Here is a 64034-nt window from a genome sequence, read left to right on the forward strand (position 1 = left end):
GATCCCTGCCAGTATTTGGTTAAACACAAATGTTACCAAGAATTATGACTTTGAATAAATGTGTAACAAACTGTGGAAACTGGGGCTTCCCCCACATGGGCTCTTTGGACAGAGAAATACCCGCCACACGTCATAAATAAGAGGAAGAATGTCGCTGGGCCGACTTCCTGTGTAATTAAATAAATATGCTGTGTGTGATTCTGGGACTGCCTGGTGCTGTGCGTTCACCATATGCATGACACACACACTCACACACATACACACACCCATACACACACTCACATGCACACACACAAGCACAGAGACAGACACACAGTCGTGCATGAATGCGTTTGTATGAATGAACATAAAGCTGTTTCCTGATCTCTTAATAGAGGCTGGTGAATGCAAAGGTCCAGCTCCAGTTTGTCTGTATTGAGAAGCAGCCCATGGACGCTTTTGAGCAGGGGAGAGGCTTAGCCAGCTGCCCTTAAGAGAGGCCCAATGTGGCTACGCTGCTTCCACCTACTTGATGGATTTGAATGACTGGCCATCATGAAAAAGCAACCCAGACAAGCAGAAAGATTGATCCCTATCAGTAGACTAAACACTCATGATCAAAATAAGATGATCTCATATTCACTGGCTGATGAAGAGAAATACCAGATCACTGATATAAACAGTGCATTAGCAAGATCAAGCACTGCATTTTCAAAAATCGGCTATTATAATTTGAAATATTGTCCAATTTGTTGCAATTCTATTTTATATTTTATACAGGAGGAAATATATCAGAAGTGATGAGTGAAAGCTAAATGACTCATAACAAGAATCTCTCATGAGACATACTTGGTAAGTAAATATGTCAAAGTCTGTGGTTTAGTAGTCAACAGTACCAGGTAGCAGCTTAAACATATTTCTTGTTTAGGGTGGTTATTAATGAATACACCTTAGCAGATAATATGGGTTCCAGACTCTCTAATCTGTGTTAAGGACTAATTAAAGTCTGTAGTGTCTGGGTCTCAGTCCCATGACCTTAAAGTGGCCCCCAAAACCCTCTCTAAAGCTCTGAACTCAATCTGCAGACGAGGAGCCCATCAGTCAACACCCTTCGCCTCTCGCCAAAACCCTAATGGTGTCAGTCATCACCCCTAGTGATGGAGATACCAGCGCCGTGGGACCCAGAGGCAGGAGAGGAAGGCAGAGGACGGCCTGGCTGGGATTGTTCTCCTTCTCCCCGCCCTCATCATTGTCATTTTCGGGAGGGCGATCACAGTAATAGCCTTGTAATTGGTTTAGAGTGGATTAGGCCCCAGGCACGGCAGAGCTGGGCCCTGGGAGGTGCTGCCGCCTGGGCCAGCCAGAGAGGGACATCTCAATCTGGGGAACTACCCTCTGAGAACTGAGGCGCTGTTGAGACAGTCAAGGCTTCAGCTTAGAGCCCAGAGAAGTGACCAAGCACCAACAACTACAGAAGTGACCAAGCACCAACAACTAGAAACATTTGTAAGATCCAGTATCTGGCCCCCGGGTGAGCTTTTTTTTTGCTTCCCTCTGGAATATGTAGGGGTGGGATCTATGCCCACCCTCCCATTGCTCTCTGTAAAGCGCATTGTGTTGCCTCTGTGTATGAAATGCGCTATACAAATAAAGTTTGATCTTATTTATCACTTGGTAATACTGTAGTCAGTATGGCCTAAGTTAGATTGAAACTGAGAGCACTTTTGGGTAACTTAACTTGCTAAACTAAATGCCTTCCTTATTATGAAGCGCAAGGTTGGAACAACCTATAGTTGCTTTATTCAGTTTCAAAAGCTTTATTCAGAAGTCAAACGGGCAGTTAAATATGAGGAAAACACATTGCATTAAAATTAACTCTAAATGAGACATAAGGTATGCAAGATTCAAATGTCAATCAAGTAGGTAAGTATGCATGTTTGCTAAAGTAAATGTCCAGTACATGTCCTGTCCCAGGAGTCTGCACCCTCTGAGCTGACAGGCCCATAGTGCATATGGGTACCAAACAATCTCCATCAAAATACTAACTCAACCACATGGAGCAGACTATGGCTGATTAGTAGCATTTCAGTTTTGTCCTCATTTAACTTAATTGCTCATCACTTTATTTATTGCTAGTAGACAGGTAGTAATGGAGTTAATAGCTGCAGCATCATTTGGTTCAGCAGAGATGTACAGTTGTGTGTCATCCGCATAACTATAAAAACATACATTGTGCTCTCTAATCATATCCCCGAGTGGCAGCATGTATAGTGAGAATAATAATGGACCAAGGCAGCTCCCTTGTGCAACTCCAAAACAGGTGTCATGTTTCTCAGACACATGATCTCCAAGCCTTGACATCTTGGTCAATCATATAAAACGCTGTGCTTCGGTCTAAGAGGACAACTGAGACCTTATTTACAGCAGTTCAGTCTGAAGTCGCTGGTCATTTTAGTCTGAGGTCGCTGGTTATTTTAGTAAGAGCAGTGTCCGTGCTGTGGTATGTTTTAAAGCCTGATTGAAATTCCTCAGAATATTGTTTTCTTTAAGAAAGGAGTTAATTTGTACTGAAACGATTACATTACCATATAGGATGGGTTTCTTTAACGGTTTTACAACAGTTGTTTTGAGGCCCGTTTGAAGAAATATATTTATGATATTCTGGATATGATTTGAAACACTGTCAAACACCCGCTTAATTAATACAGGGTTAATACATGAGGTGGAGTTTTTTGCCTAAAGTTTATTTTTTCTTCCTATTCCTTATTTTTTGTTAGCAGCGCATATCTTACCAGCAAGCCAGGTGAATCTTGTATTAACCTTGTAAGTTTACAGTCTGAGTAACACATCCCACACTGAATTAATATTTTCTTCCTATTGGTTTAAATGTATATACTCTAAATGATACTACATGCTAATGAGCATGTCATTGTACATGGTACCCGTATTGAACATATGAAAAAGAAACATTTTTAAATCCTTGAATCCTACGAAAACAGTTGTTGTCATGCTGACTGTCCCCCACCTCACTTGCTACGATACAGTAGCTGTTCGCACCGACCACCTCGCACTACACATGAAAACACTGCTTCCACAATTATGTTCTTTGAATGAAAAGTGCTAAAAAATACTTGAATTAAAGGTTAAGCCCAGTCTGTACTGCCTACTAGTGTGTTAGGACTAATGTGCTGGGTGCCAATTAAAGGGCTCTTTCCAGTGGGTCTCTCCCCCGCTGTAGAAAAAATAACTTGGCGTTGCTTTGTGAAGCAGGTGTGAGGGATTACTGGGCCGCAGTGTGTGGGGGGAGGGGGGGTCATCAGCAAGGATGTGGAAAAAACAAGTGTATGCTACAGTTGTTATGGGACATCCCAACCTGAACTCTGAACATTCCTATTTGTCACCCAATACCACACAAAGGCATTGCCAGAACACCAATCCTGTTAAATATACTGTAACTTTCTGGGACAGAATACATTTAACCACATGAAATGTATAAATTCCCTCCACCATATACAGAACACACTGATGACATTTACGTGTTCGTACACTGGAGGCCCACCCCCACTTCCACACATGCGCACACGCACGCACGCACATACACACACACACACACTCTCACCACCTGCTTTCTATACCGAGAAGACAAGTGTTGCTTGTGGAGGCTCTAAGCATGTTGTAACATTTATTGTTTCCTTTAAAAGCCCATCGGCCATGAAGCAAAAGCCACAGTTGGATGCCAGGCAACCGCTAGCCTGAGCCCAGGGACCCTAGCACCAATAACTCTAACCTAGCTGTACCCCTAATTCTATCCCTATCCCTCACTCTAATCATAACTGTACCCCTAACTCTAGCCCTACCCTTGGCCCAAAGCCTAGCTGTACCTTTAACTCTAGCCCTGCATTGTCTAGGCCTAGCTGTACCCCTAACTCTAGCCCCCGCATTGTCTAGGCCTAGCTGTACCCCTAACTCTAGCCCTAGCCTGGTCTAGGCCTAGCTGTACCCCTAACTCTAGCCCTAGCCTGGTCTAGGCCTAGCTGTACCCCTAACTCTAGCCCTAGCCTGGTCCAGGCCTAGCTGCACCCCTAACTCTAGCCCTAGCCGGGTCTAGGCCTAGCTGTACCCCTAACTCTAGCCCTAGCCTGGTCTAGGCCTAGCAGGCTCCTGGGTCAGACGCCCTGTCCTGAGTTAAAGGCAGTCCAGTCTCTGCCTTTAGCTTATTCCCACTCACACTCTTTCACATGATTGACTGTAACCAAACACTCCCTCTCTCTCTCTCTCTCACACACACACACACACACACACATACACGCACAGGCAACCTTCTTTTTAACTGTGTGCATTTTAGGGAGTTAAAATGGTCTCTGGGAGAATGAGAGCAGTTGGTCAGCGCGCTCCCAGTCCAAGGGAAGATGGGTGTCTCAGCTGGTTACTGAGCGTGTGCAGCAATGCCAGATTCCAGCAGGGGAAGGAGCGAGCCAGCTTCCTGTCCTCCGCGCCCGGCGCACGTCGCTATGCGCCCCCGGCTGGGCCCAGGGACGGGCGCGATGAGCCCGGGGGCGAGACAGCTTTCAGCGGCCCTGTTACCAGGGATTACCGCCGGCCCGTTTAATAGTGATATCCAGACCAGAATAGAATGCAGTTTATTCCGAGTAATCAGTCAGACCGTTGCGTTGCTTACTAGTCCATTTCAGGAAGGTCGCCGTGAAATTTCTGCGAATCCGTCCACAGCTTCCCTCCTAAGCGGTGCAGGTGAGGACCATGAAGGAATGCAGCTGCCACCCTCGGACTCGCATTCAGACACGCACCCGAGGCAGACGTGGCCGCCATGGATAGATTGATGGTGCAGGAACCGAGCGCGGCACGGCAGTCCAAAAATCAGACCCAGCCACTGCCTTAACACAACGGACACGCTCTTAAGCCCACAGTCGTAGTAACATTTTATGTGACAAGCATTATAAAGGTGATTTATAGTATGCATGTGTGTTGGCAGAATATTTTCCAGAATATTTAGCTGGGGGGATTAGTCGTGCATTTTGAAATGGCTTGAATGATGGTTGTTCATCTATTGACCGTTAAACAAACTTCCTGTGAGAATAACGAGCGCGACGAATGGAAAGTCAGAATGGCCAGTCAGAAGCTTGTCAAGGACAAGGGAGGCATGCGGCTCCAGAGCTTCGAAATGCTCACTTAAAAGCAGAGTGTTGTTTTATAGGCTATTTTATTTATGGCGCAGAGTAAAGCCTTATTCTCCTCATGCAGCCATATATCCAGAGTGGCGTATGCTGTTTGACCCTATCACTGGTCAGACATCTCTAGTATTTAGGTCTCTGGATAATATGTCAGTCCTATCCATCTGGCTTCTATAGGCTAGCACACTCATACTGCAGTCCCACTCTGTTTCATATAGCATCTATACAGTATAGCCCTGGTGTGTGACAGAAAATACAGGGATCAATGAGGGAATTAGAGACAGTATCCACCCAGTCAGGCTGCGTCCTGCTGGTCTTGTGGAGGACTTGGGAACCCCGGGACTCTGGGGTTTGATTTCCTCCAATCATCGCGTTCAAATCCCGTCTGAGCTTCTCAGGCCGGCCGTCCCTAATTTCCATTTCTCCTGGTGGAGCCTGGGACACCTGTTTCGCTGTATCTGGGCACGGCACCCCCCGCCCCCCCCCCTTCATCCCTCTACGACAAAACCACATCTGTGTGCTATTCCCCCCTCCCCCCCCCCACACACCACCCCCAATCACCCCCAATCCCTACCCCCACTAACCCCCCTTTCAGTACCCCCCCACCCCCCCACCCCTACCCTCCTGACCCGTCCCAGCCACCCCCCAACACCAGGCCCCTTGATTCTCAAGGGCAAGTTTCCTCAACGCTCAACGATCTGAACCCCCCTCGACATCTCTCATGGTCTGACCCCATGGTCTCATGGTCTGACCCCTCCACCTCCAGACCCTTTCCGTCCTGCCGGTCCAGCCCTCTCTCTGCTCCGTCTGGGCCTCGTTGGGTCTCGGTATCCGGGTCATCCCCCCGGTCAGTCACCCTATCCCCGGGACTGGACCGGACCTCTCTCATTGAGGGGTGTCGGCGTCCCACTAGGGAGTCTTTGTACTCAGCAGGACCCGCTGGGCTGGGCTGTCTGCATCTGGGTCCAGAGCTTTATCAGAACCACCTGCCTCTGGGCTGATGCTTATCTCAAACATCTCTTTCCCCTCAGAAGAAAAACACATTTTGGAGTGTTTCCTGTTGACCTGCACGTCCTCTCTTCAGAGAGAGGCCTTGCCCTATGAGTGTGAAATCAGGCTTTTTTGACTTAGTGGGTGTGAGTATCAATGTTTGTGTGAGTGTGTGTGTGTGAGTTGTGTGTGTGTGTGTGTGTGTGTGTGTGTGTGTGTGTGTGTGTGTGCATACAGTATGTGTGCGTGTGTGTCTGTGTGTGTGTGCGTGTGTGTGTGTGTGTGTGTGTGTGTGTGTGTGTGTGTGTGTGTGTGTGTGTGTGTGTGTGATTCTTCATAATTGAAAATGATCAGGGTTGGGCAAGTTACTTAATAAAAGTAATCAAGTAAAGCTACTGATTACTTTCTCTAAATTGTAATTAGATTACTTTACTGATTCTCTTTGAAAAGTAATCAGATTATTAATTACTTTACTTTTGAACTACTTTCTAAACCAGAACATTCCTCTGAATCATATAAGTGCTGATCTACGATCAGTTTTGCATCCCAGATCATAGTAGACAATAGAAAATCTGATCCTATAGCAGCTGATGACATAAACGGTCAGTTGAGCCACGACTGCAGAGACCGCGTGCGCATATCAACCACATGACAGAGAGCAGGCACACATGCATGAGTAACTCAAAGTGATCCCATTCTTATTAGGTCAGTAACTGTAGTCTGAGTACTGAAAACGCAAATGTAATCCCTTACATTCCAAGATAATGGAGACAGTAATCTGATTACAGTAATCCATTACTTTGTAATCAGTTACTCCCAACACTGAATATGACGTATCCAGCGCTGTCTCTCTCACGCGGGGCAGGAGGAGCGATGCGCCGCCAACCAGATCTGCTCATCCTTCCTTCAAATGGAGGACAAAACAGAGGTAACACATAACAACACAAGTCAGAAGTGTAGGTACTGTATCTTTTCTTTTTCTTTTAGTAGGAACGCGGGGAGTGTGACGTGTTTAACAACTCCCTGAGACCAACAGCCAACTCATCAGACCCCCGCTACATCATCAGTAACCGTGATGTAAAGACCTCAATGGTGTGCAGTTATGGGCCTTCAAACCCTTCACTTTGTATTTGATCAATTATAGAAGCCTATGAACTCACCTATTTTTTCAATAATACCTCAGACTATGGTAACTTTAGTGATATTTTAAAAAAAATGCTTGAGTTTTGATTTTCAGCAATTATTATGACAAAAGATACCTGTTTTATAATCTTCTTAAATCACATTTGATATTTGGCAGTAACGTTACATTTCTCTAAAATGTACTTCTGTGTCAATAGAAATACCAGCATTTGGCAGTAAATCAATGTCTTTGTTCGGTAGAACAGCATTGCATCCTGATGTGTTACTCTCAAAATTCTTTCAAGATGTAAAACCTCGTTCAAGATGTAAAATTGGAAGAATCTGAATCCCCGTTGTGAAGGAGATGATTTACTGTTTCAATACTCCCGTCAGTACTGTAACACCTGAGGAAGTGAATCTTCTTGCAGAGCTGTAAGTCATATCATGAGCCAATAGGAATCCAGAGCTAAGAGGAAAATAAACACAAGAGGGCAATAGTTTACCAGAAATCTGATCAGACTGTCGTATATGCTGATTCATCCAACCAGCAGCCAATCAAAACTACCCCTGTTCCCAAACGACGTGGGTTCCTTCCAGTATTCCGTCAGTTCCCAATAATGATCTTCAGTTAGTCACTATAGTCCAGTAGGGTTCCCGAGGGAAGGGGATATTGCATATAAGAGTCTGTTAAAAGTCTAAAATATGCTCACAGAGAAAGATCAGTGAGTGAGGAGAGGAATATGGGATCCCGTCCAGTCAGCGCGCTGTCACTCAAGATGGCCTCGAGCTGCGCACGGGCACCACAACCGCTTCAACTCTCTCAGAGTGGCTCGTAAAGTCTCCAGCCCCTCAGAAGTGTGTTTGGAATCTTAAATAGTTCCAGTTTCATATTTTACTACATGGCAGCCGTGTGCATCAATCAATCGGATTGTTTGCATATTTCCCTGCTAATGAAAGTGGCCAAGATGAAAGGGTGGCTGTTTTTCCAGCCATTCTTTTCCACTTCAGAGCTGATCTGGCATCGCAAGGCAGCGTTTTGATGTGCAGTTTACTGTAGGACAGCAGATCTGTGTATGATGTCATATGCTTTGTAACTCTTACTCGGAGCTCTTCTCTGCATGTATGTGCCTCAAATTGTAGACTGAGGTAAACCGCGGTGAGGAGAAGTTGATTTTAAATGCTCCTGGAACCATGTAGCGGGATATCAGACAAATAATGTGAATAATTATTGGAAATAATGTCCAGATAGATGGAGTTCTGCCAAATTATGAAATCATGCACTCCTCTCGGGTACATCCACTCATTATGGGCGTCATGCTTGGAAAACAGGTGTTTCTAATACTGCGCGCTGTCTCTACGGTCCGGGACCCCCTTCATTTCTGATGATGGTTCAGATGTGATATTTCATGGCTGGAACCGTGCGTATGAGCTGTGATTGGGGAGAACCCGTCCCTTCAGAAGACATCCGTGTAATGGATGCTGATTGGCCTGCTAAATCACAGAGTCTGGGTCTCTGTAATGAAGGGGCACCGCTAAGCAAGAATAGACCGGTCAGAAATATTTTCCCCCTTCTCAAATGTTCAAATGATTACGGTCAGTTTCCTCTCCAAACAGGTGGCATATTTATGTGCATCACCAATACAACAGTGCTGCTGAGAACATGATGCGCACAGGCTTGGTTCTTTCTCTGGGGTAAACAGAACCAGCAGGAACAACTCTCAGGGTTTTTTTCGCCCTCTATGATAGATGTGTTGCGTCATTGTTTGAAACCCATGCCTATGATCTGGACCAAAGCAGATGTGTGTTTTTTGGAGAATAGGCAATCTCTGTGATTAATAATCATGCCATTCTTGGACACCGTTGCTCTGAGATATGATTGACTGGTAAATCAATTTGCTACAAGTCCAGACTCACATAACTCAGTATCTTGCAAAAAGTACTGTACCTTTGTTTCTCTTTCTCTGATTTGGAATAAAATAAATTCAAAACCATGTGAATGAATTAAAACGTTTATTGAGCTTTTTTGTGCTTGGCACCTGTTATTTACATTTCTTTTTAAAGGCCTTCCAAAAGAAACATTTTGCCATTCCCTTTTTCACACATTTATTTTCATTATAAATTGGCCCATATAATTGTATTATTGCTTGGCACTTAAATACACATATCTACAACACACCAAAACATACTTTAATTACTCTGTTTTCCTATTTTTTCTTTATAACTTCTCACACAACAAAGCTTATGGTTTGCATTCGCCATCTTATATATGCTTAAAAGGTAATCCACTCAGATATTGTGAAGCCATTCCAGTCCACGAGGAAAGCGGTTGATAAAATAAGATAGTGTGGTGATTTCCTGAATAGGCCGGCTCGTACAGTGTGTCCACTGTGAGGCGGGGGGCCAACGCCTGACCCCATTGCACAGACTAAGTTCCTCCGTCACCCTGCCTTCTGAGTCTGGGACGTCATCTGTCCCCCGCGCCGTCCCCCTCCTCACAGCCTCGGCCCTCATCCTCCTCACCCTCGCTCCCCAGAGCGTCAGTCAGTCAGTCAGCCCTCAGTCACTACAGTACGAGACCCTTCACGGTCTTCAGAGAGCCTCTCCTCTTCCACAGCGCGTTCCCCCGTTAGCCGTGGCCGTGGTTTCTGTGGCGTGAGGCCCCGGCGTGTCCAGAGCAGCGGGGCGTAGCAGAGTACAGGCCACGCTGCTCCAGAGCTGGCGTTACTATTGCACCATTAACAGATCCAGAGACCCCCGGGTGTCCCTCTAGAATCAGAGTGTGTGTTTCGTCCTCCCCCCCCCCCCGGACGGGGCTGAGACCCCCACGGTCCATGAGTGAGTCGGCTATATCCTCTCTAACTTTGCTTCCATAAGTGTGACAATTAAATAATAGCTTCACTCCCTTATTTTAAGCCCATGGAGTGAAATTCAAAACAAAACATCACAAGGTGAAACATCCTTTTTTGAAAGGTTCACTTTGTACCTCGGTATACAAACAACACTTCAGGAAAATGTAGAAATGTCTCTAAGCTTGTGATGGATTACAGGTGAAGAGCAGACGGACGTGGTGAGAGGCGGGGCCGGCGTCCGGGCCTCCGAGGGCGCGCTGAGGGCGGCCCCGGGCCTCACACCATGTGCATGGACATCTGAGAGGACGAGCCGTACTGACGGCCGTCACAGGAGGCGCCGCCCTGCTGGCCGGCGGCGGCGTTGCCGATCATGTGCATGCCGTCCATGCCTCCGTTGGACAGGTACTGGCGCTCGGCGAAGGCGCCCGCGGGGGAGGAGGAGCACAGCAGGCCCCCCTGGGGCTTCTCCGGGCTGGCAGCCAGGCGGGGCGACGAGGGGAAGTTGTATCCGTACAGGTTGTAGGGGTTGTGCAGGGAGAAGGCGTTGTAGGAGCCCTGCTGCACGTGGTGGTGGCCCCCGCTGAACATGTGGGCGGAGGAGGGGGAGGAGCCAGAGGAGGAGGAGGAGCCGGAGGCGGAGTTAGCACCCGCCTGCATCACATACTGCAGCTGGGAGGCCGGGAAGGAGGTCAGCTGGCCGCCGTAGGCCTCCATCTTCCCGCCGCCGCCGCCACCGGGCCCCGCCGCCAAGGAGGCGTGGCCGCCTCCCTGCATGCCCGCGGCGATCAGAGAGGAAGTCCTCTGGGGCAGGAAGGATTCGGAGGGCTGGGCGGAGCCCCCGGGGGGCCGTCCGTAGGAGCTGTCGGCCAGGCCGCCGTAGCCCTGCAGCGCCGCCATGTTGCTGCGGGCGCAGGCCGGGTACTCAGACAGACCCAGGTTGCACAGCTGGCTCTCCCTGCAGCCCACGTTGAAGGTGTTGGGGGCCAGGTGGAACGTGGGCGGGGAGCAGGAGGGGGACAGCAGGTGGGCGGGGCCAGACGGGGATGGGGTTCCGGTGCTGGACGTGGTGGGAGAAGTGCCCGTGCTTCCCCCTGCAAACACACACACACACACACACACACACACACACATACACGCACACACACACACACACGCACACACACACACACGCGCAAAGGCAGTGAGACAGAGCCAGCCACAGAGTGAAATAAAAACAAAGGCAGCAGCCAACAATCACACTCAGAGAACATCTCTCATTTCAGTAATTGGGTCTCTGGCCGCCTTTATGTCTCATTCAAGCTACGGCTGCTTCTTGATCTTAACCAAGGCAGCGGGATTCCTGTTCAAGTCTGGCACAGGAGCCATCCCATGCGCTCCTTAGAGGACCTGGTGTTACACTTAGTGGGCATTTGCGGCCAATCTGACTGCTATTTACTTTTTCAACATCTGATTTTAAGAAACTAATTTCATGACTTCATTATTCTTTGAGATACTACCATTTATGAGATCCGAAACCATATACTGTAAATAACTTGACTTGCTTGTATCCAAAGATAAATATGGCTTCAGTTTGGAACATGTCTGGTCAACAGAGCTGGGAGTTAGCCCTCTTGCTCAATAAAGAATCATGCATTCATAATTTAGGCGTGTGTGGATGAGGCTGCATGTGGAGGGGTCGGTGGGGCGGTGGGCCGGGGGCGGGGGAGGGGGGGGTTACTTCTTGGCACAGATCTACATCCAGTAATTCAAGCTTTTTCGGGTACTGCAATAGCTGTGGGATATCAATCGTATATTTCTTTATTAATGAGAATTTGGCCGGCGTTCATCTTGTTGTTAGAAGAATGCAGTTGAAGAAACCAGAAAAAGGAAAGAAAAAACTGCAGAACTAAATAATTCAGGACTCTCTTGGCTTGGGTTCTGATTCTGCACCATATGCCTTCGATAACAGCTCTGCGTTCTGTTGAGTTCTGTTGAGTTCTGCAGGGTTCTGTCGGGCCGAAACGGGGGGTGGGGGGTGGAATGGCGAGGGGGGGGGGGGGGGTGATGTCATGTTTTCCTCCCAGACCGGGGTTAGAGCAGCTTCAGCGTCGTCGAGGGGAACGGCTGATTATGGGCTGGTTCCGAGTCCTACGGATCGCCCCGAGTTCATCAGCGGCGCAAGGACTTTAATTAACGTCTAATTGCTTCAGAGAAGTTGCTGATAACAAACAGATGTCGGCACAGACAAAATGAGAGCGTCACGTCAGCCTGACCCTGAGGCAGGACAGGGGGGAAGGACATCTAGTTGGTTTAAGCGCGAGGCCGGTGATATGAGCCATGACCAAGAGCGCTGCGCTGAGCAGAGAGGCGGCTACAGGGAGAGCGCTCCTGTCACAAAGCCCTTCCACAGCCAGTGGGTTCATTTAATGATTTTATTTCCAAGGCTCCGCAGAGAGTTCAGCAGATAAAGGATTCAAGGGATGCGTCCAGGTCAGCATTTAAGCACAGCCTTGGTTGAAAGACACAGTTAAGAGATAGATTGTGAGGTAAAGACACAGTTAAGAGATAGATTGTGAGGTAAAGACACAGTTAAGAGATAGATTGTGAGGTAAAGACACAGTTAAGAGATAGATTGTGAGGTAAAGACACAGTTAAGAGATAGATTGTGAGGTAAAGACACAGTTAAGAGATAGATTGTGAGGTATTGGAAAAGTAGGCCTGAAGCAAATGATTGGAGATGAGGTCATCGCTGGTCTAAGACGCACCTTGCTGCTTCTGCATGTTGGTGAAGTCTTCAAACGTGAGCGTCCTCACCGGAGGTCTCCAGAAGGCATATGTCTCCATGATGGCCTCCAGACCGGTTCTGGGGGACAGAGAACTACAAGTGAAACACTGAAAGAAGAAAGGAGGGATGAAGAGGAAAGAAGGACAGACACACAAAACAACATGAGGGAGGGACGAGAGGGAGAGGACAGGGAGCAGGAAGAAAAAAAGATTACAGATAAAAGATAGACAGAAGGAGAGTAGGGTGTGTGTGTGTGTGTGTGTGTGTGTGTGTGTGTGTGTGTGTGTGTGTGTGTGTGTGTGTGTGTGTGTGTGTGTGAACGAGAGGAAAGCAGTGCGAGAGGAAGAGGGGGAGAGCGAAGGAGAGCTGGAGTCAGACTCAGAGGAAACTGGAGCCATTAAAAAGGAGCAGGTTTTTACTGAGCACATAAATCTGTGTGACGTTTCATCTTGAATCTGAACACGGTTCTCTTTCCTGCGTGATTTACTCCGCGCTCCGCTGGGCCTTGTCCCGGGGAAACTGCCTCTGTCCCGCTCATGTTATTTTAGGGCCAGTAACTCCCCGGCCATGCCAGCTCGTTAGCGCGCTACGCTAATCACACGGGCCCTCGCCATCACTGCACTCATTCATACGCTCAGGACCAAAACACAACAAATGAGCTAGACCCTCTCTCACTCCATAAAGCCATGTCACCAGACACAACCCAATAGGACAGCATAATCAGAAGGCAATACTTGATAAAGTTCTATATTAAGAAATGTAATTTATAATGGAAAACAACTGTACTTAAATTGCAAATTTCCTTGCTTAATATAGCTTTAAAATGTATGTTATTTCACTGTAATATGGATGGATAGTTAATCAGTGCCATTTAACAGTGCTGAGGTAGATGACCATCATGCATTGGGTTTGAGTTGAATAAGGAGGATATGTGTGAGGATAAATATATTTTCTCTCTATAAATATCTTATTCCTGGATAATCTTTTCATCTGTAGTTTTCGGCAATGAATTTCTAATGCTAGTTCATAAATCAGGCACTCTATTGTTTGAAAAATGAAAAAAGATGTCTCAAATATCTGCCCCGATAATGTGGTCCAGATGAGGGGTGCTTTCATGTGCTCAGGGCCTGGTGCAGCACTTCCCCCGTTATATATGATAATTCAGACAGAGAGAAAGAAGGAAAAGAAGAGAAAAAGAGCAAACGACAGGGAAATGGATTGATACAGAGAAAGAGAAAGAGAGAGTGAGAGAGTGAGAGAGAGAGGGAGGGAGGGAGAGAGAGAGAGAGAGAGAGAGAGGGGGAGAGAGAGAGAGGGAGAGAGAGAGTGAGAGAGAGAGAGAGAGAGAGAGAGAGGGAGAGAGAGAGAGAGAGAGAGAGGGAGAGAGAGAGAGGGGGAGAGAGAGAGAGAGAGAGAGAGAGAGAGAGAGGGGGAGAGAGAGGGAGGGGAGAGGCGTGTCTCTATCTGTGACCCAGTGCTCGGCCGGTCTTGGCAGGGGAGCGAGTGACTGATCTGATGTGGAGCAGCATGCGGGATTAAGCGCTATCTCCAGGGGATTATTTCCATATTATGGGCCACGTTTGGAGAAAAGGGGAGATTTGCGCCGCACAGCATGGCGAACACCACGACAGGTTGTATTACATGGTCCTAGAGTCACGGGATGGAAATATACCTGTTTCTGCCTGAATCCCGAAATCCTTTAGCAAATGGGTTGCGGTCAATCTTTAGCCTGGTTATCTGCCAACACAAAGAACATCACAATCAAGACTTATGACAAGCAGAGGCACATGCTGGAAAGGAAAAAAATAGGGAACCAAAAATATGTTACTGTTCAAAAGAAATGAGAATATATTAATTTATTAATTCATCCGTTGGAATCAATCGATTAGTTGATCAACATGGTTATCTGATTTCTGGTTCTGGTTTCTTAACACACATTGGCCGAGACAACTGCATACAGAACATACTGTTTAACAGAATCCCATGCTGTCCATACCTGGTCACAAATTCATGAAAAAATTATAAACTACAACCCTGATTGGATCAAATCAACTAAATCAACAAAGGTTCTGGACAGTGGCTAGAGAAGGGTCCAGTGGGAGGCAGACCTGCTGGTTCTGGTAGGCGGTGACGGTGGTGAAGACGGTCTCAGGGAAGCTGAAGGTCTTGACTCCCTCCCCAGTGGGGACGGGTTTGGTGGGGGACAGCTCGCTGCTGGAGTCCTTCCTGATCACGTGGACGCGCGGCTGGTACTTATGCATGGAGTGGAGGATGATCTGAAAGGGAAAGTGAGGATGATGATTTTTTTTCTGTACATGCATGCATACAAGTGTGTGTGTGTGTGTGTGTGTGTGTGTGTGTGTGTGTGTGTGTGTGTGTGTGCAGGTGAGCATTTGCACTCAACCTTGCCTTCAGCCTTCAGCCTTTCCTGCAGAGTGAATAATGTGAGTCATCTTGGCTGGTTTCATTTTAGGGCCGTTATCATTGAGAAGAACGTGAGAACAGTCATGTTATTAGAGGAGGGGGAGTGAAGGCGTCATACTGTGGAGGCCCAGCCCAGCCTCCGGCCCCCAGTCCGGCCTCTGCCTTCCAGCCCCCAGCCTCCGGCCCCTAGCCCGGCCTCCGGCTCCCAGACCCCAGCCTCCGGTCCCCAGCCCTGCCTCCAGCCCCGAGCCTAGCCTCCAGCCCCCAGCCCGGCCCCCAGCCTGGCCTCCCCCCCCGCCAGCCCGGCCCCCAGCCTCCGGCCCCCAGTCTGCTCTTGATCACATGTAGAGTGATCCTTCTCCTCCAGCCTCTGCATCTCACACACAGGCTGGGGAAACGGGACCAAAACAGCGGTGACAGTAGATGTAATATTCTGGCCTCCTCTCCCCCTCTCTCTACCCCAGTCTCTCCCCCGTCTCTCTCCCTCCCTCTCCCCCGTCTCTCTCCCTCCCCCTCTCTCTCTCCCCGTCTCTCTCTCTCCCCCGTCTCTCTCCCTCTCTCTCCCCCTCTCTCTACCCTGTCTCTCTCCCTCCCTCTCCCCCGTCTCTCTCTCCCCTCTCTCTCTCCCCCGTCTCTCTCCCTCTCTCTCTCTCCCCCATCTCTCTCCCCCGTCTCTCCCCTCTCTCTCTCCCGTATCCCTCTCCCCCGTCTCTCTCCCCCGTCTCTCTCTCCCTCTCTCTCTCCCCCGTCTCTCTCCCTCTCTCTCTCCCTCTCCCCCGTCTCTCTCCCCCGTCTCTCTCCCTCTCTCTCTCCCTCTCCCCCATCTCTCTCCCTCTCTCTCTCCCTCTCCCCCATCTCTCTCCCCCGTCTCTCTCCCTCTCTCTCTCCCCCCTCTCTCCCCCGTCTCTCTCCCCCGTCCTCGTCACCTCGTCCTCCTGGGGACCGGGCCTGAGGCGCCCCCCCCCCCGGACAACGCTGAGCTCAGAACCACGCTGAGCAGCTCAGGGACCTGATCTGACCATGCTGACTGTGTGTCATTAGTAGATGATAATAACACTTATATATTTGATTACTTAAGACCCTTTTATGAAACCCTTAGAGACGGTAACTCTGAAAATGAGATATGGTGACGCAACGGCCCCGATGCAATTCCACAGATCTAATAATGTCTAATAATCACAACAACTTATGGAGCCCATCATTCAGACCAAGTCTGCATTAGTCATATTGGACTGCTGATTAAAAATGTGCCTTAATCTAGGCTGATCGTGAATGTCGTTTCAGCAGAGATATTTGACACGTTAATAGCGCCTGTTTTTGAGGAGGAAGAGATCTGATGACAGCGCTGGCTGGAGATTGATGGACGAGACAATAGACAGAAGCACGCCTATCTGTGGGGCGGAGGTTTCCCCACACAGGAAGTTTCAAAATTAATTTCCTCTCTCCCCTAAGTCTCCAGAAGAACAAAGAACTTTCTAGAAGGCTGTTTGACAGAAGAAGTCCTGGTTGCTGTACAGCATCTAACACACACGTTATTACCCTGGTCAGAACCAAGCGCTGATAGGATCAACTTACAGGCCCATATAAGGACAATGGTATGCCAGCCCAGCAAAGCACACAACACTACAAATTACGGGCAGCCATTTTGTAAAGAGATTCCAATTATACTGCATATCTCTCTAGTAGAGTGAAGAGATATGAGCTCATCTTGGATAATGACATTACCTGGCATCCCTAAATCAAGAACCCTTGAGAGATGGATCTGAACAGACTTCTCAGACCTCCAGTCAGGCACCAGTAATCAAAGCAATGTGACTCTAATAGCACACAGTTCATGAGAAGACCCCTTTGGAGACATAATAATTTTATCAGAGCAGACCAACTGTAGCTAGTTGGCAAAAACAATATAATTTGGTATATATAGTATTTGACTTCTGACTCAAGTAGCCATATTATAACATTTTAGCCGTCCTAATTCCAGAGCCACGGTACAGAAATGTGATATGTGATGTGAAATGTGATAATGGTTTAGTTTTCACCCAGTCTTCTCCAGAGCTGTTCTGGGACTAGGGTGAAGATAACAGATCTAACAGCCAGCGAACAGCTCAGGGATGGGTCAGTCAGTCACTCACATGGCCCTGGTCATCCAGCTCGTTGTTGGTGAGCTTCAGCTTGTCGAAGCTGACCACCTGCCTCATCCAGGTGTCCCCAGAGGCCAGGGAGTCCGGGTGGATGTAGACGCGGGGAGGGACCGGGGAGTCTGCGTTGCCGGCCACCATCCACTTGGAGCTGTGGTAGACGTACCTGGACAACAGATGGAGACCATGCTTAATGCCTTAGCCAGATAGTCAAACTTTGTAGTTAGGGTTTTAAATAATTTACAATTTAATCTTGCATATTACAAGGCTTGTGAGGATTATAGTAAATAGCTACAGTGGTTTGCCTCACATTGAGAGATGTTAACTCTCAATATTTTCAATACCAACTCACAATATGGTCGTAAAAACAACGCAAACTAAGCTGCAACTCCACAGCCCTTCAATTCTCTGACAGCAAGTGAGGTTATATTCCATATGTGCGCGCACACACACACACACACACACACACACACACACACACACACACACACACACACACACACACACACACACACACACAGTATCACATCTAACAGCACATTTCCGATGAAGCTCAGTCATAATATGAGATGTTGAGTATGGGTGTGGGCCCAGCGGCGAGCGGCCCCGGGGCCCTCCAGGAGAGCGGGGCCCCTCCAGGACGCCTCACAGCTGGTTGCCTTTAGTTCTGGGCCGGCGCACAGTTGAAAGTGCTTAACTGCAACGCCTCTGCCAAAGTCATCACTCAGCAGTAAAACACGGACAAAACTCTCATTTGGGCCCTTTGTTATTGCCTCAAATTGTATGCTGTCGGTCTCCGTCTCTCTGTCGCGCATGCACACACACACACACACACACACACACACACAGACACACACACACACACTTGACCACTCTCTCACACTCATATACAGATATGCACACAAAAACACACAAACAGGCACACATAAAATAGTAAACACACACTAACAAGCACACGCATACCTGCCCCGGACCCAGTCACACACGCAGGATGCCAGGCGTTGTGTAATTTCCTGTTTGGAGGCTGTTTAGGGTTACGCGCTGTGTAGCAGGCAGAGTGTTAAAGAAGAGGGAAACCTGAGCCCCAAACAGGAATGGAAATTTGATTAGTCCCCTTTCATCTTCCATAAATCTGCCATCTGGCACCAGCACTATCAATAAAGATCGGACTTTATGTGACACCCTTTGGACAGATGGGGGGGGGGCACTAACTCCCTCACACACACAGACACACACACCTATATGCACACATTCAACCCATCTAACACGTATACTCTCTTATAGACACACACAAATACAGACAGGCAGACAGAGACATAAAGGCCCACGTTCACACTCGCCAAACCCAGGCAGTATATTGGGTTACTGTAGTGACAGACTAAGTATCTGCGTTACATTACTCTACTGGTCCACGGGCCTGTGTTCTTAGTTTGCATTATGGCAAACCTGTGTTTTTAGAGTGTGTGTGTGTGTGTGTGTGTGTGTGTGTGTGTGTGTGTGTGTGTGTGTGTGAGTGAGTGAAAGAGAGAGAGAGAGAGAGAGAGTGTGTTTTTTGTGCACCGGCATGTGAGTGTATGCGCTGGCGTGTGTGTGTGTGTGTGGGATGAGGTACGTTTGAAGAGTTAGACAGTGCTGGTGTCTGCACTTTCCTATTTTGCGATTCAAACTTAGAACTAACCAACTGTCCACATAAAAGACAAATACTATAAGGAGATTTAACGAGCCAGCCCTAAAGAGAGGCAGAGCGCCTAAGTAAAGCATGTAAATTCCAATAAAGACCATATTTCCAGACCCCAACTCTCGAGAACTATGACACATTCCAGTGACAGCTCAGAGCTCAGTTTGCAAAGCCCTGTGGTCAATTCCCAGGCCAGGAAGAAAATCCTATTTAATTTTACAAGATCTTCTGGCTTCTAAAATCCTCCATGATATTTTTCGGTTCTCTGGTCAGTTCCCTCAGAGACTGATGCTACGTAAGTTACAGCAGGAGGCAGGAGCCCAGGATCCAGGTCTTAAACTGACATTCTCACCACTCACTAAAACCAGGACTCTGCATATTGTACACAGTCCATGCATTGCTTCAGTGTTCTGTGTAAGACAACCAGCGGCTGTTCACCAAACACAAGGGAACACAGCTGTTCCCCTAATGATAGGAAGCATTATTCAAGCATCTGTAATATTGAGGCACTGTATCAACAGAGGTCAGTTAATAGAAAGGTAAATACTGTACAGGGGTCTGTGATGTTTATATAACAGTAACATGTCTGTGATGTTTATATAACAGTAACATGCCTGTGGTGTTTAGTAACATGTCTGTGACATGTATATAACAGTAACATGTCGGTGGTGTTTATATAACAGTAACATGTCTGTGGTGTTTATATAACAGTCACATGTCTGTGGTGTTTATATAACAGTCACATGTCTGTGATGTTTAGTAACATGTATGTGATGTTTATATAACAGTAACATGTCTGTGGTGTTTATATAACAGTCACATGTCTGTGATGTTTATAAAACAGTCTCATTTATAGAACAGTGTGATATTTACAGTCACATGAAGTCTGTGATGTTTAGTAACATGTAAACGTCCACCTTACAGGTACATCTGGTCACTGTTGGACTGGAGCCTTGGCACCTACCAGACCCAATCAAATGATCGGCTTCTTTTCAGGGTTCCTTGAGTGCATTCTGAACTTGGAAGGACTACTTTTTTTATGATGCTCCTTATACTTGGAATACCTTACAACAGACTCTAAAGCTTGAGGTACTTCCTTCAGTCACAGAGTTTACATTATTATTATTATTATTATTATTATTATTATTATTATTATTATTATTATTGTTATTATTATTATTATCATTGTTATTATTATTATTATTATTGTACATTGCATTTGTTTTGTTGATTTGTGTCTCTGTGTAAACTCGTCATCACTGTAAATGAGGGAAACCTCAGTGCTTCACGAGTATAAATAAAGATTTGAAATGAAATGTCTGGGACGCTTATATCAATAACATATCTGAGATGTTTAGTAACATGTATGTGATGTTTATATAACAGTAATATGTCTGTGATGCTTATATAACATTAATGTGTCTGTGATGCTTATATAGATTATGAATACAGTATATAAGGCTAATATGCAACGTAGATACATCTGAATTTAGAATCTTTATTTGTCATACAGCACAGATGTGGCATCTTTACAAGATCCTGAGCTGTGTCCAGTTTCTGAGACGTTACCAGCGCAGAGGAAATAAAAACCTTCATTGTCTTCCTAACATCAAACTAATAATCATCGTTAGGTAGACCACAATAAATGATGTCACATCTTCCTTTCATTTCTATGGTGGACAATGATATTCTAAAACTCTCCTCACGTAGAAGACCTCTCGTCATAAATGTTTCTCTTCTCTCCTCAGAGTTCTTAAGTATGTTTCTCTCGGAGCCCAGAGAGAGCTTCATGCCAGCGGTCTCTTCATGCTTTACCCCTGGATATCCATCATGAAGCCCTACACACAGGATGCACATAGGCCACATAGAGAGCATTATTTCAGATCCATTGCCATCGTATGTGAACATGCTTTTCACAACCTGATCCCTGCTAGACATTTCCTTTCTTAGACATCCATCAAAAAAAGAATGTTTGTTGGCCGAGTTGGTTGGACATTTAGTTTTGGACTAAATTAATTCTGACATCAATCTCTTGGGAAATATCTCACTTTGAGAAAATGTGTTCAGTGTGTGTGTGTGTTCAGTGTGTGTGTGTGTGTGTGTGTGTGTGTGTGTGTGTGAGAGAGAGAGAGAGAGAGAGAGAGAGAGAGAGAGAGAGAGACGGTACCTGTATCTCTTGTTGTCCACAGGCACAATGTCCATGGCTATGTAGTACTGCTGGTGGGGGTCCAGGCCCACGATCTTCACCCTCATGGCCGGGAACATCCGCCTGGCGGGGAGAAGGACATGGGGCGTGAAACGGACATGAGAGGGACATGGGGCGTGAGACGGACATGAGAGGGACATGGGGCGTGAGACGGACATTAGAGGGACATGGGGCGTGAGACGGACATGAGAGGGACATGGGGCGTGAGACGGACATGAGAGGGACATGGGGCGTGAGACGGACATTAGAGGGACATGGGGCGTGAGACGGACATGAGATGGACATGAGATGGACATGGTGGAGTTAGAGGGACAGGGATAGAGGGGAGAGGGACATGGTGGAGCTAGACAGACAGGGATAGAGGGGACAGGGACATGGTGGAGTTAGAGGGACAGGGATAGAGGGGACCGGGACATGGTGGAGTTAGAGGGACAGGGATAGAGGGGACAGGGACATGGTGGAGTTAGAGGGACAGGGATAGAGGTGGACGAAAAAGACAGGGAAACCCTATACGGGTCAGGGTGCAGATACACAGATAGAAAGTAGAGCTGTCAAAAAATGAAATAATCACTGTGCATAATTTCAACAGGTAGTAATTCCATGCAGCCCTATATGCTAAATAAACCAAGTACAGGCCTGGGCCTCCCAGGAGAGGCCTTGTTTAAGGCTTGACCAATGTCTCGCCAGTCAAATGAGGTCATTCATGCCCCCTAATCCCATCATAACAGCGCCTAGACGAATAATTTTATATGACAATTCATTAATATGTCTGTATCAACATTTTGTCCGCATTAAATAGTTTAAATATTGTTCATATTTTAAAAAGTAGGACGTTTCATATTTTAAAGACACTAACAATGAACTAGGTTGCGACAAACTCCCCTCATGAACCAAATTCCACTTCTTAAAAAAATCGATGCAAAGAGGAAAAATAAGTAGAAAAAGACGCCATATTAAATCTAGGGCTGCAAACACAGAGAGGGTCATTTTATGTTAATTCCTCGTTTTACACTTCAAAAGCTGCATTTTTCTTTTCATTTTAACGTCATAAATCTTGGCCTCCATAATGAGAAAAGAGGGCTGTTTTCTTACTTCCCTTCTCCACTGAATTTATAGGCTTATTATTAGCAAGGGCATGAAATACACGCAGCTATTCGTGTAAGCCTTACTACGCTTCAATTGAGAATAATTATATTTATGAGGCGATTACCAACCTTAATATAATATATAAATATAACGAAGACACGTTCATCAGAGGTGAGGTCTATTTAAACTGCTCTGAGTTTATGCATGTGCCGTACAAAAAAAAATGAGTAGCTTACATGTTTTGAGAAAAATAAAATAAAGAATTTAGGGTTATAGGTTTAGGCAAAGCTATTAATTAGCGTATGAATTGCAATAAACCTTGTGTCAACAAAAAAGAATATTAGAGTAGCCTACTAGACTATAATATGTTTATGACTGAAACATGGACAATAGGCCTACCGACTTTCTGTGAACAGACACCAGATGAAAACACTTCACAATTAACAGAATGTTTTATCCTAAATAGCCCAGACATGCATTCAAACCCGATGCGTCTGCAGGCCTCGTTCTACAAGATCCCTCCGCGTGCAGCAATGATCATTGGGTAATTATGAAAGACTTCATGTAATGGCTGCTCGTTACTCTGCTGGCACAGTACTGGATCTTTATCTATTTTTCATAGGCTCTCATTGCAGAATCCTATGGGTCTATTTTCTACTAGATATGTCCAAGTATCACATGTAGGCTTATTGCACTATTTAAATTCAGCAAAAAAATATCAGGCAAATATATCCTATACTTGAAGATACATTTTTCATACAGATAACTGGCATATCCACTCGCGCTGATTTAGTAGGCTACTATTTAGTTGTAGCCTATATAGCCTACTGCTTGATCGCTTGGTCGTAATTTGTAATGGGGGGGCTGGCGATCCCGGCGAGAACGAGCCCTGGTTTACCTGAGAACTGTGTATATTCAATTATAGGCTCGGTTTGGGTTGTAATAGCATTCCCAAAAGAAACCAAACCATGTTCCAAAGAGATTAATTAGAAACCATTATTTTCTGTGATGGCTGTTCTGTGATATTTGCCCGGGAAGAGGCCCTCACAAACGGCCTGAGAGCTGCAACCCTCCCCCACGTGCATCACATTAGCACCCTCAAAACACAGGTAACTACAAAAGTGCAGCGCTACCTTCCCTGTGTGTGTGTGTGTGTGTGTGTGTGTGTGTGTGTGTGTGTGTGTGTGTGTGTGTGTGTGTGTATGTGTGTGTGTGTGTGTGTGTGTGTGTGTGTGTGTGTGTGTGTGTGTGTGTGTGTGTGTGTGTGTGAGGCCTAGATCCTTATACACTCCTCCCGCTAAGAACAATAAATATGCCCATCAAAGCGCGGAAAGTCCACCTTGAGCCCATTATAACTAATGGATTTGTTGTGGACTTCATGAATAGATCTCGAACACATGAACGGACCAACACAGGCAACACACAGCCTCTATACACTTAAAGCCAATGGATAAGCGTCCAGGTCAATGCGCAAGAAGCACAGAGTAGTCGCAAGTTATGTGAAAAATAGGTAAGTGCATTAGCCCTACCTCCCCGCTTTAGTGATAATCATCTCCGTGCCAATTTCGTGGAAGCGCTTCCAGAGGTCAGCGCACTGTAACTCCACCTGGATCTCCTCCATTGAGGCGGAGGGGGACGGGTCGCAGGCAGCGGGGGGGAGCTCCGCTGGAGAACCGAAAGAGCACGACGTCCTCTCCGCTAGCCCTTCCCCGTCTGAGCCGGGGCTCGCCTCGGAATCTGAGAAGATAAAACACGACAGTGAAAATGCAGTTCCTTGTATGCCTAACACTACTACACAGCGACGGCCTCGGGAAACGTGGCACATTCTGCTTCTCTACAGCCAAATCACCTGAAGCAAGACCCATTCAAATCATGGATGTGGTTGGGTTTCAGAAAGGCCATGGAAATATCCTTAGACATGTGATTCTGAAATGTACCAATTACAGCCGTATGGGTAAAAATTCCTCATGGTACACATCGACCACAATTCAAAAGCCAGAAACAGAATAAGTGAATGATATCAAGCCACTCTCCTCTTTATCAGACTATAGTAGAAAAAGCCCAGTGGTCTTTTCATTAGGCTATTTAATCATACATTTGAAATCTGTGAACATGCAATATATTTCTGAATATTTTCCATCTGTGAAAGTGTAATGGCCTAGCCTATATTTCAGAATATAGGCTATTTGAAAATTGAATATGTAATTTTAGAATTCTACATCACAATATCTTGTGAAATAGGTTGTTTATATACCAAAATGTAATAATATATTATTTATTGAGGCCTGACTTGAGTAGGTTGACTTGCCAGTACACTCCTTTACAAATACAGCTATGCAAATCCAGAGCTGCTGAGAGGTTGGTGACACGGAGACGAGGACAGCACGGCTAGAAGACAAGGAGACGAGGACAGCATGGCTAGAAGACAAGGAGACGAGGACAGCACGGCCAGAAGACACGGAGACGAGGACAGCACGGCCAGAAGACACAGAGACGAGGACAGCACGGCCAGAAGACACGGAGACGAGGACAGCACGGCCAGAAGACACGGAGACGAGGACAGCACGGCCAGAAGAGGCAGTCAGAATGCTGGGACGTGGACACATGCAGAGAGCAGGAAGGAGGATGGCGGGGGCGGCTCAGAGAGAGAGGAGAGAGAGACTCTTCATCGACCTCTTGAGAGATCCTTTCAGCGTGATACCAGTGATGGCCCTCTCTCCCACCAGCACCCCTGGAGCTCACAAACATGGCTGGCGGAGCAGCTGTTGACGGACCGAACCGGCAGCAACACCAGGTTAGGTCCTCACTACCTCTGCTGCTGTCTGACGCCTGGACTGTCAACAAACCAAATGTCTGTCCATTAGCACTCCAGCCTGTCCCTCACTAGAGTCCACTCACTGAGTCTCCAGGCTGTCCCTCACAAGCGTCCACTCACTGAGTCTCCAGGCTGTCCCTCACTAGCTTTCACTCACTGAGTCTCCAGGCTGTCCCTCACAAGTGTCCACTCACTGAGTCTCCAGGCTGTCCCTCACTAGCGTCCACTCACTGAGTCTCCAGACTGTCCCTCACTAGCGTCCACTCACTGAGTCTCCAGACTGTCCCTCACTAGCGTCCACTCACTGAGTCTCCAGACTGTCCCTCACAAGCCATATCAGGACGCAGCGCCCCCCTGTCCCTATTGGCTTCACACCGGCCAGCAGTCCTCCACAACACTGCTAGGATCCATAACGTCCACAAGGAACGACCTGGAATACTATGGAACACTGTGCAACACAGATGCTGCTCGGCTGAAAGACATTTCGAGAAAAAGGAGATGAAGAAATGGAATGTGTATGAAGAAAATGTGTACCTTGCTGGAAATGTGGAAGTGTGTGGTGATAACCACAGCTACTCACTAACCCGCTCAGAAATACACAGCGTCAACATCTGCCTGGGCTCTGGGCTGTGTCAGGCTCTGTCTCTACACTAGCATGTGAACTTGTGTTGAGCCTGATTACATGAGCTAGCACAACTACTGAGTGTCGCGAATTGGTTTGGTTTTCCAATAAAGTCAGTTGAAATGCTCTTCATCTGCACACAGCTGGCTGAGAAACCAAAGGGCGGTTGGAAGGACAAGATCATAGGAGGGAAGAACTACGGCGCTTAAACAGAATGACGCTACTCTCACACCCCATGCACTGACCACTTGTGCTGAGAAAACATTATCATTGGGAAAATCATTTGAATGCGTATAGGCATAAGACCTGCACCGTATCCCTAGGACTACAGCACCAGAGACATGACTGTGTTCTACTGCATATTCCCGCCTCTAGAACACTTCACAGCCCTGCACGTTTATTGAATGGCTTGCTCTACGATCCACTGGGGATCAAGACATGCCTCCTTTCGCTCTCGTAATTAACTTTACCACATGCTGTTAAGATCAGGTTTCCTTTCTCTTTTTTTTACTGCCTATGGACATTACATGACAAACAAATTTAGTCTCTTACCAATGGACTGCATCTAGCACCTACTCAACAGTCTTGGGAGGAGAAGAGCCTTGTTCTCTCTCCCATGAACATGAGGAGCTTCTCCTTGTTTTGGGGAGGTTTTGGTCCGGTCTCTCTTGTTGATTTCTATGGGTTCATGTAAAGCCCTTTGTGACATTGCATGTTAAAGTGGGCTATATAAATATAATTTGATTTGATTTGCGTACAAAATAACTATTCATAAGATAACTACCTCTGTTCATCTCCAATCATTACTACCATTCCTTATTGCAAGGGGAACCCCACCGTGAATGATTTATGAATGGAAGAATAATGCAGTTGTAGCTGGAATTTCTAAGTGGGCAAGTAACAATCTACCAACCATGAAATTGCAGAGTAAGCCAACCCACAAGAAACGGGACTACCTGTTTCCGCTGAATGTAATTCAGACCCTTGCTAGAGGCAATAAAATAAAAACTTTAAAATGAGCCCTTTCATAGTTCACAATATATGTTGTCTTTCTATCAACATTTCTTAGATAATTCTAACTCCTTATACAAAGCGGAATTTCTACTTTAGTAAAAGAAAGCGACAAAAGCTTAGAGAACCTTCTCTGCTCGAGCGCATTACAGCATTTGACTGCAAAGTAGGCTAGAGAAAAGCGTTGATATTCATTAATTTTGTTTTTGTGAAATAATAGAATAGAATGTAATTAATAGAAAGTATTAAATATATTATGTACTTTGAGTGGTTATAAAATATTTGGGAGCGTTAAATTATGAGCGTGTCAATGTTATTTTTTTTATTCAGGTCTATAATAAACATTCTCTCTCTCTCTCTCTCTCTCTCTCTCTCTCTCTCTCTCTACTGACTGCTGCTGTGGTAGGTAGGTTAGTCTCAACACCGGTTGCCCTATCACCGCCCGTCTGAAACTCACGGTCTACATTGCAAATAGCTCTGAGAAATGGAATTGAGATTAATTCAATTCTATTGTGCTGTGGTGGTTTCCTTAAAGCTTTTCCCTGAGACATGTATTTCAATAAGAATGTTATACGACTATGTCGGTTTAAAGGCTCACATGAAGGCAAAAACATTATGTAAAGAATTTCAACCGCACAAACTGACCACAGAGCCGAGCTGTTTTCAATGAGCGCCGGTTTAGGAGTCAACTGGAGCCCGCTCAAGGCTGGATCCTCGTGCTGTTAATGCTGCCAGGAAACTCGCGCCTAACAAGCAAGCCCTGTGAGACTATGCCTTTCAATCAACGACACCCCTGGAAACAGCCCCCGTGAAACTGTCCTTGATTTGCCGTCCCAGTGGTATTGATACCATACTTTCTAGGCCGTGAACAAATTTGGTTCGGTTCTCCTCATTTGTGAGGCATCTTCTCAACGGCGAAGCACTTGTTCAGCACGAATGACGTGTTTCAGACAGCAGTCATTTTGCGTGCCTCTCTCTGCCTTCAGTAGACTGATTTTACATGTTTTGAAAATATATCATGCAAGGTGTAGCCTACATTTTTTAAACATTTAATAAAGTTAAAAGTGAAATTCCGGGGGGACATAGGCTTACTGCTATGGCCATGTTAAGTTTTCTTTATCATCCTAGAAAATAGAAAATTCCCACAGCTTGACAGAAAATAAATAGCTTAGGCCTATAGTTCAGGGAACAGATGCACGCATAGTGTTCACGTTGGGGGTCCTCGACGAAATCAGAAATCTTGAGCATTAATCAATTCAGTGGAAGGTCAATCTTTTACAAATTTACCCAAATAGGTAAAATGCTGCTGGCAGATGTCATACTATTAGGCTACTTTTATATCTTATTTGCCTGAAATGAACCGTAACATAATTTTTAAAAACGTGAGTGGCTAAAACGTTGCACATTTTCAGTCTCGATCGTTTTTCATTGAGGGACGTAGTAAATAAAGTGAGGACTAGTCTTTTAGTGAGGACTAGTCTTTTGACGTCTGCTTTTGACATCAGTCGCTGTTGAAACAGTCCAATGTTCTTAAAGCCTGTTGCACTGAATCCCTCTGGACTTAACAAGACATGGCAGACGATGGGTGCACTTAATCGAGGCCTATGCCTTGGGACATTATTATTATTATTATTATTTTTATTATTATTATTATTGATAATATACTGCATTTACTTATGAAATTAATAAGGTAGGCCCACCCTACCAATTTCAAATAAGCCAGAAGACTGTCACATCTTCATTGACATAAGACTACAGCGCACACTTGACGTGACCTTTTCTTTTTCACAGAAAAAAATAAAATAATGTATCCCTCATAACTATATTATATTGGATAGGCTACAGGGATATTACATGTAATAGCCTATATTCTATTGGGTATATGAATATTTAATGTAGGCTATAGGCTAATGCTATGACAGAACATGAATTTATCTTATTGCGAACTGATATTCAAATTCATTTTGGAATACCAAATGTATTTTCATGATTACTGATCAAATGATCCAATCCTATATGGTGGAAGCCTCATCCGTGAATAAAGACAGTTGAGCCGCTGAGGGAACGAGGGAACGAGGGCGGAGGTGCGTCGACCTATAAGTGTTTTCACCTGCATTTTGTTTACAAACATAGCATATTACAGATTTGATTTAGACCATTTTTTTCGACCTGGGCCTAAATAAAAATAAATAAATAAATAAAAAGAATGCATTCGAAATTGACAGGCCTACTGTCTCACTTTTGGGCGGATGCGTCTCGAAGTTCACCGCTCCTAATTTTAATAATGTAGATTGTAGAAATGAGAGTGGTCCATGGCCTTACAATACAGTATATGCCAACTCTATAACACCAACATTAACACACAAATAGGCTAAGTATGTTTGAACTCTAAACCATTAGCCTACATCAGTAAAATTATAATTTGGCCTATAGTCGAATTGACTTACTAATGATCCATTTTCATGACGCATACGCTACAATCTGAGGAAATTAAGGCCTACGTGAATTAAAAATCATGCAAATTGCACACCAGACTAAAACTATTTGTCGGACAATTAGATTAATTATCATTATGCCTATTAGTTGAAAACCAAATTGATTATGTCTCCACTCCCTGATTAGTGTCACGGCCAATTATGTATCAATATTGAGACAAGTGAAAGATGTCAGAGACACTTTACGCGAGGAGGGGGGGGGGGGGGTATAATAACCCTAACCCTTTCAGAGCCCTGCGAAAGGTTATGAGCTGCATTCAGGAAGTTGGTAAAACAACGGCAATTTGTAGACCAATATAAACGTATAAAAGCAGCGAATAGACCTATTGATAAAGTAAATAGCCACTACAGGACTACATATGCGCAACCTGGAAGACTGAACGCAGACTGAGCCAATTTTGACTGTGCGCTTCGGCCTATTCATTTTGGTTATGGCAAAAGGCGTATAAAATTATGGGATACATACTGATACAAGAATGTCAATTAAATGTATCATCATGTAAATCATAGTCACCGGTAGGCTATTTGTTTAATTGTAAACGTATTGTGAAGGCAAGCTAACTGCTCAAGATTCTACTAGGCTTCCATCTGAAGCCTGAGGCCACATGATTAAAGAGATGATGATGGTGATGATGATTATGTTGATGGTGATGATGATGATTGAAATAGGCTAGACTATAAGCTATATTTTCTGTTTTCCTCTTCCTGTCATATTGTCCACGTGTCTGATGAAATTATAATATTCAATAAACCTAAAACATGAGATTTCTGGTGGTTACGCACTGACCCGGGTCGATATCCAGACAATGCGCCGGGTCTTCGCCGTCTCCTAATTGTCCGTTGGTGGCGAGGCTTTCCATAGACAACTCCAGCTCCTTCTCCTCCCAGCCCCGCAGCTTCCTCTTCTTGTTTGACCCGATCAGGGCTTCCACCGAAAATGCGTGCGCTCTCGAGCTAAGAGCAGCGGCAGATCGCCTCCTGTCACTCATTTCTCCCACGGCAAATCCACCGGAGGGGAAACAAAAATTCCGTCCACACAGCAAGCACAACAAAAAATGTGCACGTCAATGTTTACAACGGGGCGAAACCAATGTCAAAAGTAATCCCAAAACTATGACTAGCAGTGCGGTTTCAAACTCCTGAACTCAAAATATGCCATTCCTACGGCGCATTAGTTTTCTTGTGTAGTTTGAATGCTATATCTACCGCTTTTGTCTCTACGTTTTGCTACTATGCTCCACTTTTCCCTCTTTCTGTCCTCCTCCCTTCTCTCTGATTGATACTCACTTCTGGAGAACTTTTTTTTCGAAGCGCTTAGGGCAACCCTCTCGCGCACTGTCAAATGCTGCACGTCCAATCAGAAGCCTGAAAAGGGAGAGAGCCAAAATATGTCATCCAATGGCAGGTGAGAGAAACAACTAGCCTACTCCTGAGAGGAACCGAACACTACGGCTCGGAACTATCATCCAGCATTAAATTAAACCAGCCGGGGGTTTATGGAAAATATAGGCTACATGATCAAAATCATTTGATAAAGAACAGTAATATCCAGGTTTAAATAAAATTTTAAAAAAGTTATCTTTTGCAAAGTAGCTATTCTGCAAATATATAGGCTAGTTGATAAATATATAAATGCCTTAAGGCTTAGGCTATTTCATGTTCTCCATCACACTACTGATGGGCGTAGGAAGAGCATTCTCTCCAACGGGCACCTTCGGTTAAATAAAAGACCAAGACCTACCCAATGTTTCACGGTTTGATTAGGTTGTATCACAAAGGTCCAACTTTAATTTCAGAATTGCTAAAATGTCATTATACTGTAGCCTACCTTCATCACGTCGCTGAGCAGCTGACAGTCTGACCAAGCTCAAACACAACAGGTGGCCCATGACGAGAATCAGGATCAGAGAACGTGTTTGGGTGGGGAAATTAGGCTACTGGATGCATATTTTAACAAATGACTATACAGACTAGGATACATGCTATAGTTCTGTGGCTGAATCACACGTTAAAGAGCCTATAGATTTGTTTAAGATTCACCAGCTCTTCGCAGTGAGGGCAGCGACTGTAGCCTATTCGTCAAACAGGCTGCAGACTCAAATGCCGAATTGATACAGCGAAGTTGAGGTTTAGAGAAATATTAACCACTTACAAATGCAAACTTTTAAGCCAATCTCTTTTCGGATAGACAAATATTAGCCTCGACCACAAGCCGGCAGCAATATTTCACTGTGACTGTACACCATACATAACATGTAACAAATTAAAGGAATATTGAAGACTGAAATTAATATTAGTAGGCTAATTATATTAATGTCTCAGATAGCCTAGATAATATTGGGCAGCGATATCCGCGGATGATGACTGAATCAAAAAGAGGCCTACATCAAGCACTGATCTAGCCTAATAGGCATATTTTTTACATTATGCACTCAATAAACCAAAGTATCATAACAGGTTTTATTCCTTTCCTTCGGAGCCTGTAGTGAATGAATAGATGCCCTGTAGCTTACATTAACACGGGCTACGTTTGACCTCCGTTTTGAGGGGAGCTTTGAGACCCGTTTACTCCCTCTGTTTAGTTAAAGCGTTTTGAATTTTCGATTGGACTGAACTTAAATAATTGTATAGTCTACATGTTATCTAATTTAAGTTGGGGTGAGTTCATTGTATGCATAGAAGGCCACTTTAGTACCCAACTAGCGGATCATTATCGTATCAAATGTAGCCTAGGCTACATAATTTTATTGAGCGTGTTGTAAATGGGCCTACTCGTCGTTGGGTTGTATATTTACATAACATCTTAGTAGTCAAACAATGTTAGGCTGACAAGCAGGGGCGATTCCAGGATGGTTAAATGAGGGGGCATGGGGAATCGGAAAACTATCAGAAATAAATACTGCGTTGAAAATGGTTGGCTACGATTGTCAGGCTCTTGTGCCCGAATACAGGTGAAATTGGCACTACATAAGGAGCTGAAAATCGCTTTGTATTGGAAAAACTGCTTTGCATGTAGGACAACACAATTTTGTTCTCCTAAATAAAAACATCACAGGCATTCGTTATTAATTTAACTTGTTTAATTTTCAATACAAACATTGTCTGTGTGTGTACACACATTGCCTGTGTGTGTATGTGTGTGCATGTGTGTGTTCTCTGCACTCTATGTTCTGAGATTGAAATCGGTGTGTGTTCGCGTGGGTTAACTGCGCCGTCATACAGGGCTCTGCTCGTCCCCACAGCAGCTGTATTCGGTGGTTTTTATGCTGGCTATTAAATAGCCGAATAAACTAGTCCTCCATATCCAGGGACTTGGCTCTCCGTGACCACGCTAAGCACTCCCAGGTCACCAGTCGCTCATCAGTCATGGCTGTTCGTAGGTGATTCTTGATCAATTTCAGGGTGGAAAAACTCCGTTCACAAGCAGCACTGCTTACTGGTATTGAAATAGCAATTTCGCACAACGAAAGAAGTTCATGGAACGGCTCTGGCTCCAGAATAAAACACAGTGAAGTCCAAAATGCTGCTCAGGCTTCGCATTCCTCCTCTCCCTTTCCTCTCCAAATCATGTTGGCTTGGTGCAGCTCGCACTACAGATCATCTAAATTAGACTCGTAGATCTCTGCGAACGAAAAAAAGTTTCAGAAACGACTTCTCTTTGGAGAGTCTTTGGAGAAGTCGTTTCTGAAACTTTCGAAAACTATTGTCATCTCGGTCACTCCTACGCTCGCCAGTGGATGTCACGCGCGTGAGGGCCTGTTGAAGCCTTTGGTCCAAGAGACATCAAAAGGCAAGCAAACAATTAGCCCTAATAAGCGGAACCTTAGGGTAGCCAACTTAAAAAAATAAATAGGCCTACATAAAAAAAATGATAATAAAAATGATAATAAAAAAATATAAAAAGACCTAGATAGGCCCACACATGATCAAGGAAGATTAACATGTGCTAAAGGTCTTAGGCCTATATCAGTATGTAGAGAGGACAGATCATGTAGGCTTTCAGGGTAAACTCAAGTCACTTTCAGGGTGACTTTCAAAAATAAAATCGCCATTTGTATTTGTCTATATAAAAATGGTTGCCATAGGCCAGTCCTTAAATGTTTGTTAATATGTGCCTATAATGCTAGAATTGAACAGTTAGCCTATAGCCTACTTAGCCTAAGTTAAAGACGATATAGCCTAACCAATTTAATTGCTACAAAAACGAATAGGTTGGCTATTCTATAGGCAAATTCAAGTTTCCTTAGAATAATTTCAGGGCCACTATATCAATTTGTAAAGCCTACCACTGCTAGCTGTTTCACTGGACTGAATAGGCCTCACTGCGCACAATAAATGTGTGCATTATTTTTATTTATTCTGGGATAAAGGGTAGCCAAACCTAACCCAGGTGAGAGTTGTAAAATACTCACTATAAAAGCCACCAAATACTAGAACCAACTGATCATTAAACCTTGATGGTCTTGACATCTCATCTCACTCCCCATGCAGGCGAGGGGAGTCTTCCTTGACAAAGCTTACAAAACGACCGGCAGAATAATTCGCTATCCTTCAATAGCCTGCTCTGTTTTATACAGTATGGTAGTTGGGAATTGTCAAAGTGGTGGAAAGAGGCTTCAACGCGCACTGTTAAAATTCAATTAGGAAAAGAAGTGGTTTGACCCATGACCCGCGGGAGATGAAGCATGCAGAAGGGAAACGGCTCGACACGTAGTAAACTATCCAAACTGACTGCACATTGTTTTTTTAACGCCTTCGAATGAACTGTAAGGGCCGCATAAGCGAAGGCACACCCAGGCTCGCCTGAATCAGCTAATACAGGTCTCATACCGAGTTAGACAAAATGTGATATATCGCACGGACTTCGCCGGGTACAAATCGCCATTTAGGCTACTTTTTCAAGCGCTGGCCGAGCGCGCGTGTCATTCTCTGTTCCAGATCTTCCTCTGGTATGTTACCTTGGAGGCAGCCTGCGACGAGAAACTTAGCTGGATACAGATGCCAAACAAGGGTTTACGCACACGTGAAAGACATAGTAGACTATAGCCCAGCACGTCTTATTTCAGTAATTTGCGCGCGATAGCCTATGTAGGCCCCATTGAAACGTTTTTCCTCCATGATTATGATTCAAATAAAGAATATGCCATTGATGAGGAACACAGGACTTTTCTATCTCTAAACCACTTGATAGAACATGCTCTTAATCTTGGTAATATTTGACGTGCCAATGTCTCAGTATTGAGAGCAAAAGATTTGACGTGCCAATGTCTCAGTATTGAGAGCAAAACAGGGACACATCTGACACATTTAGTAACCAAATAGGTTTGTTGAAAATGTAAGAATTAGAGCTTAGGAATTATTTCTTTCGAAAACTTGAAATGTAAAAAATGAACTAAAATATTTTACTCGACAAAGTATCAGTCTGTCTACATGCGAGGCGAATACTGCATGTGATCGGCATTGTTAGGCGACCGAGTGGACTGTTAACGAGTTTCAGGGAATGTCTGAAGAGATCTGCCGATAGGCCATGCCGTTATTATCCACATTTATTCTGGGTGACATTCCCCACAGTCGAGACAAAGACATTTCACGTAGCATCACTGAAGACAGCGTCACTGAAATGTGTTTTTAAGATTTAGTCCTACTAACATGGAGATGGTCTAGGCAACTTTATTGATAGGCCTCTCGGTGCCGTTGAATAACCACTAAGCCTATACTGTACACTAGAAAGGGAGAGCTGCAGGCCTAGAAGAACAGTCTTAAAAGGTTCCATATAGTCTATATGATATAGAACAATTTTCAGGTCGGTGCGGTTTCATTTAGGCCTAGAATAATTTTCAGTTAGAAAGAACCGCTTTAGACTAGTTCCAAACAGCACCTGAAAATAGTTATATTTGGAACTGCAAGGTTCTATATGGAGTCTATTTTTCTGATGGTTCTTCTAGATGGTTAGGCTATACAGTAGGCTATATCACCTTCTCAGAGTGTAGTTTGTAGGCTAGTTTATCGTATAGATGTGTCAAACTGGATCTGTCACACTCAAAATTTGTTGTCTCGACTACCATGAGCCACCGTACATTTTGACTGTAAAATTATGATCTATAGAGTTGAGCATCAGATAATCTATAGAGTTGAGCATCAGATTATTGAAGCATGTGACAGCTTTGTGCTGTAAAATATTAGTGATTCCCATTTCAACTATCATATCCTAACTAACATATAACATATCAACTACACATATAACATATTAATCATATACTAACCACTCAACTATCAAAATATTAACTAACATATAACATATCAACTATCACATCAACTATCACCAACATATGTCAACTATACTAACATAATATATAAATATCGGCATACTAAAATATAACATCAACTACTAACTCAACATATCAACTATCATATCTAATATATTAACTATCATACTTACATATATCAACTATCATAACTAACGCATAACAGCTACCATATAGGCCTACTAACAAGCTTAACATATAGGCCTACAGTATAAACTACAGTACAACTTATATCAACTATCATACAATGACATATCAACTAAATTATAATATAGGTTTACTAACTAAAATTTAACATCAGCTATCATATCAACTATCATATACTTAGATCTATCATTTACTAACATGTATCAACTACTGTATCATATCCTAAACTATAACATATCAGATATCATACTAACATAAGTATCATTCTAACATGATTTATACTAAATTACAACTAATGTCACACCTATCAGTTAAAACAAAAAACCATTTGTTTCCAATAGTTTTGCAAATATCAAACAGGCCATGGTATAATATACTGTAATATTACTAAAGTAATACACCGTTTAAAGCTATTGAAGTGAGTTTAAAAGAACAAATATATATAACAATTTCTTTTTATGCTGCTGTAACAACCAAACTCCCCCCCCCTACTTACCACTAAATTAAACAACTCATTGTCAATACATTTCTCAAATCGAATTTACATGATACTGTGGGTCTTTATTATTGTTATTATTATTATTATTATTAATAGTAGTAATATTAATTGTATTTTCTGTCAGCTACTTGTTCCATCATGAATATTACAAGGAAACATCATAGTTCCCAGGTAAACATGGGTTTAGGGGTAGGGTTAGGGTAGTGACCATGGGTTTAGGGGTAGGGGTAGGGTAGTGAACATGGGTTTAGGGGTAGGGGTAGGGTAGTATGAGCTCTACTAGCAGGGACAGTGGGAGAGGGTATCAGGAGATCCATGTTGGGTGAGACGCAGGTCGTAGCCAGAGCCCGTCTGAGGAGCACTCCCAGCACGTTCCACCATCCACTAGATCAGAACCAGACCAGAACCAGAGCAGAACCAGAACCAGACCAGAACCAGAACCAGTCCAGAACCAGTCCAGAACCATCTCAACTCCCGTCTCAACTCCGGACCAGCATTAGCCAACCCACTGTATGCACACATAGGCCTGTCAATGATGGGGTGTGTGTGTGTGTGTGTGTGTGTGTGTGTGTGTGTGTGTGTGCGCGTGCGTGCGTGCGTGCGTTTGGCATTGTGAGGACTGTGCAAATAAATACATTCAGGATAGGTTGTAAATTACACATATTTATTATTTAAATAAATAAAAATTGCCAGCAATATAAAATAAATGACAACAATAATCACACATCATGAAGCCCCAGTAGAATCTTCCAATCCCCGGTGTTCTATATATAACCAGCCTCTCGTTGGGTCCCTGTGCTCATCAGCGCTTCTCCAGCAGGTCTCTGGTTCTGACGCCTCTCAGGAGAAGCCCACACGCTGCCGGACCTCCCTCAGGACCGGGCCAGCTAGTTCCCGGGCCCTCAGGGCCCCCTGGGCCAGCAGCTCCTCCAGGTGGCCCCTATCAGCCCGAAGCCTCTCAATCTCCTTCCGAATCGGCCCCAGTCTCTGGATGACGGCGTCAGCGACCAGCTGTTTGTACGCCCCTGTGTCCAGCCCCCTAGCCTGCGCCACCGCCTGCTCCACGCTGACCCCCAATACGGCGGCGTGGACCAGGACCAGATTGGACACGCCCGGACGGCTCTCGGGGTCAAAGGTGACGTCAGAGGTGAAGTCGGTGACGGCGCGGCGGATCTTGAGGACGATGTCATCAGGCGAGTCGGTGAGGTTGACGGTGGCCATCTTCTGGGGGTCGGACTTTGACATCTTGGAGGAAGGGTCACGGAGGGACTTGACCTTCTGCGTGGAGCCTGTATGGCAGAGTGGTGGATTAATAAGGCCCCAGTTGGGTTTGTAGGAGGTTAGAACTCAAATGTGAGCGTTTCAAAGTGGTTCTGACCCAGATAGCTGACATCCTTCCCTTCCGTTAACACACACATTCTCAGATGATGAGTGACACTGTTCCCCATCTCGTTGTTTCAGGGGGATTTAAGGGGACATCTCTGATTGGGTTTCAAAGATATTGGTTCTGATTAGCAATACTCTCAGAGCAGTTCAGTCAATCACAATCGTGTAATAAAGTGAAGCCAAGAGCATCGGAAGTGGACCGGAAACACCGTTCCGAGCCAAGCACAGCTCCTCACCTCCCAGAACACTCACTCACACCCCCCCGCTCTCTGAAGTCATCTTGAGGACATCTCCCCCTAAATCTATTATCAGTCTATGTTTCAGATATTTGAGGAAGGAACAGTCCTTTAATCAAAGCTGCACTTCACGCATGACTGGTTCCATCTTGTGCTCTCTGATGGCGATAATGAAGGACCCCATACGGGCATGTGAGAGAGGGTCTCTCTCCTGGGGTGAACATGTGTGTGACTGAGCACATGGCCCAGTATCCATATCAGTGGATCGCGTTGTGCATGTATAATTGCGTTTGAGAGAGATTGTTGTGTGTGGGTGTATATGTGTTTGTGTCTGGTTTGGATTTGTGTGTTGTGAGTGTGTGTGTGTGTGTGTGTGTGTGTGTGTGTGTGGTGGCTTACTGAGCAGAGCGCGAGGCTCGGGGAAGAAGTCTCCATAGCGGTGGTTGAAGATGCGGGCCAGGTCCTGGGCCAGCTCCAGGTGCTGGACCTGGTCCTCTCCCACAGGGACATGAGTGGACCTGCAACAGCGCCAGAACCACTCAACAGAGGCAGCTCCAGTACCGCGTAAGTCACGTACATCATACTGTCACACAAAAACGCACGCATGTAGGAGGAGCTGTACCCGTGTGTGTGTGTGTGTGTGTGTGCAGTCAGCTCTTACCTGTAGAGGAGGATGTCGGCGGCCTGTAGGACAGGGTAGGTGTAGAGTCCCACACTGCCCTCATTCTTCAGCCCGCTCTTCATCTGGACGTCCACGCAGAGACACACACAGGACATCCACCCAGAGACACACACAGGATGTCCACGCAGAGACACACACAGGACGTCCACGCAGAGACACACACAGGACGTCCACGCAGAGACACACACAGGACGTCCACGCAGAGACACACACAGGACGTCCACGCAGAGACACACACAGGACGTCCACGCAGAGACACACACAGGGAGAGAGAGAAAGACCACATGAGAGAGACAGAATAAGACACAGGAAGGGAGCAAGAAACACAGAAATAAAGCTAGGTTTGCTTCCATATAGAAGAAAAGGGATTTTCAGTTTTACAAGTGAGGGATTTCAGACAAGCTCAGCATGGCTGAATAGGGGACGCTTTCTGACATGACTGATGTGAGTTCAACTGTTGGATGAATGAGGGAGCTGTTCTCTCCAGAGACGGAGCTGTTCTCTCCAGAGACGGAGCTGTTCTCTCCAGAGACGGAGCTGTTCTCTCCAGAGACGGAGCTGTTCTCTCCAGAGCCTACACCTGGCCTGTTATTCACACGGCCTTCCTATTAAAACTGCATGAGGCCAAATCACCACTAGGAAACACCATCAGGCGTAGAGGTCGCTTTGACAAACAAACAGCACAACAAACAATACATACTGGTAAACAAACATCACAACAATCAATACATACTGGTAAACCAACCAAAACCAAGAGGAAAGAAATATTACTGGAATAGATTTTCAATATAATAGATTCTCAATAGATACAGAACTACTGTACGTCATCTTGACAAAGATGTTGACTATTATGCTATTTACTATTATACTGTGAGTATTTAATGTGCACACTGAATCATTTTTAGTCCAAAAATAATAATAGCTGGGATGACCATGGTTTGTTTATTTATTTATAATTAATTAATTTATTTATTTATTTGTTTCTTTACTTACTTACATAAATGCTTCATCAATGATGAGGCCCTGATTGAGTGAATGAATGTGGCCTGGCTGCCAGGGTATTACTGAGACTGCTCTGAGCATGCCTTTCACTGGGGCAGGTGTCTGAGCATACTGTACCTTCCACTGGGGCAGGTGTCTGAGCATACTGTACCTTCCACTGGGGCAGGTGTCTGAGCATACTGTACCTTCCACTGGGGCAGGTGTCTCAGGCGGGGCATACTGGTGAGGCAGCCCAGGATCCAGGACAGCTCAGCGTGCTCAGATACCTGGAGAGAAGAGGACACACAACCAGTCACCTCCCCTGGACACACAACCAGTCAGCTCCCCTGGACACACAACCAGTCAACCAGTCAGCTCCCCTGGACACACAACCAGTCAACCAGTCAGCTCCCCTGGACACTCACTCTTCACACACAGCCAGACAGAGAAAAAGAGAAACCATGTGCATGTAAAAATCTAAAACCAAACTTTATCTCCAGCCAGCCGTGGTACAAAAAGAGTGCCCCTCTTACATACTTCATGTGGTGAGGGGTGTCTCTTCGGCCCCTCCTTGTGGCAGAGATAGGTACTACAACCCCCCCCCACCCCCCTCTCTGCACTGGCTGACAGGTGCTCTGTGGCTGGGTAGAGAGGCCTGCTCCACCAGTACAGAGGCATTAGTGCCCTCAAATACCTCTGCTCCCTGGGGCCGGCAATAGGGCCCAGTTTAACAGCCCCGTTTGCTTCACGCTCCAACCATCCCTGCGCTCGTCCAACATGAGCTTGCCTGGAAAGCGTCCTGCCAAGAAATATCTGCCAGGAAGGGGGGGGGGGGGAAAGGCGCAAAATCCTTCAGCTTCAGAGAATGAAAGTTTACGGGCGCTGGCGATAGGACCAGCATCCCTCGCTGCTTAAAAAGGATTCTGAGGAGCCTGACGTAAACCGAAGACACTACGGACATAAAATGGGATTTGGGAACACTCGCATGGGGGGAGGGGCGGGGGGTTATGACAGGGCCGTTAGAAGTGGGAAAGGACAGATGTTGATGACCACAGATTGACAAAGAAAACAGCAATAGGGCTTGAGTTGAATAAAAGTTTCAGGAAGAACAAGAACTCTATTCATTGTGGGTGCATGTGGAGTTTTTGTTGGTGTGTGGAAAGGAGACATTAGCAGTGATGTTATGGATCAGTAATGGTCCTGACCAGTTCAGGGATAACATACATACGCTGTACCACAGAGCACATACACCTATCAGACAAACACTAAAACCAGGTTTTAGACAGGTGAAGTGAATGACATTGATAGTGTGATGATCTGTGAGGGATCTGGCATTCATGTGGATGTTACTTTGACACGTACCCCCTACCTAAACACTGTTGCAGATCAAGTACATCCCTTCATGGCAACAGTACTCCCTGATGGCAGTGGCCTCTTTCAGCAGGATAATGCACCCTGCCACACTGCAAACATTGTTCAGGAATGGTTTGAGGAGCATTGACCTTATTCACACGGTGGCCATTTCTCTCTTACGTCACAGGGTGGGAGAATGCGGAAGTATCCATAGACCATATAGTACAAGTAAGTTATAAAAATAACACTTAAATATTTGAAATAGTCAGAAATAACATATAAACTCATGATTACTGGACTCAGAAATAACATCCAGAATACACTACTGGAATTACAAACTCATGATTACCGGACTCTGATTGTTTTTCACCGCGATAGTTTTCACGTTATGAAATACATGGACGGGAATGAGCTGATAATGCGCTCCTATGTATTTCATAACGTGAAAACTACCGCGGTGAAAAACAATCAGAGTCCGGTTATCATGAGTTTGTAATTCCAGTAGTGTATTCTGGATGTTATTTCTGACTATTTTGAATCTTGAAGTGTTATTTTTATAACGAACTTGTACTATATGGTCTATGGATACTTCTGCATTCTCCCACCCTGAGCGTGACGTAAGAGCAAAATGGCGCTGTGTGAATATGGTCAATAACAGAGAGAGTTCAAGGTGTTGCCTTGACCTCCAAATTCCCCAGATCTCAATCCGATTGAGCATCTGTGGGATGTGAGATGGGAAAAACGTTTCGGATCCATGGAGGCCTCACCTCGCAGGGCTTAAAGCATCTGGATGGCTCAAAACCTTCTCCAGTTGAACGAAGACAAGACGGAGATCATCATCTGTGGGACCACCAACCTGACTAGTCAGATGTCCAACAACATGGGAAGCCTGTCCTCTTTGGTCAGGCCCCACGTCAGGGGGGTCACATTTGACTCCGAGCTCAAGTTCGAACGTCAAGTGACCACCACAGTACAGTCTTGTTTCTACCAGCTGCGCACCATCGCCAAGATTAAGCCCTTCCTCTCTCCTAGTGACCTGATGAGAGTAGTGCTCAAGATGAAGCCCTTCCTCTCTCCTAGTGACCTGGTGAGAGTAGTGCTCAAGATTAAGCCCTTCCTCTCTCCTAGTGACCTGGTGAGAGTAGTGCTCAAGATTAAGCCCTTCCTCTCTCCTAGTGACCTGGTGAGAGTAGTGCTCAAGATGAAGCCCTTCCTCTCTCCTAGTGACCTGGTGAGAGTAGTGCTCATGTTAATCTTCTCCCGACTGGACTACTGCAATGCCCTCTATGCTGGACTCGCTGATGGGACCATCAAACGCCTCCAGCTGGTCCAAAACACGGCAGCTAGGCTTGTGACCGGGACTAAGTTGAGGGACCATATCTCACCGGTCCTTGTCTCCCTCCACTGGCTTCCAGTCAGACAGAGTATCTTTTAAGATCGTCCTCTTTGTCTACAAAGCTCTGAACGGCCTTGCCCCAGCCTACATCATGGATTTACTGGTCAAAACCTCCAGCTCGCGGGGACTCAGGTCGGACGACCAAATGTGGCTGAGACCTCCACGGTCCAACACAGTAAGGCTGGGAGATTGCGCCTTTGCTGTGTTGGCTCCAAAACTGTGGAACAAGCTCCCCATTCACATTAAGTCTGCTCCCACCGTAGGGACTTTTAAAGGATTGTTAAAAACCCATTTGTTCACCATAACAGACTCCTAGGTTCACTTGCTGTTGTGTTGTGTGAGAGTTGTTTGTGTGAATTTTTTCCCCCCACACTGTGTGCTTGAGTGCTAGACTGTCCTTGTGTACTGTCCTCCCTTTTTGTGCAATCTTTCCTCTCCCTTTCGTTCTGCCCTCGGGCTGCGCTCCGGGCCAGTGTAACAACTGGATGGGGAGCGCATTACAAATGCAGTACCTATACCTATACCTATCTGCTGCTAGCATCTTGGTGCCAGATACCAGGGGACACCTTCAGAGGTGAGGAATCCAGATACCAGAAGACACCTTCAGAGGTGAGGAATCCAGATACCAGAGGACACCTTCAGAGGTGAGTAGTCCAGATACCAGAGGACACCTTCAGAGGTGAGTAGTCCAGATACCAGAGGACACCTTCAGAGGTGAGTAGTCCAGATACCAGAGGACACCTTCAGAGGTAGTAGTCCAGATACCAGGGGACACCTTCAGAGGTGAGTAGTCCAGATACCAGAGGACACCTTCAGAGGTGAGTAGTCCAGATACCAGAGGACACCTTCAGAGGTGAGTAGTCCAGATACCAGAGGACACCTTCAGAGGTAGTAGTCCAGATACCAGGGGACACCTTCAGAGGTGAGTAGTCCAGATACCAGAGGTGAGTAGTCCAGATACCAGAGGACACATTCAGAGGTGAGTAGTCCATGTGTGGTTGGGTCAGAGGGGGGGGGGAACTACTCAATGCTTAATCGCAGAGGTCATAATCGCAATTTCGATTAATTCACGATTAATTGTGCAGCCCTAATTGAATTTATGCCTGATGAAAGCGAAAGTCAAAGTCAAACAGCAGAGAGTTTTCCATTTATTGTCCCCTGCACGATGAAATCGCCCATCCTGCAAGATACACCACTGGGGGTGATAGCCTCATTTTTCCCACTGCCATTACATATTGCGTACATACAAAAACTATACTTTGTGTCTCAGTAAAAGTTGAGTTGATTCTACTCAGGGGCTTTGTACAGTAATAATTGCTTTGAATTGCTGCAGAGACACAAGTTTTTCCGAACTCACAGTGGCAATGAGGATTTTTAAACGCACGCACGCACACAAGCACAAACACACTTTCACGCACATGGACATGCGCTTCGCTTAAGACACCATTGATTTCAGGTTGTCACCATTTTTTCAATGAAGTCAAGTGTTTTCTTTGGGCAGCAGTCATATTTTCACATGTGGAACAGACTCCAACTCATGTGTCCAATGGGAGGTCGCCTTCCCTGCCAGGATATGTGGCATGAAGTTAAACGGGAATAAAAATAGGGCTATGTGTGTGTGTGTGTGTGTGTGTGTGTGTGTGTGTGTGTGTGCGTGTGTGTATGTGTAGTGCATGGTGTGAGTGTGTGAGAAAGAGGGGTAGAGAGAGTGAGAAAGAAACGTAGATGGACCGGACTATCAAAACACATATGCCCCCCCCAAACACACACACGCGCGCACGCACACACACATGCGGACACGCACACACACACTGAAAACGCTCAGTCAGATGGTCTGAGACCAGTGAAAACATACGTCAGGTATCCAGGGAAACGTGCGCCGTCTGTTCTGATTACCCTCTGCTTGCTAACTCTGAGAGCAGAGAACAGATTCCCTGAGCCTGCGCTCTGCTGAAGGGCTGCACACGGTAAATCTATCACTATCCCCCTCCTCTCCTTCATGTGGCCGGCTCTGAACAAATGGGGGTTTATTATGGGCTGTTTTCATAATCCTGTGAATTTGCAGAGCACACAGAACAGATAAGAATCATGGTGATAAAAAAAAAAAAGAAGTGTTTTAGAGCGGCTGCCATTACATTAGGTAAACATTCACAGCGTGCCGCGATTAAATCAACATTCAAAGATGGCGGCCGCTCCAGCTGATTCTCTTGATGACATGCTGGGAGAGAGACCAAAGCCAGCCTCTCTCTCCCTCTCTCATACACACACACACACACATAAACGTACACACACACACAACAGCAGAGACACACACTCGACTCCACCTGTTTGTAACCACCAAGGATAATATATCCTGAAACTCTTTTAATAGAAAAAAGCATATGAAGGCCAACGGTGCTGTACACTTAGTACCACAACAAGTCTAATGGAAGGCGCATCCATTTCTATTGCAACAGAGAGTACACTATATTTGAAGAGGTGTGTGAGTGTGTGCGTGTGTGTGTGTGTGTGTGTGTGTGTGTGTGTGTGTGTATCCATCTGACTGTATCAGTTAGTGAGTGAGTGAGTGAGTGAGTGAGTGAGTGAGTGAGTGAGTGAGTGAGTGAGTGAGTGAGTGAGCTGTTTGAAGGCTATAGTCAAACACTACAGGAACAATGTTTACATGTTTATATTTCCCTTGCGCAGGGTCAGGAGTCAGTAGCCTAGGTGTGGTCTATCATATGGGCCAAACAAGATTTGCTATAAGACTACATTAAACCATGTGCTTTGGCCAAGCGAGTTTAAAGGACAATGCTCGTTTTTGACAACCTGGACCTTATTTACGACATATTATAAGACGTTTGACTCACCGAGATCACTTTGGTGTAGTTCGGAGGCATGTAGAAGAAATTTAAAATCCAGCGCGAGCCAGTATATCCATGTAATGGCGGTGGTCGGGGCACTTAGAATGCAGTTTCTAAAAATCTATTTTCTGCCGCGAAACAGTTGTTTTCATCAATCTGTCTTGATGAATCCCTAGTTGTGCTTACATAGGCCTGTTGTGGTTTTCACATGCCATGATCTTTAGAAACGTCTTTCGAAACGAAATAGCTTCCTCACTTGCTCCAGCACGCATACGCACAGCGCGCAATCGTTGCTCCAGCACGCTGTGCGCATGCGTGCTGGAGCAAGTGAGGAAGCTATTTTGTGTCTAAAGACGTTTCTAAAGATCATATTACAGAGGCATGTGAAAAACCACAACAGGCCTATATGCTCTATGTAAGCACAACTAGCGATTCATCAAGAAAGATTGATGAAAACAACCGTTTCGCGGCAGAAAATTGATTTTTAGAAACTGCATTCTAAGTGCCCCGACCACCGCCATTACATGGATATACTGGCTCGCGCTGGATTTTAAATTTCTTCTACATGCCTCCGAACTACACCAAAGTGATCTCGGTGAGTCAAACGTCTTATAATATGTTGTAAATAAGGTCCAGGTTGTCAAAAACGAGCATTGTCCTTTAATAAATCTAAAATGTGCATTTATTTTATTCGGTTATTCAGAAGTAAAAGGTGGACCATCTCTATCCCAAAAGTGTAATTTATTTCCTGAAAACATTGACCACCACAAGCTCTTGTGAACACCTGTAATATTAATCCGTAGCCTAATGTAGAGAGATCATATTGAATTTAGGGCTGCACGATTATGACAAAACATAATAATTTCGATTATTTGCTTCAAAATGGTAATTGCGATTAATAATTGTGATTAATATTTAATATATAATATTAATATATAATAACCAAAAATGCTCCCAAATCACGGACGTTGATTCCTTTCTTGTTACCATCTCACTGACCTCGTTTTCGCTCATTTTTTCACTACTCACGGCTGCGGGTACTCTTGTGACACTTGTCTTGATCTACTGCTATCTGTCTTCTCAGTCTGCGCACAGTGCACTCAGCGGGAACGCATGTGATTGGTCAGACAGCATAAGCGCCTGTGATTTGTCCGTGTAGTCCTAGCACACTCAATTCAAAGCAAAATTATTAATCACATTAATTGCGGCCTTTTGCGATTAGTTAATCGCAGAGGTCATAATCGCAATGTCGATTAATTCACGATTAATTGTGCAGCCCTAATTGAATTTATGCCTGATGAAAACGAAAGTCAAAGTCAAACAGAAGAGAGTTTTCCATTTATTGTCCCCTGCACAATGAAATCGCCCATCCTGCAAGATGCACCACTGGGGGTGATAGCCTAATTTTTCCCACTGCCAATACATATCGCGTACATACAAAAACTATACTTTGTGTCTCAGTAAAAGTTGAGTTGATTCGACTCAGGGGCTTTGTACTTTCCAGATCCACAGAGTTCAGAGCTTGAGGAGCTTCCTTGCTTATCTGCTCTGTGTCGTTTCTGTTCAAAACTGTTCAAAAGAGAGCACTGAAGATGAACTTCCTGGGTGTGTCAGCGTGGTCTTGTGGCCCCGCCCACTATAACCATGACAGCACTTGCTGTACTGTGTAACAAAGTCTGTATAGACCTCCTAACTGATGTCATTTTAGAGGCGAATTTTAGCATCTGCAACTCTTGTTACATTACATTTGTTTTGTGTGCATTTTTTGTGCTTTTGACATCTTTTTTTTATGCTTTGATTTATTTTTCATAAAGAACAAGAGCACAGTGAACCTGTGGTGCCCCACCTAGGATCCATGTCAGCATGTACAGCTGTAGAATGTGGAAGTGGAGTGGGCTTTTCTAGTTTAGATTTATCTATAGAGCCGGGATATAGGCCAATCGTATTTTTTGTTTGGTCCAAAATGTGTTTATTCAAGTAAGTAGTGAATTAAAATATCAGTAACTACAAATTGTCATCACATCACATTTTGAGACAATAAAGTGTATTCTGATTCCGATAGTGGATCAAGGCATTCTACAGGGCCTTACTAAGAACAAGCACACATCAAGCTCTGAGTTCTATGGATTTAGAAAGTAGACTGCATCCTGAGTAGAAAAGACTACACCTTTCCTGAGACACCAAGCATAGTTTTTTTATGTACAAAACCAAAGGTACTTGGCAATGGGAAAACGAAACGTTGTGACCGCCCCCCGGTAGCCGGCTTTGGAACGTGTGTGCCGCACGGAACAGAAATCCTTATTTGGGCACAGCTTGGCCTACAATGTGAGACTTAAGTACTCTATTTGTTCTCTGTGTTAAGTACTCTATTTGTTCTCTGTGTTCTCTCCATGTTATGGGATAGCAGCGCTCACAGAAGCCAGTCGCCGATCTGACAGTATCATCAGCTGCCCTCCAGGTGGCGCCATGCCTGCTGCTCACCAGCTCACAATCACAACAGCAAGACGTTGCACAAGTGCTGAGTAGCTTAGCCTTAGCTTAGCCTTAGCTTAGCCTTAGCTTAGCCTTAGCTTAGCCCCGCACAACGACACATAGCCTAACCTACGTGACACCAACTGTCATGACAATACATAAATACCTCTAAAAAGCTCAATTTATATTGGATGATTCCTATATCCTCGTAGTTTTGTCTAAAGACTGCTAAAAGTATAGCTAAGTTGGATATTGCCTGTAGGACCTATTAGCACCATTAGCAGCAGCAAACTATTTTTCACCACACATCTTCCCTATACTGTAGTAGTAACAATTAGGATATATTTGACTACTTTCCAAACGTCCAAAAAGACAGTGTTGTCTACCTGATTGAGACACGAGTGATAGATCGGGCATGTTTATGGTCACCTGGGGCACGGGTCCATTTTGCCTGCATTGGGAGACGGTAGGCGAATTCGGCAAACGAATAAGTACCGATTCTGAACCGATTCATACAACATCTAGGGCTAGTCAATGTAATCTGTGTGTGTGTGTGTGTGTGTGTGTGTGTGTGTGTGTGTGTGTGTGTGTGTGTGCGCGCTTCTGCCCGACTGTATTAGTGCGTCAGTGTGTGAGTGTGAGTGTGAATGTGTGTGTAGGGATGGGAATAGGATAAGATTTTAGCGATTCCGATTCCATTTTCAATTCTGCTTATCGATCCGATTCCTTATGGATTCTCATTGGGCAAAAAAGAGTACAAACAGGTTTATTAAAATGAATTTTCTTTTATATGTACTACTTTGAACATGCCAATTACAGTGCTGTTTTCGGTGTATTCACTTAGAACTAAAAATAAAACTGACATTTTCAGACAGACTACCACCAGCCTGACTCTGAACATCATCATCTAAATTACATGGATGGAAATGGAGATTATTCATATAGTGAAAGCTGGTTTACACAATTAAACAAATGGCACTAACACAATAGACAGGGACTCTGGAGGAGTTTACCTTCGACTACACTAACGTTAGCTGCACTGATGTCGCTCCGGAGCGCATCAAAAACGTGACATTCCTGCAAAGTTATCACATGTTGTGTGGCCAAATGTTTTTGCATATTTGTAGTATTTCCCCCCTTTGATGATATAGGCTTTTGCAAGCATTGCAAGTGGCCGTGTTGTCATCTTGTCGCGTGAAATGTAACCACACTTTCGAACGTTTATGCCTAGACGACATGTTGCTGGCTTCTTCTACCGCGGTCTAATAAAACAAAACAAGGCAGCGTGCGTGTGACGACTTTGCGCATGCGCAGCAACGACAGGAATCGATAGCGGAATCGTTAAGGATTTTGGCTTACGATTCCAAGGAATCAATTCACTGGTAACAACAAGAACCGGTTTTCGATTCCCATCCCTATGTGTGTGTGTGTGAGCATCTGTCTGATGGTATTAGTGAGTGAGCGAGTGTGTGTGTGTGAGTGTGTGTGTGAGTGTGCGCATCGGTCTGATGGTATTAGTGAGCGAGTGTGTGTGTGTGTGTGTGTGTGTGTGTGTGTGAGTGTGTGTGTGTCCACTTCAGTTCCACCTGTGACTGTTGGAAGAGGATGGCCCTGTGTGGGTCGATGCCGCAGGCCAGCAGGCTGGCCGCCATGTCCAGGGTGTTGCGTCTGAGCAGCGCCGGGTCCTGGGGCAGCGTGATGGAGTGCAGGTCCACGATGCTGTAGAGCACACAGGGGTACTGGCTCTGCAGGGCCACCCAGCTCTCCAGGGCCCCCAGGAAGTTCCCCAGGTGGGGCACCCCAGTGGGCTGGATCCCCGAGAACACCCGCCCCACTGGAGGCTCCTGGTGGGGGGAGAGGGGGGGGGGGGGGAGAGAGGGGGGGGGGTGAGTTCATATAAGCAATATCAGCCATATCAGAAACTATGACAGAGTTGTTCTCCAGACTTGGAGGAGATTGGAGGATCTGGCTTCTAGCCCCCTCTCAGACTGAGCAATCGCTCTCCACATTCGGATCCTTGGGCAAATATTGTGTTTCTGTCCTTGCCAGGTCCAGCAGGTCTGGTTCTGTTTCTGGCTCCGGCGAGCCTTGGCATCCATTGTGTCTGGCGCTGCGCTGCTCTTCCCGCTGGTCCTGGATCAGTGCCTCGTGCACGCTGTAGTGAAATAGCTGGTGAGGGGACTGGACCGGTACCCAGTCAAGGCCAGCCCCTTCCTTGCAGAATTATTCTGTAATAATATCTAACAGAAGCAGTCACATCTGTCCGGTAGATCAGTTCTGGTCGGTTGGCTGGTGGGTTAATGACTCTTGTCCACAGACCACCCCTAAGGCTTGGAGCCTTGTAGGAGTTTTTAAAGGACAGGTTCGGGATTTAGCATTATAAGCCATGCTAAAAGGTTATTTATGATCACATACAGCCAATATCAAAGTTTTGTCAAACGCTAAGACAAGTATGCTTCCAATCGGGTTTTATTCATCATTTAGCATAGAACTATTTTCACTCGCAGTATACGTTTGTAACTTCCGCTTGAACTTTGGGAGGTCTTGACTGAGTTTGGAGGCTACCATAGAAGAAGAAGAGACGCTTCGGGGTCACAGGTCTACACCACAACAAGTGGAGAAGCCTAGGATTGCTTTGCAGCTGGTATTTCATTGATAGTGCTACTGTAGGTAGAAGTGTTTGTTGATCAAAACAAATATGGGATGCGGATGAATCTAAACATCTCTGGCTTTGTTGTCAATATGGTAAATGGTAAATGGAGTGCACGTATATAGCGCTTTTATCCAAAGCGCTTTACAAGGAAGGCCTCTCATTCACCCATTCACACACATTCACACACCAATGGCGGCAGCTGCCATGCAAGGTGCCAGCCTGCTCATTGGGAGCAATTTGGGGTTCAGTGTGTCTTGACCAAGGACACTTCGACATGTGGACAGGAGGAGGCGAGATTCGAACCGCAGAACATCAACAGACACCAGTGACCACTCGGTGAGTTTCCTGTCTTTGAAAACGAGAGATTATGGTGTTTTTGAGGGATTTTGTCTATGACCTATGGATCCATTGAGTGTGTTAGCGGCGATGGGCTATATCTCAACAGTGCACCGTTTGTTGAAAATTTGATATCGGCCGGTGTATATGATCGTAAATAGCCTTATAACAGGCATGGCGCCACCAGAAGGGCAGCTTATAATGCTAAATGTACTTTGATATGCATGACAATAGCAAAATACTTTGGGGCTTGCAAACAGTTTTCATAGGACCTTTGCACACAGTATGCCTTAGTTTCTCTACAGACACTTTTCCCGAAGTACTGGCCGGGGTTAATGCCAAGACGAGTTTTAAATGATGTAATCGATCCCTGCTTCACTTGTCATTTTTCTAATTCAGGTGCTCAATACTAATCACAAAGGCCAACTGTCAGAAGACATTCCCTGAACGCTCAGCAAACTCCATAATCTAAATAGCTAGGCTCCATCACAGCCGATCTGGCCGACAGGCATCACTCCACAGCCTCCTGGATCGGATAACCACTGATCTGAGAGCAGCCTGGTCCGGCAGCGCGTCCACTGGCCAGCCCGAGGGAGCAGATCCCAGGTCAGCGCTGTGCCAGGCGGGCAGAGCAGGAAGGAACTGGGTGCTTATGTCATTACCGTGACGGTAATTGTAGCAGAGTGTGGCTGATGAGGAGGGCCTCAGTGGACGTGTCAGGGGTGATTTGGGAGTTTGGGGGTGTCTGGCTCATGTGTGTTCTCACCTCGCGTTGACACGCCAAACGCATGTTACCCCCCCTCCGCCCCAGGGAGGGGCCATTAGGCATGCAGACATGGTAATGGTGTCATTTGAGCCAATGGGCCGCTAACAGAGTCAATGCCGGCGCTAGCTTGGCCACTGGCTCCGTCATAGCCATCGCCATCAGCGCTCTGGGCCTCTATCTGCTACTCTCTCTCCCCTCACCACCCCCACCTGTCCCTCTGTCTGCTACTCTCTCTCCCCTCACCACCCCCACCTGTCCCTCTGTCTGCTACTCTCTCTCCCCTCACCACCCCCACCTGTCCCTCTGTCTGCTACTCTCTCTCCCCTCACCACCCCCACCCCCACCTGTCCCTCTGTCTGCTACTCTCTCTCCCCTCACCACCCCCACCTGTCCCTCTGTCTGCTTCTCTCTCTCCCCTCACCACCCCCACCTGTCCCTCTGTCTGCTACTCTCTCTCCCCTCACCACCCCCACCTGTCTGCTACTCTCTCTCCCCTCACCACCCCCACCTGTCCCTCTGTCTGCTACTCTCTCCCCTCACCACCCCCACCTGTCCCTCTGTCTGCTACTCTCTCTCCCCTCACCACCCCCACCTGTCTGCTACTCTCTCTCCCCTCACCACCCCCACCTGTCCCTCTGTCTGCTACTCTCTCTCCCCTCACCACCCCCACCTGTCCCTCTGTCTGCTACTCTCTCTCCCCTCACCACCCCCACCTGTCTGCTACTCTCTCCCCTCACCACCCCCACCTGTCTGCTACTCTCTCTCCCCTCACAACCCCACCTGTCTGCTACTCTCTCTCCCCTCACCACCCCCATCTGTCCCCCTGTCTGCTACTCTCTCTCCCCGCCTGTCCCTCTGTCTACTCTCTCTCTACCCTCACATCATATCTCCCACATGCTGGGAGAGAGACCAAAGGCAGCCCCCCCCCCCTCTCTCTCTCTCTCCCCTCACGTCATCTCTCTCTCTCTCTCTCCCCCTATCTCTCTCTCTCTCTCTCCCCTCACGTCATCTCTCTCTCTCTCTCTCTCTCCCCTCACGTCATCGCTCTCTCTCTCTCTCTCTCTCGGCCGTCCCAGTTGGTGACACGTAGCAGAGTGGTAACGTTGGGAGTTCTCCTCTCATATTTTACCCTGACAGGCGCGTCGCTGTCCTACCACAGCGCAGCGGAGGCGCTGAAAGCTTTCTTCATCCAGATCCACCATATGGTGAAGGCATCACACACCGCGTGTGTGGGTGACATTAGCGCCAACAGCCCGAAGGGTTACGTACACTTCAAGGCTGTGTTTTCACACTTGCGGACACTTTCCTGGAATAGCCTACGCGTTCAGCTGTGTGTGTGTGTGTGTGTGTGTACGCAGGTGGTTATGTAGGCCTACATGGGGAGAGGGGTGTGTTATTATGTGAATAGGAGTGAGTGTGTGTGGTAACGGGCGTGTGTGAGGGTGTGTAGTCAGTGTGAGTGTGTGCGCAGGCTAAAATCAACACGCGACACTGCAACACTGTGGGAATATGACGGCTCGCTCCCAAGACCGAGTGTTGGTGGAAAACATTAATCAGTTAATCAAAATTTATTAATCCCTCATCATAACAACGCTAATGATATTACACAGCCGCCGGGGACTAGATAAAGCGGAAAAACGAACTATCATCGATTGGCAAAGATTCAGTTAGTTCGAAAAATGACAGCAGTGTTTTCTTATATCAGAATCATTTTCCGCTCCGAGAGCTTCCAAGACCCCTGGAACGAGCAGCAAGAGCAGCTTGGATGAAAAATGGACACTTTCTAACAAATGAAGTGCGAGACAGTGATGCACCATCTTTCCAGAAGAATGTGTAAAGATGAGTAGCAGTGCTGGACAAAATGGAGCGAGCCCATCTGGATGGAGAGCATGTTGTCATTTTTCACTTTAACTCTCCCCTCAGAGGAGGCCTGTAGTCCACGCTGTCCTGTGGGCCTGTCGTCCACGCTGTCTTGTGGGCCTGTCGTCCACGCTGTCCTGTGGGCCTGTCGTCTACACTGTCCTGTGGGCCTGTCGTCCACGCTGTTCTGTGGGCCTGTCGTCCACGCTGTCCTGTGGGCCTGTCGTCCAGGCTGTCCTGTGTCTTCGCAGGCCTGGGGCGGGCGGGCAGCCCGGAGTGACGCGGCGCAGCTTGGTCCTGCAGACCTGCGCGTCCCACAGCTAGACCTCCGATCTCCGAGTCGGTTAGTGCTTCCAGTAAATCTACGTCCACAATCTGCCAGCCAACACCATAAATCACCGGGGTCCTTGGGTTGAGCGGGAACGGGAAAACAGAGCATTTCTCTTCGCCAGAGTTTTTTTTTTCCTCATACATCACATGGGAGCCGGGGAGCTGTGAGTGGCTCACTGACATGCCCCTGGCGGAGGGGGCAGATGGGGCGGCCCCGGCGGCAGCCATGCCAGTTTCAACACTTCTCGGAGCCGCGGGGCGGGGCGCCAGGGAAGCTCAGCAGATCTGACCCAGCGTGGGGAGAGCCGGGCTGGGCATGAGAGGGGGTGCTGGTCCCCCCCCCCCCCACCGGTTCATCCGTTTGGGGTCCTGCATGGTCTCTCTCCTGCAGAGAGCGGGGCACACAGGGCCCAGTGTTCCCCTCGCGTCTCGGCGCCCCACGTACCCCATTAACGCCAACACCACGCTGGCCTGGCCTGGAAACAGCCTTCCCTCCCGCCGCTGCTCAACAACCCCCCCCTCCCCCTCCCCCTCTAACAACCCCCCCTCCAACAACCCTCCAACTCCCCCTCCAACAACCCTCCCCCTCCAACAACCCTCCACCTCCCCCTCCAACAACCCTCCACCTTCCCCTCTAACAACCCTCCACCTCCCCCTCCAACAACCCTCCACCTCCCCCTCTAACAACCCTCCACTTCCCCCTCCAACAACCCTCCACCTCCCCCTCCAACAACCCTCCACCTCCCCCTCCAACAACCCTCCACCTCCCCCTCCAACAACCCTCCACCTTCCCCTCTAACAACCCTCCACCTCCCCCTCCAACAACCCTCCACCTCCCCCTCCAACAACCCTCCACCTTCCCCTCTAACAACCCTCCACCTCCCCCTCTAACAACCCTCCACCTCCCCCTCCAACAACCCTCCACCTCCCCCCTCCAACTACCCCTCTCCATCCCTCACTCCCGCATCGGAACCTGTTAAGGCAGGCGACCAACAGAGCTCCACTTCAGCGAGGTATTGAGCAGGAAATGGGCTTTAGTGTACTAGGCTCCCTCCTTTAGTGTACTAGGCTCCCTCCTTTAGTGTACTAGGCTCCCTCCTTTAGACGGCTAGCAGCATGCCAGGGTTTAGCCAATATCAGAATACAACCCCAGCTTGAAACTAAGTGTGAACGGATGCAGAAAAAAAAAACACATTAGCAAAATGAGAGAGAGAGAGAGAGAGAGAGAGAGAGAGAGAGAGAGAGAGAGAGGGAGAGGGAGAGAGAGGGAAGGGGAAAAAGGAAAGAAAGAAAAGAAAGTGAAGGAGAAAGCAGGGGAGGGAATGAAAGTGTGTACGTATCAGTCTTTGTGAGAGTGAGGTTCTTTTCTGGGAGGGAGTTGGGGGAAGGCAGGGTGTCGGGGGTCCGAGGGGGTGGGGGGCCCAGACGGAGCGTTTGATTAAATCTGCGGTTGACGTGCGGGACAGGTGAGATTGATGAGGTTCCTCTGAGCTTCACACTGTGAGGAGAGCGGGGGGAGAGAACAGACCGGCGCAGTGTGGCGGGCCAGGGCTCGGGGCCCGCTCGCACCGTGGGGTCCCCTGGCTGATTAATGGGACTGGAGGCCCTTCAAAAACAGCGCTCCCCGCAGACAGGGACCGACGGCGCTCCAAAAATAACCAGGCAGCCCCGGGACGGGCGCAGGCCTAACCGGCTGCAGCTTCGCTGCCTGGACCCCACCGCTCCACGCAGAGCAGAACCAGAACCAGAACCAGCCCTGTCATCACGCACGTGAGCGCTAGAGCACAGAGAGGACAGCAGCATCGGCCAGGTGCAAAGTGAACGCCATGTGAGAAACCAACGTGAACGCCATGTGAGAAACCAACGTGAACGCCATGTGAGAAACCAACGTGAACGCCATGTGAGAAACCAACGTGAACGCCAACATCTTTCCCTCTCTTTTCCCCTGTTATATCTGCAACATTATCTCAGTTATAGCAGCTAACCCTCAGCCCACCTCCAGGTGATTAAATCAGTTCTCACTCACTCTGCATTCACTAACAGTTAAAGGTACATGACAGACCTACATAAGATGATTGACTGTGTTGGACAAAGGACTTGTGAGAAGGAGCCTAATCCACATCCTGCCCAGTCTGATCTGGCCTAACACATTCAGGCTAGTAGCACTTGTTTTCCATAGGTCTGTCTAATAAAAGGTTGTGAATCGCTCCATTAAAACACTTCCTTGTTCAATGGGTTAACGATGGAGATGTTTAATTTTGCTCCACAGACAGGAAACATGGTAATAGAGGGAACTAATAATACCAAAAAAACACATAAAAGTGAGCTGAACTGAGCAAAAAATAGCCTAACCGGCATACACTTCATAAACGTATCAAACTATAATTATGGTAAGACTCAGAGCCAGCCTCTGCCATCAACATCTGCCATCTCTCTCTCTGAGGAGTCCAATTTCCTCCTGTTGACTTGTGCGCAGCCCAGAATCCTGATACCAGATACGTGGTACATTTTAATTAAAAACGTCAGACCCTCCGTCCAGACTGTGACTGACATCGAGTAAGGCTTGGGAAACCGGTAAAGCTCCCAGGATATCAATGTGGGCGTGATACACAGACAGACTTAAGTCTGTAATACGACTTTGAGTATATTTTTTTTTTTTTTTCAAAGAAAAAAAACAGGGTAGTTTGGGATGGTTTGGACTTCTGGGTAATGTGCAAAGCATTCAGGGCCGAGCAGGACTGTGACAGACCGAATTACATACAGGGGACTAGTGAGAATTAGGGCTTTTCTGACAGTTGAAAATAAATAGGGCAATTAATGAATGTACTCAAGATGGAGTCCATGTTTCCCTACTCCCCACACTCCCTGGTGTGGGAGTTGTTCTAATGGTTTTAGCTGACATCACAGTCAGTGAATCTGGAGCTGAACAGAACAGAGAGGCCAATTAGAACCACTTCCTCTTCCCTGGAGCCCGGGGCTGAGATGACTGATATTGGCCATTAGGACCACAGGCGTGTGAGGGCCGGATAGGGAGCTCCACGCTCCGCAGACCAGTGAGGAACGGCTGTCTGACCGGACCGCCACAAGCCTGCTCTCGGGTTACACCTGGTGGAATCTCCTGATCTAGGGCCCGTTCTGCAGCACTACTTTCACCAGAACTGACTCATAGTCCATTATGGGTCCAACATTATTGATAATGTCATTACAAGTGAATTCTGGCCTGTAAGTCAACCGCCTGAAAGGCCTGGTTACATTATGCAGTAATTTCACAGATGGTTATACAGAGTACAGACACAAACTGGCCACTGGAACAAATTCTAGCGCTGCCAAGGGCTGATCTTTCTACAGGCCTTCTGTTCCGCCACCGGGCCCACCAACGAGTTAACTAGGACTGGGATATAGTATTGCTCACTTATTTTAAGTATTAGACTACTATTCAAAAATGCAGGGCAATGGTAGTCTGATATGGCTCCATTTGAATGGGATTGGGGCGAGGTCTTGACCTACTTGTTCTGAAAGGGAAGCTGACCCAGGTTAGCCAGCTGAAAGAGAAGCTGACCCAGGTTAGCAAGCTGTAGCCTGGTCCCTTGCATGGGGGTGCTGAGGTTCAGTGACTTTCCAGGCAAGAAGGCTGTGGTCCTGACGCACATCACACCTCGGAGCATTGTGAGCATGTCAGAGCGAGCGTGCCGCCCTCCACATTTGGAGAAAATTAAAACAAATGAAAAGCAACACTTCATTTCTGATGTTATTGCTGGTAATGAAGTACTGCTGTGATGCCTCCGCGTCCTTCACTCCCCCGGCCCCCCCGGCCACCACCCCCCCCCCCCCCCCCCTGGCCTGGCACGCTCGCACCTCTCCGCCGTCTCCGGAGACAGCGTCTTAACACAACACAGACGTGCCGGTATTGAGCGTGCATTCCCTTCCTGACCACCGCCAGACAGCCATTATGCCACACAGCTCGTACATCACTGGGAGCAGAGTCAGGCTCCATGGGCCATGGTTAACTGCTTCATTACACAGGAACAGCTCAATAATTACTATCCGTGTTGAGCCAAAATGCTCCAAAGATTATTTAACAGGTCAACGGACTTGGTGTTTGTATTAACAACCCATTAGCTTCTCTGCTTGGTAGGGAAACCAGAGCTAGAGGGGTCAGGAGTCCTTCTCTGCTTGGTAGGGAAACCAGGGCTAGAGGGGTCAGGAGTCCTTCTCTGCCTGGTAGGGAAACCAGGGCTAGAGGGGTCATTTTCCCCCTTGTATGCAGACTGCTCTCAAAGTGAGGAAATCATTGTAGCCTACAACTGTTTTTGAAATGGAGCCTTTAATTATTTTCTGTGGTCATTCCTGGAATATTGTGCTACAGAACATTTAGGTTGCCTTATATCCCAGGCTGATAGCAAGCCAATCTGGGCCATTATATATATATATATATATATATATATATATATATATATAATATATATATATATATGTGCCAGATGCGGCACCTAAGGCCCAGTTCTCGCCCATATATGGCCTTAAAATAAATCATTTGATGCAGTTTATTAGTGATCAAATCAAATCTGGCCAATGCAGGAACTGTCTCACATTAAATGACTCCATACTACCTCCCTCTCTAGCCTTCTCTTATCCCCTATAAATAGTCAAGGTCTAATCTCAATATGAAAACTAAAGGGTACTCCACTAAATAGCTGAGCTCAACAACAGATTTGACGTCAAGTCAAAGGAATCAATTTAGTAGTAAAGCAAGGCAAGGGAAGGCAAGTTTATTTGTATATCACATTTCAGCAAAAAGGCAATTCAAAGTGCTGCTTTACACGAGACATTAAAAGCATGAAGACAACGTGCAACACATAAAAGGTCACTTTTCTTTCTTTTTTTTAATGCAGGAAAAGTAGTCTACCATAGCCTAATCTTATATATAACAAAAAGGCTATATGCATATCAAATGTTAAATAAAGTAGAAAGAATCGCAGACTATACCACCTATATTGTAGAATTTGTACCAATATAAAAGACCACGTTAAACTAGTTATTCAGACATCTGTAAAACAATCCGGAAGGTTTGCTTAACCCTGAATCTGTAAACATTGGTTCTTCGCTTTGTAGGAATTTCAAAAATGTCGTAATACACATAATACATGCAGTAAATAAAGATGTAAATACCTTTCCCTCTGCATAATCTCCAGCGCTGAATAATTTTCTTTGAGAACAATGTTTTTGAATGGATCGTATGAGTAATTTCACGTTATTTCTAATGGGTAGCGCCATATTGGATTTCTGCGACTGAAACTACGGTGGCTCCCACTGACCCAACAGTGCCTTCACTAAAGCGTAGTGTGCTTCAACTTTAGATCCTGCCCATGTGAAGGCTGAAAATAAATCAGATTTATGAATAGGCTTAAATCTAAATAATAATATAAATTGAGTTTACACATTAATGTATCATATTTCTGAACAAATTCTAAATACAAACTAGTGCTGCGAGCAGCAGTGAGCGGGCCCTCGCACCCCATGCGGGTCGGGGTGTTGCGCCATCAAAGGGTGTGCTATTTCGGTGTCCAGTACTGAGAGAAACTTCCTGTCACCAGTAGGTGGCGCTCTAAGCGTGACTCAATACCAACACATAGATGTGTTCAGGACAGTACCTTGATGAAGCGTGAGAAATGTTGTGTAATTCAGACAATGTATGTAGGAGTTATGATGACTTCCTGTAAGCAGTAGGTGGCGCTATTAGTATGACCCAATGCTCACACACAGATGTGTTCAGGATGCGACCTTCAACAACCCTGAGCAATTTGGAGTAAATGGGATAACGTATGTAGAAGTTATGAGGACTTCCTGCTTGACCTGTAGGCGGCGCTATAAGTATGACTCAATACTGACCTACAGATGTGTTCAGGATGTGACCTTCATCAACCCTGAGCAATTAGGAGTAAATGGGATAACATATGTAGGAGTTATGAGTACTTCCTGTTTCACCAGTAGGTGGCGCTGTAAGTGTGACTCAATACCGACGCTTAGATGTGTTCAGAATGTCACCTTCATGAAGCATCAGCAATTTGGTGCAAATCAGATGATGTATGCAGGAGTTATGAGGACTTCCTGTTTCACCAATAGGTGGCGCTATAAGTATGACGCAATACTGACACATAGATGTGTTCACGACAGAACCGTCATGAAGCGTGAGATATATCGGACAAATTGGATAATGTATGGAGGAGTTATGAGGACTTCGTGTTTTATGGCGAAATGTCAAACTTTGGCGGGGCGCCACGGCAAGGGTGTATGGTGAAAACTCAATTTTTTTGATAACTTTTGATCACAAAGGTCTTAAGATGAAGCTGACCGACTATGAAGTTGATCGGATGAAATCTGTAGGAGGAGTTCGTTGAAGTACGAGACATGGAAATGGTCAAAACAAGGACAAAATGGCACATTAACAGCAAAATGGCGGACTTCCTGTTGCATGTTGGGTATAGCTCCAAGAGACATTTTAGTGTGGCTCGATGAAATACATATGCCCACCGAATTTCGTTCGCCTACATCAAACTGAAAGGTGGGGCTCGCCATTTTAAACATTCCAGGGGGCACTCTTGAGCCGTTTTGCCACACCCATTTCCGTCACCCATGAATTATCAAATTTTTCACCGGGACTGACGTATCTGCAAAGTTTCATTCGTTTTCATCGATGTTTAGGCCGCCAAAAAGGCATTTGTTTGGGGAGAAGAAGAAGAAGAAGGAGAAGGTAGGAGAATAATAATTCTTCGAAATTCAATAGGGTCTCGCACCGCCAGTGCTCGGGCCCTAATTATTGAGGCCATCACATTCTAACTCAGCTGCTGTTAAATCGTACAGGGTTTTAGAACACAGTAGGATTGACTGGTATTTCTAATGGTTTTCTTTGGTAATGTGGTGGCAGTACTACCCACACTATCCTGCCTGTGTATAGTCATGTGTCAGATGTGTGGTTTCCTCTCATTAAGTGTTGTTGTGTCTGGCTGGTCTCTAACCCCCCTGGCAGCTGCTGGCCCCTCTGCTCCTCCTCCATACCCCCTGCTCCTCCTTTATGCCCCCCCTGCTCCTCCTCCATGCCCCCTGCTCCTCCTCCCACCCCCCTGCTCCTCCTCCATACCCCCTGCTCCTCCTCCCATCCCCCCTGCTCCTCCTCCATGCCCCCCTGCTCCTCCTCCATACCCCCTGCTCCTCCTCCCATCCCCCCTGCTCCTCCTCCATGCCCCCCCGCTCCTCCTCCACACACCCCTGCTCCTCCTCCATGCCCCCTGCTCCTCCTCCATGCCCCCCTGCTCCTCCTCCCATCCCCCCTGCTCCTCCTCCATGCCCCCCTGCTCCTCCTCCATACCCCCCTGCTCCTCCTCCATGCCCCCCTGCTCCTCCTCCCACCCCCCCTGCTCCTTCTCCACACACCCCTGCTCCTCCTCCATGCCCCCCTGCTCCTCCTCCATGCCCCCCCGCTCCTCCTCCATGCCCCCCTGCTCCTCCTCCCATCCCCCCTGCTCCTCCTCCATGCCCCCCTGCTCCTCCTCCATACCCCCCTGCTCCTCCTCCATGCCCCCCTGCTCCTCCTCCCACCCCCCCTGCTCCTCCTCCACACACCCCTGCTCCTCCTCCATGCCCCCCTGCTCCTCCTCCATGCCCCCCTGCTCCTCCTCCATGCCCCCCTCATTACCAGAGGTGATATATATAATTATGCGCTGCACTGGCTTGGGTTACCCGTGTTTGGAGGGCAAACTGGGCCCTCAGTCTGAGAGTTCAGGCCCTCCTAACAACATCTGCTCCTGATTTCTCCCACCTTTGCATCTGGTTGTATTTGCGCAAATATCATTCCATATTCATTATCATTCCCTGAGGCGCTGAGGTCTGGGTGCATCGGACCTTTGTGGGGATTCTCGCTCACGTCTGTGTGTGTGTGTGTGTGTGTGTGAGAGAGAGAGAGAGAGAGAGAGAGAGAGAGAGCGCTCCTCTGTCCAGGCCTCTGGCCTCTGTTTCCTGGCCACCCATGAGAGCTGGGTCCTCCTGCACCTCTGTTCCTCCTCCTCCTCTGGTCCTCTTCCTCCACCTCCTCCTCTATTCCTCTTCCTCCTCCCCCTCTGGTCCTCTCCCTCACTCAGAAGGGATTTCTTCCTCTTGTATAAAAGAAGACTAGCTATGTCAAATATTTTGTCCTTATTTCTTATTTTTCAGTCTCTTAACAAAACACTAAATCCGAAATTGAAGAGTAGAATAATAACAGCATTTCTCTTTTTAGATGAACTGCTTTGATTCATTTCAGATTCAGTGAGCGTTTCTGTTTAATTATATTTATCTAATTCAACTCACAAAACAGAAAACTGGACTGAGGCAATACAACCATTTATGAGCGAGAGTGGGCAGCAGAACCAGAATCAGGCCGCTCTGGTCTCCTCCCAGTCCAGGACCAGCAGAACCAGGAAGCAGAACCAGGCAGCTCTGGGCTCCTCCCAGTCCAGGACCAGCAGAACCAGGCCGCTCTGGGCTCCTCCCAGTCCAGGACCAGCAGAACCAGAACCAGGCCACTCTGGGCTCCTCCCAGTCCAAGACCAGCAGAACCAGAACCAGGCAGCTCCGGGCTCCTCACAGTCCAGCAGCAGTAGGCAGAGCGCAGGGGAGAGGCAGCGGGCCGGTGGGCGAGAGACCCTGGCAGAGCGCAGGGGAGAGGCAGCGGGCCGGTGGGCGAGAGATCCTGGCCTTTCATCACTCTCCCCATTGGGCGAGACACCCTGGCCTTTCATCACTCTCCCCAGATCACTGCTCGTCTGTCCTCTCAGCGCTGGTCCTGCGTGGTGATTTATTTAGACTCTCCTGCCTCCTCACTCCCCACGACAGAGTCCCTCAGCAGTCCACAGTGACCTCTGACCCCCCTCCACACACACACACACACACACTACACACACACACACACACACACACACACACACACACACACACACACACACACACCACACACTCTCCTGCCTCCTCACTCCCCACGACAGAGTCCCACAGCAGTCCACAGTGACCTCTGACCCCCCTCCACACACACATACACACACACACACACACACACACACACACACACACACACCACACACATCCTCCGCCCCTCTTCCACCATTCCCACCATTTATACTGGGGTCCGAGCGCCTCTCGACTCCCCCTCCAGAGCTGAGGAGAGGCTGGGGTGGTGGCGACCGCGAGCCCACCTGTGATAACACGGCCCGCCGGGGGTCCTGGGCCGGGGGTCCCGCTGTGGGGGACGGACCCGGGGACGCGGGGCTGGCGTGGACGGGCCTCAGTGTGGATCAACGGACCTCCGCCACAGCTGTATCCTGACACTGAAAGACAGGCCCTCCCCTCTGACACCCAGGCCGGCTTAGAGCCCACGGGGCCTCCACCACCCAAGTGGACGGACGGACAGACGAGCGGATGGATGGATGGGAAGACAGATGGACTTGGGAGGGAAAATATGAAAAGATGAGAATGTCTTTATTGAATTGTAGGTGCTGGTGCTGTCGGAGCACGAGGCCTGCAGCAACATTCCTCTGACTCTTCTCATATTTTCTTAGTGTGAAACTGCTGGAAGGATAATAAACATTTTGCGCAAAGTATTTTGTGTAAAGTAATGTTTGCTTCCCTGAGGAGGGTCTGGTTTTCGTTAGAGCAGTGTGTGTGTGTGTGTGTGTGTGTGTGTGTGTGTGTGTGTGTGTGTGTGTGTGTGTGTGTTGTAGCTTGTAGGCAGTATGGAGACAGCTGCAGTGACTGGGTTAGTAGTGTGCACACACCGAGCCTGGCCCACCAGCTCTAAGTGAGTTATCTGTGTCATGGCCAGAGGCAGAGCTGAGACTGACTGACTGACTGACTGACTGACTCCACCCTGCAGACTACCAGGGCTGAGACTGACTGACTCCACCCTGCAGACTACCAAGGCTGAGACTGACTGACTCCACCCTGCAGACTACCAGGGCTGAGACTGACTGACTGACTCCACCCTGCAGACTACCAGGGCTGAGACTGACTGACTCCACCCTGCAGACTACCAGGGCTGAGACTGACTGACTCCACCCTGCAGACTACCAGGGCTGAGACTGACTGACTCCACCCTGCAGACTACCAGAGCTGTGACTGACTGACTGACTGACTGACTGACTGACTGACTGACTGACTGACTCCACCCTGCAGACTACCAGGGCTGAGACTGACTGACTCCACCCTGCAGACTACCAGAGCTGTGACTGACTCCACCCTGCAGACTACCAGGGCTGAGACTGACTGACTCCACCCTGCAGACTACCAGAGCTGTGACTGACTCCACCCTGCAGACTACCAGGGCTGAGACTGACTGACTCCACCCTGCAGACTACCAGAGCTGTGACTGACTCCACCCTGCAGACTACCAGGGC

At 46.8% G+C, this 64034-nt stretch overlaps 2 protein-coding genes across 2 annotated transcripts; both read right to left on the reverse strand.

Moving 5' to 3' along the window:
* Window positions 1-10405: 10405 nt before the first annotated feature.
* Window positions 10406-30357, reverse strand: tbx15 (T-box transcription factor 15; the record flags this gene model as incomplete). Its single annotated transcript, XM_084459856.1, has 8 exons — window positions 10406-11220; window positions 12874-12971; window positions 14566-14630; window positions 15002-15169; window positions 17450-17621; window positions 21301-21402; window positions 23955-24162; window positions 30156-30357. 8 exons carry the CDS (start codon window positions 30355-30357, stop codon window positions 10406-10408), a joined length of 1830 nt encoding a protein of 609 aa, XP_084315982.1.
* Window positions 30358-37007: 6650 nt separating this feature from the next.
* wars2 (tryptophanyl tRNA synthetase 2, mitochondrial) lies at window positions 37008-58887 on the reverse strand (the record flags this gene model as incomplete). The annotated part of the gene is made up of 6 exons (XM_084459898.1): window positions 37008-37608; window positions 38341-38459; window positions 38603-38685; window positions 39811-39891; window positions 49255-49512; window positions 58783-58887. 6 exons carry the CDS (start codon window positions 58885-58887, stop codon window positions 37160-37162), a joined length of 1095 nt encoding a protein of 364 aa, XP_084316024.1. The 3' UTR covers window positions 37008-37159.
* Window positions 58888-64034: the final 5147 nt, after the last annotated feature.

The sequence above is a fragment of the Borostomias antarcticus genome (assembly GCF_949987555.1).
Source record: "Borostomias antarcticus genome assembly, chromosome: 2".
NCBI lineage: Eukaryota > Metazoa > Chordata > Actinopteri > Stomiiformes > Stomiidae > Borostomias > Borostomias antarcticus.